General features: G+C 45.7%; 1 protein-coding gene across 1 annotated transcript; it reads right to left on the reverse strand.

The window, feature by feature from the left end:
- Positions 1-11,644: 11,644 nt before the first annotated feature.
- TMEM260 (transmembrane protein 260) lies at positions 11,645-46,482 on the reverse strand. Its single transcript, XM_074909352.1, has 16 exons — positions 46,371-46,482; positions 40,823-40,854; positions 39,925-40,076; positions 26,526-26,703; positions 24,059-24,172; positions 21,576-21,755; positions 19,155-19,195; positions 18,699-18,782; positions 18,215-18,332; positions 17,866-18,029; positions 16,574-16,745; positions 15,438-15,586; positions 14,370-14,546; positions 13,759-13,812; positions 13,244-13,334; positions 11,645-12,170 (listed from the first exon to the last, which is right to left on the reverse strand). Exons 1-16 carry the CDS (start codon positions 46,480-46,482, stop codon positions 11,898-11,900), a joined length of 2,091 nt encoding a protein of 696 aa, XP_074765453.1. The 3' UTR covers positions 11,645-11,897.
- Between the last annotated feature and the right edge of the window lie 25,607 nt (positions 46,483-72,089).

Here is a 72,089-nt window from a genome sequence, read left to right on the forward strand (position 1 = left end):
GCAGGGAAAAGGGATGTGGTGGTTGGCCCTTGCGGGGGATACAACTTCACTGTCCATCTGCTGGGGGGAAGGGTGGGGATTTCTCCCCTGTTCCAAGTCAAATGACAAGGGACAGGCAGACCTGCAGGCAATCACTGAACCTGAAGTCTAGACCAGAAAAAGGTAACACTGGGTGTAAGAACAGGGTCAGGTCTGTACTGAATCAGGTCTTGGGTCCAGCTAATGTGTTGTCCCACCTCCAAGACCAGCCACACTTTAGAAAAAACGTGAGAGAAGAAGCACAGAGCAATCTTTCCCAGCCATACCCCTAATTTTCCACCAATTAGTGCTTTAGGGATGCCTTGAACCAGGCTTTTGCATGTAAGACCATCACCTCTATGTTTTCTATGTTTTGGCTCCATGTAATTTCTGATCTCTGTGGGGATGTCACCACCGAAGAGGCCAGGGAGACTCTCATTATGAGCCTGCTGAGCTCCAGAGGAGACCAGAGGAGCATTTATGCGCCCACTCCTGAGTTTCTCCTCTGTTTCTTGGCCACCAGGATGAGTTAAGGACACGCCACTCGCTTCTCCCAGGTATTCTGAGCTGGGTTGTGCAGCTGCCTGCTCAGCAAACACCTTCACCATACTCCTGGGCAGCACACTAAGCCCTCCCCAGAGGGACCAGGAGGCAGTCGTGTGGGACAGAAGAGACTCACAGAAATTGTCTTTGCCTCATGACTGACCACAGATCGCCCACTTTTCTCAGGCATTAGCTAAGACTTTCCCTCCCTGGACTCTGTGCATCGCTCCCTCCTGCTCAGTCTCTGCCCTGGCTGCTTTGTTGCAGAGCTCAGGGCAGGCACCCTCCTCTTTCTTCTAGTCCTGGGTATCATCTTGCACAGGAGAAGGTAGTTTCTTGGTGCCACTAAAACAAAATAACAGAGAGGAAGGGGTTTTTTGCCTTGTAGAACAGCTGAGCCCATGCAAAGTTAGTTCAAGGTTTTGCCATGGCACAGAGCAGTGAGGCCAAAGAAATCGGCAATTGCACTTGTTTTCTCCTCTTAAAACAGCTCAGTTGGGCCATTGCAACTTATTCCTGCTGTCTCTATTCATATCTTTTCTTCTGGGCAGCTGCCAACTGATGCTGCACGTTTGCATTGAATGGAATATACCAGCAAGCCTGAGCTCTAAAATGTTGTTTCTGTCATATTTCAATATTTAGCTTATACACATCTGTTTTATGCACCTGGTTATAGCCTGGTTTTTCACAACCTTGTATGCCAGAGAGCTAAACAGTGTTATTTGCTTGTGGTCAGAAAATGCAAATTGCAGCCGCAGAAGGGTTTGCCACCTTGTGTGGGATTTCCTACACTGCAGATGCCCACGCCTGAGCTGGCAACCTGGGCTCTCTGCAGCACCGACTGAGAGAAGAGGACTCCTGACCACACGAACCCCCAGTCTCCTTGGGATTGCTGAGCTGGGATGGGATGAATCCCCCATGCTGGGAGGCAGCCTGGTCCCCTTCCAGGAGAGGCTTCCCTGGGCTGTTGGGAAGAAAGAAGGCTGAGCTGCAAAGAGGATCCTGTGAGGGGGGGATCTGGAGAGGTGCTTTCATGCCCTGCTGTTCTCCATCTGGAGACCCAGCCAGGAGGCAGGTCAGGATATGTCCCATTTTCCATGAGACATCATTAAAGCTGAGCAAACAGAGGCAACTGCCTCTCCAGGGAAACCTAGAAAGATGTTGCAGGGATGTTCTGGCCCTCCAGAGTCACCTTCCAACCCAAGCTGGGCATGAATGGAAACCATGGAAGGGTTTCCATCCTATACCTCAGGGTCAGGGCAGGAGTGGGGGCAGAGCAGTGACGTGGGGGTTTCCCAGCAGACAGGAGCAATAAGGCAGTTTGGGGGAGCGTGGGCCAGCAACGACAGCTTGGGGACAAGCTGCGTTAGCAAAATCCTCATCCTCTCCACCATCTCCCAGCGTGATGTTCATGACCCTGGAGAAGACCATGAGGCAAAGAAAGTAATTTTTATTCTTCCTGCATTTTTGTATTTCTCTGCTCTAGTAATACAGGACTGGTAAATATATCTACCTGCCCCCACATGGACCTGAAATCTTGTTTGCTGTGGTAGGGAAAGGTACATAAGACATTTTAAATACCCACTAGCTAAATTAAAAATAGTCCTGAGACACCAAAACCATTGCTGTATTCACATTGATTCCAGGACATTTCAGCCACAAGAAATACATTAGAAATGTACCCAAAAAAAAGAAAAAAAAAAAAAAAAAAAAAAAGCAAGCAAACATAATTGTTACGATTTTATATTTTCAGACTTTAGGTCTGTAAATGCAGGGTGGGTTTTTTTTTTTTAAACAAAATATACGACTTCTCATTTTGAACATGGGCAGTTTCTGTTTTAAAATAGACCTATAAGGAAGGAGGCTGTGAAACCAAAAGGCTCAAATACGCCTCCAAATGAGGCAAACCACTTCACCGATGGCTGAATGGAGCATCACAAGGAAATGTTTCAACGACAGAAAAAACGACCTAGTCTAATCAAAACTGACTGCCCTCCAAACCCACTAATTTCCAGAATTCCCAGTGGGAATTCCTCCTTGCCTTTGGCATGTGAGTGGTAGAAATGCCCACTACCATCAACCTGACCTGGATAACACGGTGGGAGAGAGACAGCCCCAGGCACCGGGACATTCACCTTGGCTAATGCTGGAGGAAGACCTGCAGATGGAAGGTCTGGGATGAAGGACGTGGACAGGCTAATGAGAGTGCTTTGCCAGAGCAAGGGCCACGGTGCCTTGAGCTTGTGGAGGGCAAACAGCCTCTTCTTACCGAGGGAAATGGACACAAAAACTCCTTGTAATGGGTTCAGCCAATCTCCACAGTTTTTAGTCTCTTTAAGGGTAAAGGAACTACCTGCCAGCGGGCCTACAGGGAAGGCAGTGCTGCAAATGTCCAACATTCTGGATGAAACTCCACCAAACGGAAAAGCAAGAGCAGGTTTCCCTCCTACTCAGACCCTGTACCTCCAACTCTGGGGGTCTTGGGTCGGTCACAACAGAATAGCAGCACCCGTTGCTTTCCTGCCTCATTGGAGCTGTGGGTTTCCACTTCTCACCAGTCTCAAGCTTGGTAGAAGGTGTGGGAGGCATTCGGGGTCTGGGGAACAACCTTGCCAACCCAACAACGATTGCAGAATGGCTTGGGATTGCAAGAGTTCTTGGCTGCTTTCTCCAAGTAGATACCTACAAGTAGATCTCAGACCCTCCCAGCCTGGACTGGGGGACTTGGTGATCTCTGTCCCTAAAAACAGAGTTAACAAAGGTCTGGGACAACTTGTTCCTGCAGGTCTTGTAGGCACTACCATGGGTTATGTGATTAAACAGCAGCACTGAGTTTGCAAAGCTGTCAATCCCATACCTTTCATCAGCACTTAATTCACAAAAAAAAAAAAAAAAAAAAAAAAGCACACCATACCAGCCCTTAAAAGCTTTGGAGCTGCATTTCTCATGGCTGCAATAATACTTACTTACAATATGGACTCTAGCTGCTTTTTATGTAACTGCTGCTCTTAATCAGCTCAGTATTAGCAGCTCTAACCTGCTCTTGCTTGATTTATTTTATTTTATTTCTAAAACAAACATAGATTTACAATCTCTCTGATTTCCCAGCTTTTATGCCACTCCACTGAGGCGCTTTAAACATCTCATTTATCTCCCATACGTTGGGAAATTACAACCCCCTCCTCTCCAAAACAAACAAGCAAAAAAACCTCCAGCTAAAATCTACACAGTTGGAAAGTGTTGATTTAAACAATAACCCTGAAACAAGATAGGGAGAGACTAGAACATGAAAACAGACATTTTTATTTTTTTTTTATTGCATAGATTGAGCTCTGAGGTTGCTTGCATCAAATGTTGACTTGTTCCAAGGCAGCATCTATTTACATGTTGTGAAACTGGAAGGAAGCAGCGTGAAATATATTTTTCAGTCGTTTGAGAAAGACTGCAGTGTTGCATTTGTTCTAACACACGTTTCCTTCTCCTTCCCTTCCTGCCCACTTCAGCTGTACTTGAGAAAAGGAGACTGGAAGCAGTGGGAATAATTTGAAGTATCGGGCTTTCTGAACAACGTTTGGGTGGGAAGCACATGTTAACATTTTTTTCTGACCTGTATCATTTATGAAAAAAATTCTTCCCTGATCAGACAGATGATTTAAGGGTTATGCTTGTTCCTCATTGATGTGTTTGCTGAATACAAAGGACTGTATTTAAGAAGAATATCTACCCATTTTGGACTAGCAAATGCGATGCTGTGTCCCAACGTCCTAGTCCATTTTGCTAATGGCATAACTCACTGAATGCAAATAATAGCAGATTTTTTTAAACCGTTGTTTTAGACCTGTCTTACATCTTTTCCCCCATCTATCTCCTGCTTAACACAATCATAGATTCTTTATGCTATAGTATGTGAAACTAACTGGAAACTTTCTCTTCCCAATTACTATTTTGTTACATATAAACAAGAAACTCACCGTTTTCCATAAATAAAAGGGACAATATTCCCCTCATTATAATTACTTTCAATCTTTTTTTTTTTTTTTCTTTCCACTCTGTAATGACATTTTGATTTACCGACAGAAACTCAGGTAAAAATACTGCTGGCAGAACACAATACTACGAGATGCATTGCCTCCCTGTTAGCAGTCAAGGTTTCAATTTTTAATTCAAGATATCATCCAAACACGGAACCAGTTCACTGTACTTTAACAAGCAAACCCAGCAATTTAACAAAACATAAAGCGGGCAAAACATGAAAGTCTCCTATGTATTGATGGGGGGGAGGAATAGTTATAAATCTAAACCCTCCATTCCAGACCACATCCCCAAATGTAAATAAGCACACAAGCATGTTGCTACATATTTTTACCGAAATAATTACAAACAGCCTTATCAGCGCCGACGAATTCAACAACGCACACATCATTTATCCGTTGTGCCCTCTGCTGGATAGAGCACACAAGGCAAGCAATATTATTTCCAATTAATTTTTGGCATCATCACTTGGCATCTGCTTTAGGAATGCAAAGCGTGAAATTTGTAGTAGCAGGTTTAATATTTGATCCAGCCAAAAATATTTTTGCTACAAGGACTTACCTTTGGTAGTGTTTTCCTCCCTGCTCCCCCCTCCTCCGCTCCGTGTTGTTTCGTTGCCACCGAGCCTTGTTTACGGTCCAAATGAAAAAATCTGCCACCAAACGCCATACGTGGCAGGAATAATTTCATGCTGTGCAAAATTTGTTTCATTTCACATCCTGTAAGAATAATTACTTAGCATAATGCCACTTAAGCTGCATTTCTAGCTGCAAACATTAAGGAAATGGTAAAAAGCTAGATCCCGGTTGGGAGAAAAAAAGGGTATTTAGGGGTCCCCGGGGTTTCTTAAAACTAGTCGCTTTTAACACCAGGGACAAGAAGAAGAATTAAAATGTTGTAAATGATGTCACTGAATTTAAAAACACAATAAACCCCAATATTTTCAATGATAGTTGAGGTCACTCGTGCTGGGGATCTCGATACGACACTGCCTTCCAAAAAACAGGACAAAACACCTCACCCATATTGCCCACATTTCGTATGTCTTTTGTAATTAAGTTTATTTGCAGGTGACGGTTACCCAAAGGGTCCTAAATAAAACAGCAACTGAAGAAGCTGGATCCTCCTCATGTCATGTCATTGGCTCCAATTTTTCAATGACAGAAAACAGGACTCAGTAGATTTGGAGGAGTTGAGATGGATAAGCAGGGTGTATTGGCCAAATATCAGCATAAGTTGTGCAAAAAATAGCACTTCTGGGCAGTGTGATACACTGTGCCAAGGGAGGCTCCGACCTCCCTCCTAGGCCCTTGCAAGAGAGAAAAATCCTCTTTCATACCTAGTCAGAATTATTCATGGTTCACTCTTACCTTCTAGCAAAACCAAAGTGCAGTCTTCAATCAAATGCAAGACTGGCATGGTCTAATTGAATTAGTTCAATTAAGTTTAAGGATCAAAATTATGATTGTGGATTTTTAAACAAATCCAGTTTCCTCAATGCCAAACCACAGCTTGCAATCAAGTAGCAAATTCCTACTTTTTATTTCCCAAATGTTGGCAGGAAATAATCACTTACAGAGAACTTCTCTCGAGAAGTACCTTACTCCTCTTGTTTTTTAACCAGCAATGATAACGCTCGGTACACCAAGTATCCAGGCTGACCTTCATATTCCTCGAGGCCATTGTGTCTCTTCCTCACTCACCAGCAAAACCCACTTTTCCTGTTTGACCAACAAGGATTTACTGATAAAATTCACTGATAACCAGTATGTTTGCACTGGGTTCGTTCAACCCAACAAAAGGCAAAATCTCAGATTTGTTAGAAGCAGGCCGTGAAGGATCGCTGGATGGATGGAGGCTGTCAATCACAGAGCACCATCTCCAACCAGCCATTCATCAGCACAAATTCCCCCAGTTCCACACATCTGAATAAAGTTTTTCCAATTTATACTCATTCTTTGGTTTCACTCTGTTTTGAAAAAGCCTTTATTGAAATGTAAAGTTTGAATATAACAGGAGCGTCAAGAGGCAGCAAAGGAGAAATAATAAATTTTAGGAATAAAAATGGGAACAATTTGGGCGTGCAAGTTCTTCTGGCCTGAAACAGGCAGCAGATTGTCCCTGGGGAAGCTTTATGAGCACCGAAGTTTTTCAGACACCAGTTTTTAAAGTGGTTTTACTGCTAAATCAAAGGCCATGACAAAAAAGACCCCCAAACCATCCAAAACCATGCTCCTCTTACGTGTTTTTTTCCCCGAAGTTCAGCAGCTGTATCTGAACAGCAGCGATGTGTTACACCTCCAAAATACCCAAGAGCACTCAAACACCCCCATGGAAGGGACAACACGCGGAGGACACGGTGTCACCAGTGTCCTCCATCCTCACTGAGTGGCTCTTCGTGGCCATGGGGCCAGCAGCATCTCGCAGCCACCTGGCAGGGGCGATTCCACGAGCGCTCACTCCGGCTTCGTCAGGCAGACCCAAACCAAACAGCCTTTTGGAGGGCACTGACAACAACATCTTCATTCCCTACAGTGACTGGTGCAGGAGCTTTATTCACCTGTTTGCTCACGTAGCACCGTGCCAAGCTCCCAGTCCTGGAAGTCCCCTGAACGATGGTGAGGGCTCTGGCATGGGTGGGCTTCATGGGGTACACACATGCCTTAATGTGGGCACCTTGTCTCATGAATTCCCCAAATGCAGAGGCTGGGGAACACAACAATAGGATTTTGTGCTCTAAAATCCTCAGCTCGATGTCTTCCAGGCTGAGGCAGCCCATGACATTGTCACTTACCATGTATAAGATGCTTTCACGACCTGGCAAAAGTTTTGTTCTTTATTTAAAATATGCAGTGGGGGACATGGGGAGAGAGGGTTCTAAGTACGTTCAAATTAACGTAGCATTTACAAAATCAACATTAAAAAAATAATTCATGTGAGAACATCCAAGCGCCTCCACACTGAAATATTTCCCATCTACAAATCCCATCACCAAGCTCAGGGATGACTCGAAGGCAGCTGGAATTGTCCCTGGACATACAGAACCTCAGCAAACTGTCAAGAATGATGATGCCACCTTACAGATCATCTCCCAGGCTGGTTTTGAGAAGCCTGGCCCGTGAGCAGGCTTTGGTAACACAGGTGTACACATGTAAAAGATGTGCATTTCAACTATGTTTCAGGATGGATCACCCTGTGTCCCGTCCGGCTCCGTGACTCTCTTTTAAAGGGCAAATATAAGTTGCCAACATCCTCATGAAGGACAAGCAAAACAATTTAGCAGTTGCCTTTTTCTTTTTTTTTTTTTTTTTCCTCTCTAATTTTTTTTAAACACCGCACTGAATCCCAACGGGATTTGGGGGTTTTGTTTTAATGGCGTGGCAAAAATTTGCTGATCCTCCCCGTGGTGAAGTTACTTTCAAGTCAGTGAAAGTTCTTGGCCTGCGATGAAAAGTCTTTGCCAATTAGCGCTCAACAACTTCAATTCATCCCTCCCGGTTCAAGATGAGTAGGAACCTAATAAGGCTGCGATAAAAGGGCAAAAGGCACCGAGTACCCAAAGGGGATTAATGGGCTCTTCCATTTATTTGTCTTCCTAACAGCTGAACTGTTACAAGTATTGACGGTCTTCAAACGGCCCGGGCGCTGGGGTCTCCAATGGCCATCTCCAGCTCCCTGGCCCCGAGGGGCGAGGGCTTCCCCCTGGGCGATGCCAAAACCAACAAAGCCCCGGGGATCAGGTAATGAAACTTCAGCTTTTTCCCCCCCCCTTCTTTGAGATTTATTTACTGGCAGCTGACAAGGGGCAAATTCAGCTGGAATTGTGTAGTCAAGGCCCTGTCAAGCCTTCAGAGGCACCCTTATGTCGAATCACCTTCCTGACTGGCATGTCGCTGAAAAGCCCTCGGCGCTGGTCCTTAACAGCTCCCGACAGCACAAAGGACACTCCAGACAGATGCCTACATGGCATCCTGCAGCATTTTAAAAGAGAATTAGTGGTTTTAATTATGGTCGTCGTATGAAAGGAAACCATGCAAGCTCGGCAGGAGACCTTTGATCAAACCCTTTTGCTAGCACAATGCCGCGGAACTGTGACTATTCCTAGCAAGGGGCCTTTTCTCGCTGAATGACTCACCAGTGATCTTTGAATGCAGACAAGTTCCTCGCCCTCCCTCTTCATTAGCGAGCATTTCTATACAGGCCCTATATAGTGCGCGGAGTCTCGGAGCTATACAATGGGGGGGAAAAAAGAATCCCTACAGATTCTGGCCTCTACTTAGGAAGTGCTGAAGGACTCTGAGTGACTTTATTCATTAAAACAGGTTGCTATTAATTAACTGTCATAATAAAATAAAGAACTATTATTTGCATTTCTTAGTGCGCTCCCTTTAGTAATATGTATAAAAGATGCTTGTAACAAAAATGAATTTATAAGGGAGAAAAAACCCTCAGAAGTCTTTTTTTCCTCCCCCCCCCCCACCCCCTTCTTTTTTTTTTTTTTTTTTAAGGTCTAGGCAGCAGGAGCCTGACTAATTATTAGGACCAGTTTTGCAAGAGAACAAATAGAGGTAAAACACAAATATGAAAGTAATTAGGAAAATGCAAAATCCTGTTTACTTGGCAACCAATTCATGCAACTGAGATGAACGAAGAGCAAATCAGCTTTGCTTGTTTGATAAACTTAAGGGTGCCACCTAAGAGGAGCTGATAAAAATTAAACTTCTGCCCGCATCCCTCAGCACCGCCTTTTAGCGAACAGGCTCAGAAGCATCCACGCAACTGCTTCGTCTACAAGCACCAGCAAATCTCATCTGAGCAGATTCAGGGTACAGAATTTTCTAACTTCTATCGCTGTTAAATATTTTCCCCTTTGCGATCGGCCATCGCGAAGAGGGATATCTTCGAGCTGAACTATCAACACGGACACCTGTATCACACGTGCACGCGATTCGTACGGACACGGCACACGTGAACAGCAGGGTTGCAACCAGTTCTGCTTTGCTCCCTAAAAAAGCATCACTTTTCCACTGCTCTTCACACCTGGGAAGGCTTTTGCTGGTGGGAAAGTTCTCCTTGTAGTTGCATCGCTGCTTTTATTACAATACACGACGTTACTCGATGCGGGCTGCAGGCTGGGATACCTTTGTCCAGCCCCTCTTTTCTCTCAAGTAGATAGTGGAATCCACAAAAGCTTCCAATTATTTCAAGACTATGCAGCTAAGGAGGGGCATCTAATCAAGATAAAGAAAACCCTTGGCTCAGTATATTTGCTTGAATGGATTTTCAATAATGCAGGTAACAAAAGCATTCAAAAATTGGATTCCTAATGCTTTTCTGCTAGGCTGAAGGACTGATTTTGAGAAGGGAGAAGAAAGCCAGCCCTGAGAAAGCTGCACGGAGGAATGTATGATATTCCCCTGCTCTGTACAAACACTTCTGCAGGGATTGAGAAAAAGGAAGAGATTTAAGTGAGGCACGGTTGACCTGAAATGTAGTCAATTACAACACAAAGAGTTAAAATGACACCCCTGAACCGCTCCTCTTCCTTCTCATCACTCTGCTTTGTGGCTTTTCAACCCAGAAGCTGCAGTTTTCTTTCTTTTTATTGCTCATTTCTCATCTGCTGTTTGTACAGGAATCGTTTATAGAAGTAACAGGGGGAATTGCTATGGAAATCATACTATGAAAATAAATCAGAATGAGAGGGAGAAAACTAAAGGATGTTATTTTGCAACCAGAGCTAAGAGATTCTTAGATGTCAGCTTGATTTTTATATAGGGAACATTCAAGGCAAGTCAATATGGGGAGATCGGCACTTGGAGAGAACCACAAAAATAGTTTTTTAAAAGGACCTATTAGGGTTAGTAGCCTCACGAGCCTAAATCTGCACCTACATGCACCTCAAACTACAGATCAACAGAGCATCCACCTGCATCACCCCTTGCTCCTGCACACATCCTGATCTGCTCTGCCAAGCCCTGGGAAGCTTCCAGAGGTGCCACCCCATAACACGGTCTTCACAGAAGTACTTCTTTCTTCTCTGAAAAATTTACTAGTCCAAATGAAATCCTGGCCTGACAGCAATTTGTCTCCAATAAAACACTGGGCTGAGATCTCACAGAACCAAGTTTGAAAATTTAGATGAACACAACTTTCCAGTAACAACAGCAGAGTTTGGGGTCTGTCTTAAGCATCTGAAGTACATGTTAAATGACAACATTCTGAAAAACATGCTATTTTGTGTCTGCCTTTTTTTATGAAAACAAGTAGCCGAGCTCATTAATCAAGTTGCTTGGCTTTTGGGGTAGACTGAAAATGGATTCATACTCTACTCTTTTGGTTAAAGCCCCTGCCATCTCTAAAACTGCAGTTCTGGCATCCCCAGTACCTGCGAGGACACGGCAGACTGGATGAGCGTTACGGACTTGCACAGGAAGATGCCACAGCACAGATGCCATGAGGCCGGGGGAGAGCAGTGTCCCAGGGGAGCTGCTCTCATGTCCCCACGCAGGGTCTCAGCACCACGGTCCCTCTGCCCCAGGCAGGAGATGCCACGCTGCTGCCTATAGTCATGGCACTCTGGAAAGGAAAATACACAAGTTGCTTGTTCGTCATTGGAAAACTCGAGCAATGTAAATTCTATCCCAACATAAAATCCCAGCATAATGGAAATAACCATCCCTGCAAAGCAAGGGAGGCAGAAGGAGCTGGATTGGTCTCTACCCACCATCCCACACTGGGAGAACATCATGTCTGCAGCACCCCTGGGCATAGAGCACATCCCAAACAGCGAACGATCAGGCTCCTGCAAAGGGCATCATCCCACACGCTTGTCCTGATGGAAACCTACCCAACCGTGCTGCCCCCTCACCACAAAACCACAGACACAGCACAGCTAAAGCAAAATGGCTGGAGAAAACCTCTTGGCTCAGTAAGAGAAGAAACATTTAAAGGCTAAATACATTTTTTGCATCTATAAAGGAATCTGCACTCATTAAAATAAGAGATATTCACGGTAAAACAGATTCACAGGTTTCTTTTAAAAGAAAACTCTCCTGTTCAAAACCCAGGATTTTATTTAGTAATGAGCTTTTTTCTCCCGCACACAAAACAACACAAACAGTTCATTTGGCAACAGCAATCGAAGACCAAACAACAGTACGTTCCTGCAGAGGCAATCACACTTGATTTCCTCTCCGCTGCCATTTCTATTGCCTTTTAAAACAATTCTCATTTTGTCAAGGACTAATTCAGATTTTAAGTCCTGACTTCAAACTTTCAGCGTGCAGGTTAAGGACCGGGCACTACCCAGCTCGCTGCCTCAGGTCTTCTTTCATTTTCCTCAGCCCTTGCAGCTCTTTCTTCAGGTGCTTCACAGCCTGCAGAATATCCTGCCGCTGGGGATCGTCTTCTGCTTTCTCAGTGTACAGAAGGAAATGCTTCACAGTTTCAGAGAGCAACACTTCTGGATCCACATCCACCCGATGGAGACGCAACATCCTCTCGCAGGCAATGGCATAGTTCTTGTGCCAGTTCACTGGGTGATTTGGATGAGAGTTGACAATTTCTTTGTATGACTGTTAAAGGGACCAAAAAAAAAAAAAGTGATCAAATTAATTGAATGAAGGGAACCAACAACTCTTAACAGTGCCTCAAAACTACCCGTAAAGGAACAGATGCTATTTATTTAGATGTCCAAGTCCAGAATTGGAGCATTTCTGTAACTCACACCATGTTTGCCATGCAAAGTACAACAGCATGAACTGGAAATCCAAGGGGGGCTGAAATGTTTCCCTTCCTATAGCAGCCTTTTGTTTAGAAACATTACAGATTATTGTGAAAACCCCACCACACATTATGCGTTTCCCCGAGAGAGGTGTTACACCAGGCTGGGGAAAAAGAGATTTAACTGCCACACCTTAGAAGATATTTACTCAATATTTTAGGAGATCAGGATGTCTTCCACAGGACTTAATCAGTCTGTTGACTCGAGTGGGAATACTGATAAGCTCAGCTGCAGGCACGTGCCCCAGAACTTTGCAGAACAGCAAAAGTCACAGCAAAACAGGCAAGAGTTGAAAGGAAACTATTTGTTGACTCTTTGCTGGGGTATAAAACACTCCTCTCTGCTGACACACACTGATTGCTATATGCATTTGTTCCCCTCTTGGGCAGTCCAGTATTTCCAGAGATACCCACACCAGCCAGGGTGTTATTCTTTGGTATGAAATGCAGCAGAATTAATTTGCGGCGAGAAGACTGTTGGATTTTACACTTGCTGGCTCAGATGCATGACTGTGTAATGACAGAGAGGACAACTGCATAGAGGGGACTTCAGGACAAGCAATCTCTTGGCATGGGTTTGGAGCTCAGCACAGACAACATAATTAGAGCAAAAGCAGGGTGTTGACTGGTTAGGTTTTGGCATCCTCTGTGAGCGAAGGGGCAAGTAGGAATGGATAAAATCCCTGAACAAATCTCTCTGAATCTGCTATGTTCCCAGTCTGGATGAACAAAGAATACAGGCTACAGGACTGCCGACCTATACAGGAAAACCGTATTTCTGTGGAATCAAGAAATTTAAAAAAAAAAAAAAGAAAGAAAGGATGGAGACTAGAGGGATCATTCATAACCCAAATATATGACTTACGGTGTATGCAAAAGTGTAAAGTTGTGATTTCATTTCTGCAGTCACGCTGGCAGTTTCTGCAAGGTCAAATATAAAGAAAGCTGTTTTCATCCTAGAAAAAACAAGAGAAAATTCCATATAATAGCTGCTTAATATAACCAGACCACATCACATGGTTACACACACATCTTCAACATGTCCATGTATGGGACAGTACACCAGCAGCTCCATTTAAGTCATCAGTGACATAAATTTGAGTTCATGATTTATTTTCTCACCCTATGTCCCAACTACCCTCTTCTCCTTCAAGACACTTTGAGCAGAACCTTTTGGTGAACAAAATGATGGCTCCCCTGAAGGATTTGCCCGAGGCCATGCACGCTTCATCTCATTCTGCCAACCTTTTCCTTCCAAAGCTTGGCACATTTAGATCCAATAAGGCCATGCACCATCGAGCTGCCCACTTTGGTGTGTATTTCCACACCAGTGAGCTGGCATCGCCCACCGGTTGTTGGAAGGGAGCAAAGGAGCATCACCTGGCTTGCCACATCTCCTCATTGGCAACAGCTTCCCAGGAAGAGGGCTTGAAACTAAACAGGAATGAGAATAAAATTCAGCCATCAGATCCATGCCACTGTGTTTCAGCCAGTGCGCGATCAACCCTTCCAACCCAGGCAGCTACAGACCTCCCAGGCAGACGAAAACCCGTCCTGAAGCCTATGGCTCTGACAGCAGGGAATTCAGCTGATCCTCAGTCATTCATAGAACTTTATTTCTCTCCTTCCACAGAAGGAGCCTCTGGTATATCAGGTGTTTCACAGCATCCTACCTATCCTCAAAGTGAGAGACACTTTCTACCCCCCACCACAGTTCGGTCTATGACATTTAAAGCTTTGGATGTCCCAAGTCCTCGAAGTTTTTTGGCTCCCGATCAAGTTTTAAGATTAGAATTGGACTTGATATTTGACTAGAAATGTCCTCTCTATTTTTAACACTAATACAAATACCACATGTGGATTTATTATATGTTCCAGAAGACAAAACATTACGATTATCATGTTTAATTTCTCTAACACTGCAGTGGATGTGGTTATGATGGTGGCAGAAGAATGATGAGCAGGAAGGAGCAGTCACCTCTGCCTCATACCTGCCATAGTCTTCAGTCCAGTTATAGAGATTTCTTGTAAGATGAATCCACTCTCCTGGGTCAAAAACAACATCAGAAGGAACCAACTTTTCACAGGTACCCCACGGCCAGAGCGAATAGCTCCTTCTCCAGGTCGAGTCACCTTCATGAAGACCTATGCAGACAAACACTTCCTTACTGCCAACAAAAAACAGAGAGAGCAATCCTGAAGCCATGCCAGAGACCGTGGGCCATGCTGCGTGCTTGAGCAAACCACACACACCACACCAGTGCAGCAGACAGGTCTTAAGCAGCACAACATTTTCTGCGGCACGGATCCCCATCCAGAACATTTCACATCAGAAAGGGCACGTCTTTGGGTCAGTATGAGAAACAGCTCGCCCGCTGCAAGCGAACACCCCATCTGGGATCGCACATCTTCTGCAGCCAGCACAGGAGAGACATCCTTTCCCCTACGTTGGACCTCACAAACATGCCAAAAGCCTTAGGAGAAGCCCATTTCTTCCCGGCAGCTCCTGGCAAGGCTCTTCTGCCTACCCACACTCGCAAGGCTCACCCGGCTGGTCTAAATGCAGATGCTATTCCTATTCATGTGAGTATCTAATCCTTTCTCCACTCTTACTAAGCTATTTTTATATGATGATTATTCCTGGAATACATTCATTCTATGCTAATCAGTTGGCCACAATGTTCACGAAGGAGAAGCAGCAGCAATTTGCTCTCCAACCATCACAATTTTGAGTAGACAGGAACATTCCTTTTTTTCTGATGAACTGTATCAACAACAACAACAAAAAAATCAGCAAATACTCTCTGCCGATCACCTTCTTATTTTTCCTTCCTAAAAAGCAAACCAACCTCCAAACAACAAGCAACATTATATCCGGATGGAGTTACTTCTGCATAGATATTTGCTTTAATTGCAAAAATAATCTTGCCACCGGGGAGCAAGTCAGTGGAGAAAATTGGTCTTTTGGATGCAGTACCAAGCTGTTTCATAAACAATTTCAAGAAAAAAAAAAGGTTGAAGATTTTAGGAAAGCTGTTACATATGAAAGAAATGCTTACTGTTTGTTTACTTTGAGGAAATGATGGAGATTAAAAGCAAGTGTCCCATCGGGTAATACTCCTTCCACAGGATTCCACCGGTTCCCAGGAAAATAAACACCAGGTAAATGCTTTGCCAGCTTGGGTAAATACCATTCGTAAGTCATCATCTATCATCAGAAATATTATCATAATTAAAACAAGAAGCAAAGTTTTCATCCATTTTACATCCAGAAGAAACAGTTTCTGCAGGAGTAATGACTCTGTTTGTTCAGTAAAGTCACCTCCCATTTCAGCAATGACCCGGGACCCCACCACCAGACCAGATCACCAGTGGTTTCTGATCAGAGGCACGTGGTCCTCACTGTTGAGCAGGAAAAACTCCAAGGAAACACAAAACAGCTACTGGTGAGAGACACAACAGGGCTTTGATTTGGTGAAATATGAGGGGGTGGGTTTTGGGCTTTCCAACAGGTCACAAATTCTTGTTGCAAAGGCAAGTGCAAGGACTGATGTGGCAGTGGAAGTGTAGGTGTCCCCTTCTGTAGGGGCTTTTTTCCTTCTATTTCTCAGGAAAAAAAAATGGAAAGAGTTCAAACACCACCCAGGAACACACAGCACCTCCGTTTTAATGTCAAAAATAGAGGCAGAAGTCTGCAAAACCAACTTTGGGGGAACCAAGATAACAGAAGGGATGCAAGGAGTAAGCCTCAGCATGGCAAAGCCATTAAGAGAAACCCCAAAGCTGCACTGTCCATGGGGCAACTGCTGACCTGCTGCCCTCCAGACTGCTCCCAGAAGTCTTCTGCTGCCCCAACATCAGTGTTTCAGGGCAACTGCAGAAAAGAGCAGGGACAAAGCTTCCTCAGCAAGGCAAACATCAGCCCTGGGCCACATCTGGATATGTGCTGTGATGAAGGACTTCCGCTTCCCCTTCTCTGTATCTGCTATTGCTTCCCTGTTGACTTTTTGGGCTTGAATGGGACTTACAAACCATGCTGCATCCCAGAGCTACCCACAAATCCATTTTATTTACTTCTGCATCATAAGTTTTATTGGAACAAAAAGTCCCCATTGAGGAGAGAAAGGAACAACCAAATTTTGCCTCCTGTTCTTAAATCAGCCTGCTGCCTCTTAATATTAATTTCTGAACCTACCTCCTGGTCCACTAAGGTGATATCTGGCCTCATCCCTTCACAATAGTGAACGTAACGAAGAGCATTCCCGGGTAAGTCTCCTCTTAGCAAGATCACTGCACCCGTTGGCATAGAGGACAGCAAATTCCTTGCAAACTCATCAACAACATAGTTGTTGCTCTGATCACAAATGCTTAAGAGAACAGATAAAAATCAGTATCTTAAAATCAGATATTAGCATGGCTTTGCATATCTTCAGAACAAATTTATCCAATAGACATCCACAGGGGAAGTCCACCCTGGCCACATCTTGCTGGAAAGCACCATCTCCATTTGCAGGGAAACAGAGATGCAGAAACAAAGCCTTTAGATTGCAGTCCTCCAGAAAGGAGGACAAGAGACATGAGCCACTACAGTTTTGCCAAAATACACACTTACTGCATGCCTTCACCTTAATTCTGACTTTTTCTTGGGCTAAACCTCAAGACTTACTTGGTGCTGGAAGAGCCAGTATGATGGTTCTATAAAGCATTTGAAACCCTCCTCATCCTTTTAATGCTTTTAATTAAGCATTAAAAGCTTTTGTAGCATCAGGCAGAAATAGATTTACATGACCCGAGATTAGACCCTTTTCGTTACGCAGTTGTGTGTGCACTCACTCCAGGTATGAACTCAAGAAGAGGACACTCCATGACTAGCTCATGACATAAGCTATGACTGGTTCACCTGTGGATCAGACTTTGGGAAAAACTGTGTGCAAAGGCAGGATTCCTGAGTATAAAGTTCACACTTTGTTGGTCAACTTCTACCTGAGCATCCCTACCACTACAATGATTCCTACCCAAGCCACGAAAGAGCCTTCAGCACGGTTATGGGATAAGGAAGCCCTACACTACAGATTTAACTCCTAAAAAAGGAAAAATCTAAGAAAAACCTCAGGGCACAAGGTTTCATGAAGCAAAGCAAGAGAAGGAGGCGACTATTCAGGTCAAATGAATTCTGTAGACTTAGGAAATAAAACACAGATTTAAGAGTTCCTTTCCTAAGAAGTTTATGTATCTACACAGTGTTCCTCTTTCAACCTACATAATACCCCCATTTAGAGCCTGACACTGGTGCTTGGTGATTCTAAGGGAAATCAAACAAGGGAATCCCGCAGGCTGTGACCACACAAGCTTAGGTGGGATGTGAAAAGTGCCTTTCCCACTCCAAGTCAAGGACAGAAACCCCAGCAGCAGGGTGGGGGATTTACTGCACGCCACCCCGCAGCCCCGCGAGGCTGCACCACGACACGTGCCCAGGGGATTTGTTACCTGTAATTTGCCCATATTTGAGAAGCCACAAGAGCAAGAGCAGAGAGCCACTCCAGCCACGGCAGCGCCCGGCTGCCCCCCAGCACGGCGTTTCCAACCGAGGAGAGCCCCAGCCCCGCCAGCACAGCCACCACGGCACTGCTCTGCAGCCAGAATCGCTCCACCTAGGAAACAAAAATCCCACAGACCCTATTTCCATTTCCCCAGCTATAAGGAAACAGAATAAGTCACTGTATTTTTGCACTGTACACAGCTTCAAAACAACCACCTCCTCCTCCTCCTGATTAAGTGGTTTTAAGGCTTCTTCAAAAAATTACCATGCCAGGGCAATTTTTGGAGTTCAACTTACCACGCCCAGAAACAGAGGTTTTGTAATATCCAAATTTGCTCTCCAAGCAAAGAAAAGGGAATAAAGACAGAGCATTCCAGTGAAGAGCCAGATTACAGGTGATTTCTGCTGCTTTGTCCTATAAAAAAAAAAAAGTAGCACTCTAGTGGCATGACAAAAAAGAAGACATAAGTTATATGTGCTTGAGAACCACCATCTCTCTGCATACCTAAATGCATTTAACACAAGGAGCTGATGAGCCTTTACCTTTGCAATTTATGAAACTTCTGTTTTCAAAGCACAAAACCATCAGGATCTCAAGATTTTTAAGCTTGCCATCTCCAAAGCCACAGGGTTACCAGGAATAGGGACATTTTGCTCTTAATTAATAGAGGACCCCAGCCAGTTGCTGAATTTTTCTCCCCAGCAAGCAGAAGTCAAAGACAGCTGCCCATGCAGCCAGTAAGAAAGTGCACGATGGAGCTAATATTCTCCTCCAACTTACGGCAGTGCTGTGCTCACACAGGCCATGAGCGCCAGGGCGAGGACGGGAAGGGAGAGCTCTGACTTCATCTGCGCCAGCTGAAAACTGCAAAGAAATTAGTGCATGGATGCGTCATCCCCAGATTGCCCCTTGCACTCAATTAAACTGTCAAGAGAAGCAGGGAATAAGCACAACATAATGCATTCCCGCTCTGCTGTGATTAAGTCAACCAGAAATGGGAACAAGCTTGGTTTACACGTCAGGATTTTAAATGGAAAATCACTGGGAAGGGGGATCCAGTATTTTTCATTCAATGAGGAAGACAGACAGACACGTGTGCTGTCCCTGCACTGGACACACACCACCCCAGCTCTGGACCAAGCCAAGGAAAGGCAGGACAGGAGCTACTTTGGCCCAAATGACAGCAGCAGCAACAGGTTTCTCTCCACTAAAAGGCACAGTCAAGATTTTACTCACACCAGCATTTCTCTCATACTGGATCCTGTCTCAGACTTGGCCTAGATTTAAAAGAAAGAAAATCCGTGAGAAACCCACACGCTGATTGCTGTACCACTGGCATAAGGAAAAGTCTTTCTGTTTTCTGTTTGCAGAGCCCTGAGCACACAGGGCTCCTCAAAACCCCTTCAGGTGGTACCCCAAGGTTGGCACCGGGAACAGGAATTGCTTAAATAACAAAAAGACAGAAAAATTCTACTAAAACCTTCACTGCAAAATTTTCTCCCATGTTTTTGTTTTACATTATGCCACTGTGCAGGGTTTACCACCTGGATAAGCATTTTTTTAAGGTGCTACCAACCCATTACCATGTGACTCGAGCACATCATATGTTTAGCTGTGATCTCTGCTACATCACAGAATCACAGGATCATTTAGTTGGAAAACACCTTTAAGATTGAGTCCAAGAGTTAACCTAACACTGCCAAGGTCACCACTAAACCACGTCCCTCAGTGCCACATCTAGACATCCTTTAAATCCCTCCAGGGATGGTGACTCCACCACTTTCCTGGGCAGCCTGTTTCAGTGCTTGACAACACCTTCAGTGAAGAAATTTTTCCCAACATCCAATCTAATCCCTGGCACAACTTGAGGCCTTTTCCTCTCGTCCTATATCTGCACAATGCGATTATTTTCTAGGACATCTCCCCACAGCCTAAGACAACCTGCTTGCTTACCAGACTTGCCCCTGTCCCCTCTGCCCTGACGAAGGCAGAGCTATGTGAGATTGATATGAGATGAAGAATTTGTACTGCAGAGATTTGCAATCCACGACTGGGAAAGAATACAGGCTCGGTGGAGGTGAGGAGTTACCTTCTTAGGTGCTTGTTGGAAAAGTGGGGGCTACCAGATAAAATAGAAGGTAAATGGATCCAGGAGGTTTGGAAGGAATATTTAATCGCAATGAAAATGGAATAGTTTTAATAAAAAAATGTGTTAGAGGATGCAGAGCCAACCCACAGCTCCTGAAGCAGCATTGCTACCTCTCTGCTTCTTGCAAAGCCCCACCTTGCTGGCAGCTGATGGTTTCTGGCCTCAAACACATCCCTCGCAGGAGATGACATCTTTGATCCTTGGTTTGCAGGTGAAACCCTCTCCTGAGTCTTTTCTCTGTTTTTATTTGACCCTGCCTGCCCTTAAAACGGAGCCATGGGATGCAAGGGCTGTCTGTCCATCCAGGCAGGGCTCTGGCATTAGCCCAACTGACGGCAGGACCAAATGCTTGGATTTTGCTGCATATATTGTTCCTGCTTCAGACAAGTTCATCGCAAATGTGATTTGTGGTGTAGGATTACAAGCAGTCCATCCCTAAGCCTCCTGAACATCAACTTGAATTCATCACATTTGATGGAGAAAGGAGTTAAGGGATTTGCATGCCTTGGTATTGCTCTGCCCAATGGAGTCTCATTCTGAGGAGATGGCTGGGAACAGGACAACAGGGGAAATCTCAGAGGGTGGATCTTATCTCTGTAGGAGTTTTGGAAAGATTAAGAGGCAGCAGCAGGAATTATCAAGTCTTTTGCCTCACAGCCTACAGCCACCCGGCTCTCTGAGAAGGCTGTAATGGAACGGCAATGGTGCTCACTGCGTCCCATTGGCTGGACGCAGGGGCTTAATTTCTGAGGATGTGAGGCTTCAGGACCCCAAGGAGCAAAACAATATGCAAACCACACCTTCTTCTCTTTTTTTTCCCCCAGTAGTGTGATTTCCTAGCCCTGTGCACTGAAATCGCAGAAGCAGGAAGGACAGAAGGGGTGCTGGGTGCTTGCTTTCCTTGGGTGGCCAGAGCCAAACCTCTAAGTCAGGGTTCGAGGAGGTAGATGCAAACCCTATGCTCAGCAAGCAACTGTGTAATACCTCCCTCCCTCCGCAAGAGCACAGACCTGTCAACAACTCCAGGCAGAGGTTTCTGCGATCCCTCAAACCTCCCATTCATTTAAATTCAATATTAGTAAGAAGTTAAGAGGAATCTTTTTAAAGGTACAGCAATGAAAATGGCTTGCAACCTCTTCAAATAGCTGAATTTAAAATAAAAAAATAAGTCAACTATCTCTCTTAAAACAAGGAAAACACAAAACTGATGTCACCATCTCCCTCTAGCACAGGTTGCTCTTTGGGCTCTTACAAATACAAGACACCTGTGCAGCTCCCAGTAAATAATATGGCTCACCCTGTAAAGGCAAAGAAATATTTCTTTGCTTTCCAGCAATGTAATCTATTCCCAGAAATCCTGACAGATCAGAAGGTCAAAATCAGAAATACATTTTCAAAAAAAAAAAAAAGTTATTTCTTCCCCTGCAAGCCATTAATCAGCACAAACAGAAAAGTTCTGCTGTTTCACAAGTTAAAAGAAAGTAATTTTGAAAATGACCCTTATTTACCAGATTGAATGTCCCATATTCTTCCCTGAGAAAGTGGGTCAAAAATCCTTGCAAAGTCGTCTGGTCTCCCCATGTCCAACGGGCTTGATTGAGGTAGGATGACACCGGCAGATAGAGATAAGGCAGCAAACCAGCCAAGAAGCATAAACCCAACTTCAGCAAATGGCCTAGGGACAATTCCTGCACCAAAATATGTCATATTGCATAACAATGTTTATTTTAGTTTAATCACGCTGGAACTTCAAGAACAGATAAAGAAAAAACATCAAATATATTTACACAGAGCTGATCTCTCAATTTATAGTAAGTCCCTACAAAATGCTATGTTAAACCTTACGATTTTGTGGATTACTAGGAAACTGCATCAAACTGATCTCCTTTGCATGGCAGGGTGAAATTTAAGTGAAGCAAATAATATTAGCTAGGACTCATGAGTATCATACTCATTGCATCTTTCACATTTAAATCATGGCATGACATGCATAGATGGCTGAAGCACTGCAAGGCTGAGATAACCCACTTTGCAGCGATTAAGAGTTGGCTGGTATTCCATCTGGCAAAAAAAAAAAAAAAAAAAGCGGCTCTAGTACAACTACACACATCATCACCATCATCAGGAGTCAGTTTTGCCATTTACTTTATCGTGATTACACTGGCTAAATTGGATAGGCCAACTTTTGGGGTGGGATTTTCAAGACTGCCTAAGGGGTCAGGAAGACAAGACTTTCAAAGGGACTTCTGTGCCTAACTCCTTTAAGTGCTTTGGAAAATCCCACCCTAGAATACTGCACGCTTGCTTTATCATTAGCCACTGCCTTGTCAATCAAAGCACTTCTTCAGCAGTTGGGGTTATGGGGAAGAGGCACCACTCAGAGTGAGGATCTACAGAACAGAAAAAGTAACTTGATAATGGTGGTGGCCAGAATTCCTTCAGAAGAATGCTGGCTCTTTTGTACTTAAAAAGGCACTGATTTCCATCAAATATGCTTCTTATTAGGTGGTTCTCTGCAACAGGCACCGCTGGGTTGTCTAAAGTATTTCCCAGGAATATTCTATTGGCACAGGATTGTCCTTGCTGGAAATCACAGAGGTCTCTCTGGACCTCCCTAGTTAAAAAAAAAATCCAACACATCTGTTTAAAGAACACAAATATATTATACAAGTGAGTCTTCAGTGTGTTAAAAGGAAATACGTAGTCAGAAATAGGTTTGCTGGAGACGCTGAACAGATTTTGGATCAAGCTTGTCTGAGTTACATCTTATCTCTTGCAGCTCACATGCTTCGCTCCAGGCTTAGTTATACCCTGTGCCATAACTCAGAACCACACCTGATTTATGAGGCTGAGGGTGGAAAAACACAGGCAGGAGAAACCTGCCCACTGTCAGCTTCAGGGGGGCAAAAAAGAGAGGGGGTGGATAGGTGGAGGCTTTTCAAGGCCACTCGCAAAGCGATCGGAGCACCTGCATCATTGTGAGGTGCAGCTGTTTCAGGGCAAAGGAGAACTTCTACAACTTATCTACATCCAGCCTGATGCAGAGTCTCACAGATCACCTACAGGAGACAAGAGCATTTCAGAGCCCCTGAACATCACCCGGGAGCCATCCAGACAGATGCACACCATCTTCATAAGCCAGGCATGCTAAAAGGTGTTTTCACCTTCCTCCACAACTAGCAATCTTAATAGAAGAGGGACATCTTAAGAATGGGATCTCTGGCAGGAGATGAAAGGCACATATTTGACCAGATCAGGGCCTTGCTGTTTCCCTGAAGGTCAGCCTTCCTTTGGTCTTTTCCAGCTGAGAGCTGATCTCTTGTCCTTGCTGCGTCGGACCTGGAGGCAGATGCTGAAGAGGACTTTTCCCTAGAGACAAGCATCTGCACCCTTGTTTCTGTGCTGCTGATTCTTGCTGCACCTTCAACTATCAAACAGCAGTTGCAAGATGCTCTGCAACGAGCAGATGCAGCTTTTGTTTGCTACCACCAGGGAATCAACACACAGAAACTCACCTCCAGATGAGCTGACAGCATGAGAAAGCCAGTTGCCACCAGCCAGGAGAAGCAGAGCACAGAGACTGCTTATGCCCGTGACTTCTCACCGACAGATATTTATCCACTTTCCTGTTTGGTAGGTCTTGAACACATTGAGCAGTTTTTAGCTCTCAGTATTGGTCTTGTGGCTGCTCATAGGGTATTTGCAAGCAGCTGGGGCAGAGCACTCCTGTGCCAGGAGACAGGGGGAGGTCACAAGATTGCTGGTGTGAGTAAAGCCCCTAAACTGTGATCAGTGTCACAAGTGTCACAGAGTGATCAGCTCTGGGGTCAGACTGATGGACTGTGACTTCAATGGGTTATGAGTGGCTAGTTTAGACAAACCACTGGACTGTCCCTGTTTGTACATCAACATGAAAATGTTGCAAGTGCTTGAAAAGAAGAATTACTCACTGCCTTACAAAAATAGAGGCACAGGTCAGCAAAATACGTACCTTCTTTGTGAAAAGCCGACAGAGAACCCAAGGCACAATACAGGCGATATAAAGCACTATAGTGTGCTGATTGCACAGACTGAGGCCACAGCAAAAGGCACCAAGTTTAGAGATCTAAAAGGGGAAAAAAACCCAAACACATTCGCAATTACTCTTTACAAAGTTTGCAAATCATCCAGAGACCAAAATATCTTCAGTGTAGCCCACAGCACACTTACAGGAGAAAGGCAAAATACATAGGTGAGCACCCATCAAATGTAACATGGATAACACAGGCCATTTTTGATTATTTACAGGGAGATTTCATTTGTTTAATGGAAAACATTATTTAAGAAGCGTCCAGCACAACAGCTGTGTCTCCATGTACACAAAGAAAACCTGTAGCATCATCATGTCCTAACAATGCAGCGGGGTCCAGTTCTTGAACCCCTGCTGCACAGGGGAGACTGCCCGGCAGTTAACTCCAAATGATGCAAAGTTTTCAGAAGCCATACCTTAAAATAATGCCATTATGTACAGAGATCTCATTTTAGATAACAGCAATGATTTTTTTTCCTCTTCTTCAGGCACAGAGGGCTAAAGTCAGGGCTACGCAAACTTCCTAAGCAAAGGGAATTAAATGTCATACCCCTCATTAGTCTAAAAGCTCATTTTCAAGCATCTTTTTGAAAGAGTTTTCTGATAAAGCAGGTAATGTATGCAGCATGGTGCAGGGTATTTCTTGTACTCACTGAGGTTTATTCACAGGTTCATTATTGGCACCATGGCCAGCCCTGGCTGATGATAAGGAAAGCCTCTCTCTGCCCCACACTGCCATATGCTCTGCTCTGCCCCAACACCATCAGACCAGTGCTCAGTTCTCTTCGTGCAGTGGGGGAGGACAAGGCTACAAGAGCAACTCCACACAGAAACCCTGTGTCAGTGCCACGTGCACCACTGCCCACTGCTCCTCCTCTGAATTTGCCTCCTCCTTCACCATCACTGCCCACGTGGTCCATGTCACAACCTGAAGACATGCCTCAGGGCAGCTCCTCAGTGGGCAAAAAGCCAACAGAATCCCACAGACATTGTTGGACATTAGCTGACAACCCATCCTCACCTCCCCAGCACTTCCATCTCTCATCAGAGCTTCGCCCCTCCTTATTCCAGTCACCAGTGAGGATGGTGTGTGAGATGCAAACACTTGCCTTGGTGTGGTGATGGCATCACCCAGCAATTTTTAATTGGCTGCCCAGCGTTCACTGTTGAACAGTGCCTTGCCATGGAAACACCCGCCATAACTTCTGAAAAACATTTGTGGGCTTCAGAGCTGCCCTGTGGGACTCAGACCAGCCTCAGTAATTTTTCAAGTATATTGATGAACTCCAAGGACACCCTGAAGATGTTTGCACAACTGTCTGACTTATGAAAAGGACTGTGAGCTTACTATTGGCAGCCTGGCTTCTTCAAGGCATGGGATGCCAGACACCCAAAAAACACTGAAAGAAGCTCCTTAGCTGCTTGTGAAAATCTCAGCTGAAAATCCCATTGGAAACTGGGCGTGTGAAATGTGGAAGCAGGTTGGGAAATGCCCAACCCTATCTTTGTGGAGTTCAGGCTGTAGGGATCTTGGGACAGTACTCATCAGTAAAGGAAAAAAAAAATTCAATGGTGAAAAAAGGTCTCTATAACCACTGATAAAACATGTTATTTGAGAACTCACGAAGCTGAGTAAACTACCACTGCAGACTCCTGAAATTCTAGCCTAGCCCGACAAAAATCCTTTTATTCACACAATTTACAGGAGTCACAGCAGGCAAGTCTGTGAGAGGAGAAGAGATCAGATGTTCAGGCAAACAGAAGTAGAAGGCTGCTGAGTAAAAACATCATTTGGCTGCTTAGTCTGTTTATAAAGTAGAGAATATAGCATGAAATTTAAAGTCTCTGCATTTAGCAATGCCATTATTTCAGGGGTTCATTTAATTTCAAAAGAACTGAATGAAAATTTGGTTGTTTCTGGTTTTCAGTAGAAACCTGGGTTTCTGACTAGATGAAGTTTTCTGTAAAATATATTTATTTACCCCAAAGAAAAATATCAGTTCTGAAAACAAAAACTTGAACACCCACAGCCTAGTTTAAGTCTTTGATGCAGGAAACCAAACTTTGCACTAAAACATTTAGATAAAAATGATTTTGCTTTTCCTGTTTCCACCCTGTGTGTATTAAACAAACAACCCCAAACCCATCCAACAGGTTCCAACTCAACCCTTAAGCCAAGTGGACAGGTTTTTCAATGTTTGGCACTTTTGAACATCCAGGTAGGTCAGGGATGGACACCACCTAGTACACGTGCTGGAGATCCCAAAAGTTGGCCTTTTTTTTTTAAAACAAAACTAAATCAGCACTAAATGAATAGGAAATTAAACAGACTTGTGATAAATAATTGAAAAAAATTAAAGAACTCTTCACTTTCCTTGAGATGTTTTACCTTTGATCTCTCTTTTGCAGTGGATGCCTCCTCAAAATGCGCGGTGAGAGCCATCAGCAGCCCCACAAACAGATTGTTTAAGCTAAAAACCTCCGCCGCGATGGACCACTGCCATGTTAGACGAGAAAATGAAAACACCCCCGCAGCAAGGATTCCTCCAGCATATGAGCCAGAAAGCCTGCAAACACAGATAACATGAAATCTTCTTTTCCAACAAAAAAGCCTACTTTATTGTCCTTTTTTTTTTTTTTTTATAAACACACTGTAGCAGCAGAAATGATGACTGCCACCCAGCACCCTGCCAAAACATTATATGGTTAATATCTTCCTAATAATTTCTTTGCTAAGAATTGCAATTAGGAAGAGCAGGCGTTAGCCAGCCCGTCTATTTGCAAGCCACCCAACACCAAAGAGCCCGCTTCTTCTTGCAAGCCCTGTGAAAACTTCCAGTATGGAATTTGGTTCAGAAATCCTGCTGAGTGATGGGCCAGCAGGTCACGGTACGCCGAGCCAGGGAGTCATGCCTCTACTGGGATGCTCTCCAGTGCAGCCTTAAATTCATCAAGGCGCTCAATAAAGAGCGGATTAGAGCTATTCATGATGGACAGCATTAGCAGAGCTTTCCTGGGAGGGTGTTTAGTGTCTTGGGGGTGGGTGAGGATTGTGGTCCCAGCAGGGAGAGGTGCCCACCTCAGGGCACCTCAGGGTCAGGAGTAGGGAAAATGGGTGTTAGCTCCAGGCAGCGGGAGGGAGCGGATGATGGACCCGCCATTGGGATGGCTGCGAGCCCAAAAGCTGGGCAGCTCTGCTACGCCCGGATGGGATTACGGCACAAGCTCCCCACAGAGCCACTTGCCCAACTCAGCTGAAAGCTGCAGCCGGCACGGGGAGCCCACAAGGTGGGATTTATCCCAGGAAACCTATTCCTCCCATTCTGCAATAGTGGCTCTTCCCACCCAGTCACGTCAGGGGCAGCTCTGGCTCTGCCTGTCTGGAAGGTCTCCCCTTTGGGGAGTCGCCCTGAAAAGATGCCACGTAGGCCACCACAACCAGCTCAATTAAGCCTTATCCAAAGACAGAAATAGCTGCGGCTATGATCAAAGCTCCTCTCCAGAAATTCACCATCCCACTGTGAGACTAAGTCAGGCTCTACCACAAATTGGGTATTTTTCTAGTTCCACCCCAGGTACGCACACTTCCATTTAGTCCCAGTGTTTCCAGAATGTTTAAAGCAAAACGATGATAACCTAGCCAACTTCTTCATTAATCTACTTGTGTAATTTGCTCCTAAATACTGGCCATATGCTCTAGCACAGCCAAAATCCCCAGGTGGCTTGTTCTGCCCATCAGGGATTGGAGAGTGGATGTCCACGTAGAACTTGCTTATGGGGTTCCTCACGTAACTCTGAGATAAATGGAGACCAAGGAATCAAAACCTACAGCCTCTATGAACAGAGACAAGGGAGCTGCCGGCAGAATACTCTCTAGCAAGGGCTCCTCTCCTTGGTTATGCTTTCTTTCCACTTTCCTGAGATGACCTCAGTACAGACAATCTATTTCTGTAAATGTCAAAGAAGGACTTGTGCAGTCAGAATTTTAATCCATTAAAAATAGGAAGCAGGGTTCCTGAAGAGGAAAAGACTGGGATGAGGGCTTGGGAAGACCAGGTCTCTATTTCTCCTCCTGCCAACGACATTGGACATCCTGGGTGGCCTGGGACAAGCCACTCCACTTCTGTTGCCCCAGGTACCTGCAAAATAGGACTAATGATTTTTATCTCCTTTGTAAAGCATTTTGAGATCTGCAGCTGCTAGAGGTAGCTGGAGAGCAAGAAGGCAGTTCAGTTAACACTGGGGACAAAGAAACCAACTCTCAGGTGTCTGAGGCTGGAGCAAGACAAGCTCAGAGTGACACAGAGCTTCAGCATCAAAACTGTAGGAAAGGGTCTTGAAAAAACCAATGGAAGTCTGAAAATTCCCAACTGACAGCAGGTGGGACTGTTTGACCAAATCTGTATCTGCAAAGTACCCTATAAGCTTTTGAAGAAAGGGGACATGGAACCTCTTCTGTAGGAAATCAGGCAAACGACTAGTACCTACTGTTGTGCTCACTAATGCATGGCACCATGGCAGACTTTTCCAACGTCTGAACTTCACTGTGGCTCAACACAGGACCAGGTTACTGGCATAGAAGTCTTCAAGGCAAGAACTGTCACTCACTGCATTAATATAATGTTTCAAAATCACACAACTGCACATAGAAAAGGTGTTCACAGGCATGGATGCTGCCCCGTCGGTTTTGTTACCAAGCCAGCCCAGCAGCCCTGAGCCCATCTCCTCCAAGGGAGATGTGGGACACACACAATCTGTCTGGCAAGGTTCTCAGCCTCAAGGGCTCTGGCTATGCTCTCCTCCTCCCTGTAACTAGAAAGATGTGGCACCTGAACAGAAAAAGAAGAGATGTGATAAAGAATCAAGTTAGGAGTGGTTTCTGCTCCTAAAGAAAAATACCAGGAAAAGGCAGCAGGGCCATTATGTAGTTAAAAACTGAGAGATCCCCCGATACACAAATCCCACTACACAACATCCCTAAGTTTTGACCAAATGCTTTAAATAGCCCAAACTTTTAGTTACAACAAAATAACTTTGTAAATCCCTTTGAAATTCTTGCAGGGAAATAAAGTAAAAAAAGGTAAAACAACCTTCCTGAAAACCTTTAGATGAAAAGCAGCATTTTAGGCAAATGTCCCAATCATTTACCAGTTCTCTTTGTCTTTCCCAGAAAAGACTCAAGTGTATCATTAGAGTTCAAGTGAGATGAAAGAAATCCCATTCTCTTGATAAAAAGTCTCAAACCTGCAATTCAAGTTTTATGAAATAAGGCTTAAGCAAAAGCTACTCAACACAAAGCTTGAAGACTTATCCCAGCTATGCGGGGCAGAGGACATTTCTGCTCACCGAGCACTGAAGGGTCAGGATCCAGCACTAAGCACGGTCCACAGATCTGTTTGTCAACAGAGCAAACGTTGCCTTTAGTTTCCTGTGAAACTCGTGAGAAAGCCAGGCCGCTAAATTTACTTTGTGAAAGCACGTTGTATGCATAGAGCAATAAATTCCTACAAGCATACCAGACTCTAAAAAACCAAACAGAAATGCGTCGCATTCTTGAAGAACATCAAGACAGCAGCTTTGGGAAACGCAAGCTGGAGACCAAGAGTGTTTTTGCAGATTCTCTTACCAGTAATGGAAATGATGGATTTATAAGTTTGCTGATTCAGAAAGAAACACTCTTGGAAGCGGAAGCAATCAGAGAAGGTATTTCCACATGAGGATGAAGACCATCTGGCAGAAGAAAAAAACATAACCCAGCAGGTCCACCGAATGCAACAGGTCACAGTGCAAATCAGCACCAGTACGACAAGCAGCAATGAATCCCATGCAACTATGTCAGCATGATGCCGGGGCCAAATTATATCAACCCTGCCTTGCAGCTGGGCTAGCATGGTTATACTGCTCATTTTGATCGACGTCAGGATCTCCATGCACCCCTGCACTCTGCCCTCTGGCAGCCTCTTGGACTTCTCCAGCATGGAGTGACACTGTGTCGTGTCTCTCTTGCCTTAGCACCAAGAGGGCCCCCCCAAACCCACACACTGTCCAAGGAGGTGACAAAGAAACTCAGGCACGGACAACACAGGTCAGGCACTTACAACACTTTAGACCAAAGAACAATTTCAAGGTGGGAAAGACAGGGGTAGGTGTTTAATCAGGTAAGACATAAAGAGATGAAAGAATGGAAAAGGCACAAAGATGACAGTAAAACAGACAGGAAGAACTGAAAGAGCAAAGGGATGGAGCAGAGCTCTGGACCTGAGGTCACGAAGCCTGAAGCCAAGAGAGGATGAAAAGATTTGCAAAGGAGGACAGTGCAATCTACAACTGAAGATGTTGCTGATGACTCGTTGCATAATGAAGTAGGACATTAGGAAGCCAAAAGATAATGGCTCTTTTAATTACAGGCATAGACAGCATTTATGTGGTTAAGACAGAGTAAACTGGAAGACAGTTAACACGAGAGGTAAAGGAAGGAGACTTCCCATAACTGCAGCAACAGCTCAGCAATCCAGTTGCCAGTGTCAAGATGGAGAGGGAACAAGGCCAAGAAGCCATTTGTTCCGTGGAAGGTAAGAAGGGGTTTTCTCATTGTGTGTAGACACATGCCTCACCAAAATCAAACACCTGGTCTGACAGACATTGCAAATAATTCCTGCAGTGAAGCCTTGCTGGACAAAAAGCAAGCACACAGCCTTCTGTCTCTGCCACCCAGCCTGGAGTCCACTTCCATCTGCACTGGCTGGAGGCGTGTCGGTACACCGTGGTCAGGAGAAGGAAACAGTTGGGTTTTTTTCTGAAAACACCTTTTAGGTGCTGAACACTGTCCCTCCTTTTGACAGCACACCATGGCTCCAGAGCAAAGAGCAGCAGAGATTTATCCTCACTTGACTTCTACTCATGCTTCTGTCTTTGAATACATTTTTGAAATATAGTTGAGATGCTACAAAAACCATGACAAAGACCCATGACAGCTGGATTCTCAACTGGCCTCATGTAAAAGTAACATCTAGGTGGGCTTTATTCCATTGCTTCTGGGGAGCAAGGAGGGCAGCTCCCAGCTCCCCCCAAAGCCGGAACGTTTCCCCCAGCCTCTGAAACAGGTATGAGAAAAAACAGATGACTGGAACAACTGGATCAAGAGGTTATCAACAATGAAGCCATGGCAATGGTAATAGCCATCCAGTCAGTGTTCATCTATCAACACAGCATAAGCATAAAGTTACCTTGCAGTGACTCCCTCAAGAAGAGAGGCTTTACAAAGATCAAAAGGTGGGCAAAACCCTGCTATAAGGCTCTGTCTAGTGGAGGAGGGATTCTAGGCTTGGGCTAGGTAGGAACTATCTCTTGGAGAAGGCAGCTGTGTCACCTAGAAGAAAGCATTCAGAGTAGTTACACCCTACTGTTGGAACAGCCTCAGCACACAGAAATCAGCTCATGAAAGAAGAAAAGATTTGCAGCCAACGCAACAGTGGGAAAGTCTTCATAACTTCTCCCAGGGGTATTACAGCTATCACCGCCAGGCCCACTTCGAGAAGGATTGAAGCACCGAGCTTGAACAAAAGCTGCCTTCCAGGCTTGTTTATCTTACATGGAGGAAAAGCCAAGGGAACAGCTTGCATTTTTGGTTTTGCAGAATAACTAGTTTGGGACACGACCTGCTCAAACCAAATGGAGCCGTTTATCAAGACAAAACAAGTGGGAAGAAGGTCCTTTCCTATCAGTCAACCAACTACAACCTTCTGAACACGGGCAGAAATTCCCATCATCTGAAAATGTACTCAAAAGGGACAGAAACACTCAGCAAAGAAGAGGTCACACAGTCCTTTGCGAGAAATATTTTCCCATGGTATCCCTAAACGCAAAAGGAAAAGACTGAAAAAAAAAAAAATTATTATTTTGTTTTCTTTTTCAGGCACCCAAGTGAAAGAATGTATGGCTGGGCCTCAGCTCCAAGGACATGGGCAGTAGAAACTTGCTTTAATCAGGAATTTTTTAGCTGCAGGTTTTTATGAAGAGTTTGCAGGAACAATCGGGAAAACTGAAATTAGGCATTTTAATCTGCTTTTGCAATCATAGTTTTTAGCTTCTCATTTGTGGGCAATCACTAAAACATGTTAGTTTGTGATTTAAAATTTAGCCTCTCCTCTAAGCTTGGTAATACTTTCAGTTAGTCAAGACCACAGGTTACATCTATATGCATCTAACAAAGAACTCAATCAGCATTTTCACTTTTTATTTAGAAAATAACGGCAGAAACTTATATTTAATAATTTTCAAGAACTTATTAAATGATTGGTATAAAGCCAATATGGATAGGAATTGGAATTTAAAATGTTTTTGTTAAATGCAATCTTCAGTGCACTGGATTCATAAAGAAGAAAAGTAAGATAATTGGAACATTTTATATTTGAAGCTGATGTATTAAACATTGGAAACACCTATCTGTACATAGTGCAATAAGCTGATTATTTCTGCCTTCTGTTCCCTCCAAAACTTTACAGGTAGCAGATCTGAGCTGTGGATCTTTTACTTTTTAGTCAGGCGAATAAGAAAAAACTCTCCCGCTTTTTAAAATCTCCACTAATAAACTACTTAATGGATTTTTTTTAATTTCAGTCTCTGCAGATGATGACCCTGATGTCAGTGGCTCCCTGTACACCTGCACAGGCTCCAGGTACATCACCAGCAACTTCTGCCTCTGCAATGCTGTGACTTCACTTTGCAGTAGCAAAGATATATCCCTTCATGTATTTTTATTTCACGGTATAACAGTCTAGTGCATTAAAGATTTAACATTTTAAATTTAACTTAAGAGGTTTTGATTGTTTGATTTATAAAAAAAGCATTTTTTTTTGATGTAGGCTAAAAAGAATGGGACTTGGACAACACAACAACCAAGCTTTCCACAGATAAATTTTAAGTGTGTATGTGCACTGATGCTGAAAAACTATTTAAAAATAAAACACAAATAAAAATCCAAACATGAGTTTAGGACCTAAGTAATAATAATTATCCCCCAAACCCCCAATCCCTCTGGGTTTGTCTGCCTCTTAGTCACAAACACTCAATGGACAAAAGGCGGTTTCTCTTGCTCTCAACGCTGAAGAGCCAGCGCAGGTACTACAGGGAATAGCAAACCAGATTTTATTCTTCCTCAAGGACCTGGAGCTGAATAGCCACTTAAGCCTTGCCCGCAGCCTCTGCTCCCGGCGCTGGAGGAGGAGGTAGGAGAGCACAGCTTAGCTCGCCTGTCCTGGGTAAGTCTTCATGGCCACACGGAGAGAACAGAACCCAAGCAAATGGGCAGGACCACATTAAAAAAAAACCAACAAAATGGGCTCTTTGGTTATAACTGACTGCTGTCCTTTGCATCAAATGGCTTTCAGCATCATGTGACTTCAGCATCCCACGGACCCATGATGTCTCGGGGTGGGGGTGAGCAAGCAGCATCCTCACCACCCACCACATGCACTGAACTGCTCAACGCACCCTCACAGCCAGCTAGGGACTGTCACCACTTGACCCCTTTTTTAAACTCCTTTTTTTTAAATACAAGTTGAAAAGGGGATGCCCCAGCCTGGACATTGAACGAGTGAGGATTTTGGCTAAGGGGAGCTGGTCCTTGCACCCTGTTGCATACATCTTCCTGGGCTGGACATGTCCAGTAAGGATACCACATCTATGGAAAAATATTAAGTCTCTGCCTGACCCCTTGGTAAATATGGGCCAGCGAATGTCACCAGCACATGCACAAGGTGTCTTGCATGCCACCCCTTGTGTCCTGGGGCCATGCCACTTTTGGCTCCTCTTTCTGGGAGGATCAAGCTGTCCCTGCGGCGAGGTGCCCCGGGATGGCGGCGGGGACCTCGGTGGGTCTGGACACTGGGGATGGGAAAAGCCCCCCACAAGGGCTCGGCAGGGGAGTGAGGAATGGGACTTCCCCACCTCAAAGCTTGAACGCTTCTGGATGCCCACCACCATGGAGCAGAACCTGCCTGCAGTAGCCTTTTCCCAAGAAAGTTTGGTAATTAAATTCAACACCTCCATGCCAAGCTATTCCAGAGTAGTTCAATGAGTGGAACAACTCATGACAGATCGATAGAATGCATAGACAGCAGCAATGCTTTAATAAATATCAACCCACACTCACACCTTTCTCAGCAGTGAGTTGTAAGAACTGTGCTTCCAGCCATAAAAATAAAAAAGAACTCCTCTCACAGTGTCTTTGCAAGCAGAAAGGGTATATTAGTTAGACTTATTATTTGATTCACAATCCTTATAAAATAGGTACGCCTTTATCCTGAGCGCCCGTAATAACCGGTGCCTGCTTCCAGCAACCAAAAAACCCCAACCCTTGGTAGGAACCGACTTTAGCTATTTAAATGTTTTATAAGTTGGGTTTTTTTTTTGTAATTGCAGAAACTTTTCCTAATCTGACATTTGTTAAAACCCCTTATTAGAAATTATGCAGCTGCAGAAAAAAAAAAGGGGGGAAAAAAAAAAGAGAATAAAATATAAAATAAAATAAAATAAAAATGAGCTGGCTTCACAATTACCAAGTCAGCCCATGCAGCCCTTCGCTATTGTACGGAGTGGCATAAACCCCCCGGCGGCCTATCAGCTCCCTGGCAGGCAGGGGGCTGCGCTATTCAAAGCGAGAGATACAAGCTGCAGGGCAAAAACCTGGCAGCTCCCATCTGACCCCCCAATCCCCGGCTGGTGACAGCTCCAAGCTCCATGGCAAATTAGCCCTTCTCACATTACAATTGCAGGAGACAGATTCCATTAGCGGTATCTGAAATTGAGTGGAGAGCTGCTCCGTTATCAGACTTGACTCATAAGCGCCGCTATTAATCAGAGCTATGATAGCATTTATATATTTCAAGCTATCTGCCGCCGCTGTGATATTCTGCTACAAAGGGTTGATGGGACTTAGGGAAGGGAACAATGGAGCTTTCTGGGAAAAGCAGAGTAAATCAAGAAAGTCTGTGACTTCCGCACATTCTGAAGGGATTGCGGTTTACATAAATTTTCTCCCAATTGGAGATTGAGCTCTTCCTCATCTTACACATGGGATTTAGTTGTCACTCAATGGTAACAGCTGTGAAAAGGTGAAGCGGCCCACCGCTCAGAATATTGCCTCCGCTTTTAAAGCAATTAACCCATGAACAGGAGGATACCTGGTGATATCAAAGGGATTAAGCCAGGCAGTGCATTATTAACATTTCCTTGAACTAATTCTAACTCTGACTAGCTGTCAGAAAAGACTCTTCAGTCTTTTAGAAAAAAAAAAAAAAGAAGAGAGTTTTTTGCCCTGCTTTTTCCCCCCCCCCCCCCCTCTTCAAAACGAAGCAGAGCTATTGCAGCCTAATGTGCCTACTTTAGAGCAAAATGCAAATGAACAGATTTGGTAATGTCTTCAAACAGACTGAACTCAGTGCTGGTTTATTATGGGGACAAGGGGAAAAAAAAAAAATATATATATATGATCAATTACCCAGAGGTCACAGTAGATACTCTTCTAAAAGCAAATTCATGCTTGAGTACCTTCCTTTCTTCTCTCTCTCCAAAACTTCGTAACTACTTGTTACTAAGCATAGCTGCTTTTGAAACAGCCAAGATCTTGGCGCTGTGCTACAGTGATAATCTACGATAACCTGTAATCTGGAAAAATCCAAATATGGCCTGTAAGGAGATTCTGCCTTCCCTGAAGCCCAGTATTTTGACTTCCCATGATAGTTGAGGAGGCACCAGCATCCCAGGTGGAAGCGCTCTCTCATCCTTCCATCTTCCCCAAACCATGCCCCGAAAAACAGTTTTGAGATGACTCCCGCTCCAACAGACCCACATACCTGAGGGGCACAGAGTATTTCCCCACTCATTGCAGGCAGCAGACAACTTTTCCCAGCACCAGTTAGTTTTAAAATCTGGTGAGGACCACGAAGGTGACACATCCTCCCAGTGCTCTAACACGCCTGGTCCTTCTCAGGGACCTTCCCACAAGAGCTCCAGGACACATATCACTGGAGCAGGAAACCTCCAAGCCATCAGGATGGTCAAGAGTCAATTCCAAAACATTTTTATGACTTCAAAATGATCAAATAATTTTGATGATTTCATAATAAAACATGCCTAACACTCCTTTTTGTTGGCAGTTGGAGGTTGTGTTGCTTGGAAGGTCTGAGGGACAAGGAATATATATATATAAAAATACATATATATTAGTCCAGAACTTAACATGATAGCCAGAACAGCAAACCAAAGAGACATGAACTGGTTAATTTAATACCACATTTTCCCCCCTTTCAAAAACTTGTGTGCAACTCCGCCATAATAAAGTTGGCAAAAACTTACTAGAAGTACTTGGGCAATGACACCTTTTACTCTGCTACTGCCACTGCAATAAATTAGCTTTTTACATTTAGCTACAGCAAACCAGCCAACTATGAAAGGTATACACCGAAAAAAAAAATGCACTTAAAGCAGGGGAAAGCATCCTATTTCTCTTTGCAACGGAGAATGCAAAGAATGCATCATCTGTGCAGAAGATGACACTTTGGCAATCATATTATAAGAAGATAATTGGTTTACTTTGTAAACTTGCTATGCTTTGCCTCCCACAGTAAAACAAATAAATAGTTGTTTAAAGAAACAATCCTATAGTCTCACTTGCTGCGTCCTGAAAACATAAAGCAGCTCCCCCCTCTCTCAAAGCAAAGATGAATTATTTGCCTCAGTTACAAGCAGTCCAAGAAAACTCTTTGTAAATGCCATTTTACGATAATTACAAGCCATTTATTAAGATTGTGCAGAGGGGGAAAAAAAACCCCACATATCTGAGAACTAATTCAAAGGAGTAAACCACTCGTTCAGTGATAGTCTGGATTACTGACAAAAGGGCTATTTGCATCAATGCCGTTCAACGTAACTCTGTTTTAAGAAGCACAATCCAGGCTTAAAAAAAAAAAAAAAAAAAAGTAATGAAATGAATGATATAATATAATGCAATCTATAAACAAACAAAATGTCAGGGTTGCTTCCTATCGACCCCGGCAGTATCTGCGCGGAGCATCCCGCCAGCCATCACCTGGCAGAGGAGAAATCTGTTTAAGGAATAAATTCCATCCTAATCCCGCACGCGCCGGAACATCCCAAACACTAGCCAGCCACAGAGGGAACCGCGACTCTTTCCTTAAGCAGTAAAAGAAATTGTCCTGACCTGCCAAGGAATAAACTTGGGAAATGCCTCTTAAACAAAAAGAGTCAATGGGAAAAAAAGGGAGAAATTTACTGTACGGTGATGCTGGGAGGCACAGAAAAACCCCGCGAGGGTAAACAGCAGCTCTGCCTGGCTGGTGGGGAGAAAAGAAAGGTTTTAGAGGTTAAGTTCAGGTCAGACGACAAATGAAATTGTAACAACCCAACTGACATTGTGTAATGTCTTCTTCCACTCGATCAATAGGGCAGCATCAGCCCCATTACCATAGAGATGGCTTCCTCCCCGCTGAAGGGTGGCTATTGTTTGAGGAGAGAGATTTGCCACTTGAACCGTGTTGCTCCCGAAGGATGTGTACTTCATCAATTATTTGTATTCCTAACATCTACATATTTTCATATTAACATCCACATTTCATGCGGCAAGAGGAGCAGGTGCTTATTTTTCCTCTGGTACCTCGCGGGGGTCACCCCATCAGCTAAACTGTAATTAAAACACAAAAATGCGAGCGGATTTGATAGACCCATTTAGATCCTTTGTGAGTACAGACAAGCCCGGTTAAAACCAAAACACGTCCCCTTCAGATAGTTATGGCTTTCACGCAGACGGTGACAGTAAACACTTTCTTTTTTTTTTTTAAAGTAGATGGCAATAGAAAGAAAAAAACTTTTTTTCCCTAAATGAATGCCGTAAAAATTAAATCAATTTTAAGGTGCTTAAAAGGAAAGATATAAATTGTAATTTGGAAATAAAACTGACCCACAATCTGTTACAATTAATTTCAAAAAAAATTAGATTGCTGCTAGGCTGAACAATTGATCCTGTCAATGCCTTGTACCTATGAAATAATTTTCTGTAAATCCTAATAGTTTCTATCATCTCTCAATTCCAGGTTTTTTGTTCTTTCGCGCAAGTTTTGAATTTGACAGAAGCAACATCTTCCAAATCCAATTAAACAACAACAACAACAAAAATTAAACCTCTAGAAGTGTAAAAATAATTCCTAAATTTAGCTTGTAATTTCTCTCTTGCATTCTTATTTCTCTGAAGCGACAATCACATCATTTCATATGCAGAAAATGGGCACATAAGGCACCGTCACGTTGGGAAAAAACCTAACAAGCGGGGCAGATCCTCACAGTAATTATCGTAACAGGAATAACCATAATTAAAAAAAAAAAATCAGAACCCAATATTCAAAACCTTTAGCAACTCCTTGCAGGAGTTTTTAATATAATCGAAATGAGTTGTGCTCTGACGCTGCGCCTGGCACTGTGCACGGGAGGGCAGCGCCACTTCCAGCTCCCCAAATACACTGTAAAATACAGGATATTAAATTAAATAATGCTGACTTAATTACATGTATTACCCAACAGTAAAAGCGATCACTTTAAATACTTATAGAAACATTTAGGAATTACTTTAGCCATTCCAGTAGGTGTGCTTTGGAGCTGATGCACTGCTACGTGAAAGGTGATGAGCAAAAAGCAGCTCCTCTTTAGCAGAGGAAGATGCACCCGGATGGACAGACAGACCCCATGGACCCAAGTTTAAGTGAGCTCAGGCTCTCAGGCTGTGCAGGATCTTCTCTCCACCCCCCCCCCCGCCCATTTATTCCTGCTTTTATTTCTAGGTTGCTCTCGTTCTCTGGGAAGGTTTCCCAAAGGGGCAAGGCAACTCTGGAAACGGGTGGGAGAAAAGAGCTTTTGTCAGAATAATCTCGGTAAGGAAGCGCCCTGTCTCATCCCAAAGTGCCCCAATATCATTTCAGATTTCACTGTTTGCAGCCTCAAAACGTGCCCTATTTTCCCTGCAAAAGAACATCAGAAATTGTTTGTACGGGTTGCGATAATCCTCTCAAATATGGGTCAGGCTGAGGTTAAGAGCAGCCAGAACTTGCACATCAAAGACGAGCGGGGTTAACAAAACCCCCAACCACGTGCGCATCCCGATTGTTCCCTTTTCTCCCAAGGTTAGAGGTCTGGAGAAAACGGACGGGCTCTGGCCAGTTCCGCCCCCCCCTGCAGACGGCAGCACCTCTGTCTGCGGAAGGCACCGATGAAGGCACCGATGCTCGCCCCGGTCCTTGGGTACCATCGGCAGGCAACTGCCCATCCGCCTCCGCCGGGAGCTGCAATTAAACCAAGTTCACGGTTTCCCGATAGGTGAAGCTCATCCTGTTAATTTAAACAGACCATCTGCATCTTTCGAGAACGACAAACTTCATTAGTTCTGGTTAGTTAAACCGAGCGGTGATTTGTGATAATGAGCCTGAACAACCTGTCACGTCTGTGTAAGGGAAAGGGTGCACTTTTTATTATTACTATTATTATTATTTAACAGAAAGAAAAAAAAAAAAACAACAAAGAGGGACCTTTTGTGCAGGAAAGAAGGTCAAATTCAGATTAAACTGCTGTTAGGTTAATCAGAACTAATTACAGCTGGAAAGGGAGGCGGGGGGAAACACTAGTCCGAAGGCCAGAGGGGAACAGAGGGAGCCTTTGGAAACATCCCGAGCCGACGGGGAAGCACCCTGCCAGCATCACGCCAATGAGAAAAATGACTTTACCTGAAAACTGTGTAAAAAAGCAAAGAGGCGGCAGCTGCTCCCAACAAGCCACAGAGGAGATTGACTCGGTAGGCGGGGGAGCCAACGGGCAGCAGCCCCGTTGCCAGTTTGGCCAGCAGCGTGAACAGGGGGTAGCCAGGAGGGTGGGCGACCTACAGACAGATCAATACGGGGTTGAAAAAGGATGAAATTCTACGAAATCAAAAGGAGAACGGCACGCCGGGGTCCGGCAGCAGGAGCCGGGGGATGTCCAAGTGGTGCCTCTCCCCGACCCATCCTTTCATACCAATTTTAACTCTGCAAATATTTTTCCGTAGTGGATTTGGCTCCACGCCTCGCTCATAATAATGAGGCGGCGAGAAAAGGAGGTGCCACGTTTCATTAGCGTGCCTTAAAGGGCTCCTTGTTTGGGTTCACAGTATATTAGGGTCATTCAAACGGCTGTTGTTTTTTTGGTTTTTTTTTTTTTTTAAAAAAAAAAAAAGCAGCTTCTCTACTATTTTATTGGTTAGCAAGTTGAAAGACCACACTGCTATCGGATTACCACCGCGCTGACAGTCCTAAGGTCTTGCCTAAAGGGATCATGCACCATAATAAACTTTATTAAATAATAAAACTTATTAAAATTGTTAACCCGATTTATTTTATTCTCCCCAGCTTATACAAAATTTGGGTTGATAATAAGCCAGCTACTGTATATACAGTAAAGCCTTTGCTTTATAATTTAGTTTAATTGGATTTAAAACTTGAAGTAAATTGTCGCGTGCTGTACTTATAAGTTAGTAAAAACTGTGGTTTGAAAATAAATTAATCTACTTTACTCCATGCTTAATTAAACTTCCTTAATTCCTAAAACTGTTAATGAGAGCATTGATTAAACAATAAAACTAATACTTACTCCAAGCTCATATGCGGCTGTGATCAGCTCCCCTGTGAAAAAATAATGTAAAACCAATAATTACTATTAGGAAATGACACTCCTCCAAAGTTTTCAAAATCCAAATGCTTGCATTGGGGTTTTGCATTAATTTGACTGGATAAAACTGTAAATCTGTAGAGATTTAACAGCATGAAATTTTCTAAGAATATTTTCTCTCTCTGATGTCATTGCACAAAATATCTTTTGTATGTTTTCGTGAGACTTTTATGAACAGATAAGTGAAAGTATAGGTAGGCTCGGGTAAAGAATGGTCCAAGATATTCAAAATGCCGATATTGTGCGTGTGTATTTTTAATTTCAAACCAACTGACTCAATAACTTTCAAGCACTACAGTTTGCAACGTTTAAGCTGCATTGTCTCTTAAACAGCCTGGCTGTTTCTCATTAAAAAAACCCCACAGCTTTGTAGTTTTTAAAGAGGGAATATATAAACATTGATCGTGCAAATCTGCATCCACGTATTTGGGAATGCTGCTCTCCCTTGATGCTAGAGCAATTCTTGCAGCATCTGCTTCACAAGTAACTCTTTTACCTGTCAGCGGATTCTGCATCCAGCAGCCATTCCCATTAGAAACACCACTTAGATTTTGCATTTCATTTTTGTATTTTACGTCAGGACAAACAACCGCCACAAAAAAATCCACGTTAGCATAATAGTTAAAAATACTTGGCATTTTTAGAGCATTTGACACTGAAGCATTTGGCAATGCTCCGGAACGGCATATATTAAACATATTCATTAGGCACAACGCATTCAGGGACGAACCAAGGGGTGACAAAATTAAAAACTACAGCTGTTTTGCCTTCTTTCCCTCAAATTTTGTGATCTGATTTTTGCAGAGCTTGGTCTTACTGGTCCTGCTAGTTTTGCAAGTGCCAAGGTGGTGGCAGCTTAGTCCTGTCGTTAGATGGTAAAGACACAAAATGAACAGTGCTGTTGGCTTTAAATGCTAAATTAACAATATTTTACATTTCCGCACATTATTATGTCCTTACCATCCAACGCAAAGTAGGAGGACTGTACAAATGGCACCTCTGAATCTTGACATTACAGTAAACAATATATTTTAAAAGGAAGATTCGAGTCAACTCACTATTGCTGTTGGCAACTGTCATAAAATTACGGCTATCACCCTGCACCATGCCCAGGGGACAGCCCTGCAGCTTTCTGCACAAAAGCCTCTCAGATGTGGATTTTACTACGCTTGCAAACGCCAGCTATTTTTATTGCTACTCTATTTTAGGAAAGTTTCAACCTATTGCAAGACGGCCCCGAAAAAGCGGATGCAATGGGAAAACCTTCCATCCCAAGCTGAGCCCTTTAGCTTTCAGCAGCTCTGATGCTTCCAGGGCATGGTGAGGCTGGGAAGCAATCGATCCCCCTGCGCACAGCAAAAGATGATGCTAATAAAGAAAACCCTAAATTCAGTGTCACAGGGGTACCCCAGCATGGTGGCATGTGCTGCTCTGCTCAGCGGCTAATGGTGGATGCCCATCGCATCGCAGGGATGACGCTCCTGAGCCAAGCATGGCTTCACCTTCATCAGAGTCCTTCTGGGATACACCGATATGTGCATCTAAAATGGCTAAAGGTTAACCTTAAGTTCACGCACGTTGCTGTGATATGGGTTCATATCACGGGCAAGAATAACCCCAAAGCAATAGATACACAAACCGACCAGAAAGCTGTAGAAAAGAGTAAAAATAAAAATACTGGTGGATGTCATTGCCAAGCTTTGAAAGCCAACAGCACAAATTTGCCTCGTAAGAATTAAGGGGGGGAAAAAAAGTAAGAAAACATGCAAAAAAAAAGCTCCCAGGCTGCAGGCCTGTTGAATTCCACTGGGAAAACCAAAAGGCACGCATAACACCTAACACTTCAGAGAAGGTTAATTCCCCATCCCTGACCCACGTACCTGAGCATCACTTGCAGCCTCTGTGGGCTATATAGGTAAAGATACGGGCTATGTAAGTGCAGAGCACTATTATTAAATAGCAAAACACACTGAGGAAGACTACAGCATCCACAAACTTGATTTATACATATTTCTCGTGACAGAAAAAGACCTGCAGCATCTTCAGATGCCGGCTCAAATTGAAGAGTTTATTCCTGCATACCTTGGTGTAAGTATGTTTCTGACTATCTGCTTGATTCCCCAATAAAGGTGTTCAGGCAACGGGCCCAACACTGCCTGAAAATTGATTTATCCACAGCAAGGTTGGTAGCTGATGTCTGAAACATCAGAGAAAAGGTTTGGGATTTTTTTTTTCTTAACTTGAGTTTATTTGATCCCTTTTTAAGCTATTTTAACATCTGTGGATGTTTCTGAATTAGAATTCATTCTCTCATTTCTCTATTATAACGCTAAGTAACATGAGAAAGCTGCCAATGAAAATACCTATTGCCTTTTACATTTTTGGATTACTCAAAACTTCAAGAACAATTAAAAATATACAGATAGCTTAACAAAAATAAAATAAATTAATAGGCTCCCTGCCTGAAAGCAGATACAGCAAATCCTTAAGCAGCTCTTTACTCACACAAGTAGCCTCAGTGTTTTTCATGGCACAAGTTTGAGCTCTGTGCTCAGGCACGGGCAAGTTAATCGCCTTGAGCGGGGCCGTGCAGAGACCTTCCAGGGGATTCGTGCCAGGCAGCAATGCTGAAGCACCCCACGGGCTGCTCAGGCCATGAGAAACCAGGGGAATAACCCAAAAAGCCTTAACACAACATGCTGTGGTGGCTGCTGGCTGGGACAGGCATGAGAGGACAGCCGGGATGAGCTCCAGTAAACCCATGCAACTCGGGCAGCAGATTTAGAAGAAAATGCAAAAAAAAAAAAAAAAAATAATGGGACATGGGGAGCGAGGTCATGGGCTAGCTGAGGGACACCATGCCAAGAGACTTCCTCTAATATTATTCCCTCTAACGTAGGTTGCTGGAAGCCTGTTAAAGCATCCAGACCCTGAGTCTGGCCACTCCTGGGGCATCTCTCTGCTGCATCCCTGTTTGCAGCACACACCTAGTTAGTGTCCTTGGCACCTCTGACAAAAGTTATTGGCAGAGGAGTGACACACACTACACATATATACGTGCATTTCTACACACACAGCTGCTGTGCTAGGAAGAACCAGCATGCCTTCAGAAATTAGGGAAAGAGCAATCCCCCTCCTGCCTCCAAAATGGGATAAAATAACCACAATAACCCACAAGAAGTGGGGACAACCCATGCCTGTGCTGCTTGGCCACTCGCTGGATCTACTGGGATAATTCACACCAAGAAAGGTACAAATCCCAGCATCACCTCTTCACTAGAACCCCGCTTCCCACTTTGTAAAGGGTGCTAATGGTTATCTGCATCCTGGGGGCAAAACCCAAGCTCAAGTACAATTAAAAACCGGGTTCTCAAGGCTTTGCACAGCACCAACAGCTCAGAGCACAGGAACCCTGCGTGTTCACAGACACACATTTCTCACCAGGGAGTATTTTAAAAGACAAAATGGTAATAACTAAATATATCGATCATCCCATATTAACTGATAGAGCCAGAAGGAGCAAATCCAACCCTTTCACAAGCTTGGGAGCAGAAGCAAAAGCCATCAGGGTGCACACTGGCCAGCCTAGCAAGGATGCACTTGCACACCTGTCCAGAGTGTGGGATGTGAGCTCTATGGAGAAGGGATTTAAAACCAAATTCTTTTAATACAGCTCTGACAACAGGGTCCCTCTGATCCAACCACAGAAACAGGGAAAATGGGACAACACAAGGTTGCACCTCTGAGAGCCAGCTAACCAGGATGAGCTTGGTGTAATGAAAACACAGCTCTGTCCTGTTATCTTTAAATAACCCTCACTTGAATCACTGCTCAACTTTACATTTGTGTGTGAGGAGCTACGCTGGACACGTGCTTAAACCCAGCTAGACAAAACCATCCCACTTTTATCGAATAGCACTGCTTTGCACATAACTCCGAACAAAAACTAACAGCAAATTTTAAAGAGTTTTAGTTAAGTCGTGTATCTCTCTCTCTCTCCACACATACTGAAGCTGTAAAATATATGCATCCGTTAAAAGCCCATTTATTTATAAGGAATTTTATGCACAGCTTGGATCCGAAACCAGCGATGGCCAAGAGGCACATAGTTAAACAGACACACTCAATGCTCTTCTGGGATACAAAAGAAAATATGTTGGGTACCTACTCCATCAAAAAGAAATCAAAGCATCCCCTAGAAAATACAAGCCCTCCTATCCCCAAATCACAGCTGCACACATGCTACAGAAGGAAGGCATTTTTTTAAACAAAACCAGATTAAACCTGCAAAACCGCAGAAGGACCAAACAGGAGAAATTTGTCCCGTCTGGTGGGATCACCAGCACAAAACACAAAACATCAGATAGTTTGTCACTGTCGGCAAGTTGCACTTCCAGACAGGTAGATGCAGAGATTTCACTGTCGCACAGGCTGCGGCCGCACAGGCCAGAGGAAGCGACAGTCCAATCACAGAATCATTTAGGTTGGAAAAGACCTTTAAGATGATCCCACATCTGGCAGGATGGCACATCTGCCTTCTGACGCCACCAGCCGTCCCCAGGGCCTCCGACTAAATCCTTCGCCAAAAGGGTCAGATAGATAGAGGAAAACTATTTGCTGGAAAGCAAAAAGGGGCTGGGGGGTGGGGGTGGGTGGCGGGGAAGGATCAGGTCAACGCAGGGTGACCAGAGGGCTCCATCCCAAGGGGTGACCCTGCTGTGCTGACCCCAGGGGGATGAGCCCTCCAAGGCATGACTGTGAGACACCAGGCTTGGTGGGGTGAGCACCCCATGGGGGGATGGTGATGCCCCGACCCCAAGGGGCGTGAACTCCACTATGGGATGTCCGTGATGCACCAGCCTGGAGGGGAAATGCCCCTATGGAGATGTTCAAATGCACCAGCCCCAGTGGGATGAGAACCCCAGAGTGACTGCGATGCACTGGTGCCTGTGGGTGGGGGGTGCACACTTACGGGGTGAGCAACCCTATAGGTGACAGCAATGTACCAGCCCCAATGGAGCCTGCAACCCTATGGCGTGACAGGGACGCACCAGCCCCTAGGGGGGAGAAACCCTATGGGGTAACAGCAACCCTACGGGGTGACAGAGACGCACCAGCCCCTATGGGGATGAAACCCTATGGGATGGCAGCAACACACCAGCCCCTATGGAGTCAGAAATCCTATGGGGTGACAAGGACGCACCAGTCCCTGTGGGGAAGAAACCCTATGGGGTGACAGTGATGCACCGGTCCCTATAGGATGAGCATCCCCATCTGGTGACGGCGATGTACCAGCCCCTAAGGGCTCAGCCCCGCCCCGCGATGGCTCCCCGCGATGCACCAGCCCCTACGGGCTGAGGGTCCCTGTGGTGCCACCTCCCCGGCGGGCTGACCCCACGCCCCGGCCCCGCGGTGTGTCCCGCCGGCCCTCCCCCGCTGGCGGGCGGGCCGGCGGCGCTGGGTACGTTACCCGCATCCCCGCCGGGCAGGGCGGGCGGCAGCGTGGCCGTGTAGAGAGCCGCCACGGCAGCGCCCAGCGCCCCGGCCCCGGCGCCAGCCCCGGCCCCGGCCCCCGCGCCCATATGGGCCGCCGCGCCCGCGCCTTCCGGGATCGGCCGGGCCGTGCCACCCCAGCGCCCCGCGGGGGGAGCGGCCCCGCCCCGCCCGCCTCCCCGCTCCCCCCGTCCCGGAGCCGCTTCCCGGGAGCGCTCCGTCAGCAACAGCACCGGACAGGGGAGCCGTGGGGCCGCCGGCCCGGTGGGGCGATTCCGCGCCGCCGCCCGCCCTCGTCCACACGCCTCATTCCCGCCCCCCCCCGGCCAGAGGAGTTGGTACAGCCGGGGGGGCGGGGCGGAGGAGCGCGGCCTGCGGGAGCAGGCGGGACCACCGCGGGGGAGGGGGGGTCCGGGCCGCGGTGCGGCCGGGCGGGGGGCGGCGGGGCCGGCCCCGGGGGCGTCCCCTCAGCGGGCCCCCACCACCCGCGGGGGGATCCGTGGGGGAGACGGACCCCGGCTCTGTCCCGGCCGAGGAGGGGTCCCGGCGGAGTTTGCCGCGAAGGGAGGTGAAGCTGCCCCCGGGCCGCGGGCCGGGCCTAGGCCGGGCCCGGGGCCTCCCGAAACACCGACTTTAAAATGTATTTTAAACACCCCGCTCCCAGCCTGGCTCAGCGCCTCCTGCCCGCCCTCGGCCACCACAGACGAGCGGCTCCTCTTCTGGAGCTGGAGCTGGTGCCCGCGTGGGGTGCGAGGCCCACGGTACACGTGTGGCAGCGCGCAGAAATCAGGCTCGATGCCCTGAACAGGGTTACGTGAGAGGCTGGTGAAGAAAAAGATTGAAGGTGTCAGCGTATAGAATATTAAATGCAGCGATTCCCGCTGCGGGAGTAGTTAAGGAAGGCAAATAGCATCCTGAGACCTATCGATAGAAGACTAAAATACATCCATGGAAATCATTAGGGGATTGCACAAAAGAGCGGCGAGGCCATACCTGGAGAATTGAGACAGATTAAAGAGAGGCTTTTGAATACAAATGAAAAAGGTATAGAAGAGGGTAACTAGGATAATAAACAGCCTTATGGATTAGATCTAAGTGGAGACGTTAGAAAATCAGGTTTGCATTTATTAAAAAAAAAAAAAAAAGACCAGGATTAAGGGTTGAGACGACTGAAAAACCGCCCGTCATGTTCCAAGGACTGAAGAAGCTGGTGCCGAAGGATCCTTTTGAAACAGCCGGCACAAAAACCCCGAAAGAGCACAAGCCAAAACTGAGAAGGGAATTTAGAGAAGGTCTGTTGACACACTTCAGCCGGTATGTGCAGAAACGGCAAAAAGAAGCTGAAGTTGCGACCCGCTCAGAAGTTAATTGGGTTGCTTGAAGGAACTGGTATTTGAGGGTATAAACGCCGGCTGAATAACGGCTGGGCCCACGTGGCTGCCTTCCATCCAAAGGCAACTGCTTGGCTCTGTGGTGACCAAGTGAGCTTCAATATACTCAACTTGTTGGCAGGTTTCTGCCGTTATTGGCTGAGGTTCATTGGGGAGAGGAAAAAGATATGTTGCAATCCTCCACCAGCCATTGTCACTATGGTAATGAGAGGGGTCATTGTTCCCGCACCCGTTGGGGCTGCTAAAATGTAATTTTAGCAGCAAAGTGCGCAGTCTGTGTGTGAAAGCAGGCTGGTGGCAAGGCTCTTTATCCGAAGTGTGGCTTTTTTCTTTGCGGTATTTTTCTTTCTTTGTATTTAACTTGGAAAAGGCATCCAAAGACAAATGTTAACCATGACTGATTACAATTATATTGATGGGGGAGGTAGCAATTTAAAGGCGAATATCGAAATGTGAAAGAATGGCTGGTAATAATATGGTAAGGACAAACTATTCTTTAATTGTCCTGCAAGTTGTTTTATATCTTTGTCATGCAGAAACTGGAACTTTTAGGGTGCCAGTGACAAAGTACTTTGCTGTAATATGGTAGGGCAGGCTCACAACAGCCTTTATCTTATTGAATAACTACCCCCGTTTCAAAGGCCAGGATTACAGACACACTTTATGTCGGCACAAACGCTTTGGAGAGTGCATTTACATTTTTCTTCTGTAAGCAGAAATCTATTAATTCAGGAGATTTGACTCCCCCTTCTTCTCCAGGCATGACCCAGGGGTCTGACCAAGACAAGAAGGACATGCGGACCCTCTTTTTTATGTTTTGTCAGAGCCAGGCAGATATTTTTTGACTGTTTTCATTCATGCTCTGGAAGTTGTGAGTTTGGACAACTGTCCAAATCCAAGTTAGATTTACCTCGCTGCAGAGCAACACACAGTGACCCTCTGGGCTTTCTCAAAGCCTTGAGGATGAGCTCAACAGGAATTTTTTTTTTTTTTAAAAAAAGAGTATTGCTTAGAAAAAAAACCACACTAGGGCAAGTGGAAAGCGTTTGAAAGATGGCCTTGTGCCACACATATTGGTTTATTTAAAAAAAAAAAAAATCCCTGGAACTTGTAGCACGAGAGCATACTCTAGTGGCAACTGAGCAAAGAAAGTGCTCATGGTTTGTGCAGTGTCTTTGATGGTGAGATGCCTCCCACCTTTCAACGGGAAGCTTATTCTCTCCTATCTCCTCCAGCTCCATGCTCTGTGCTCAGCCTGACAGGAAATACCCAAGGCAGGCAGAGAAAAGAAACAGGAACTTCTAAAGTAATTTTAAAAACACAGCTTGGGAACATATCTCCCCAAAATGACTGTGTACTTAGAGAGTTGTCTTTCTACCAGGCTCTATTGCAGATTTTCTCCTGGGAGACACAGTTTAGAGGAGGCAGGAGATAGGAAAAGGGAGAATAATACTTAAAGCAAATTTTGTTCACCCATGGCAGTGTCATTACAAACTTGAATGAGCACAGTTATTGCAAATAAATAAAAACAATAGACCAGAACCAGTTTTACATAAGAAAATACTGAAATACCGTTCAATTAGTCCTAAGCTTTAGTTAAACCTTTTCTTTTGCCCATCAGGTGATAAGGTTAATACAGAAAGCACTCAACTGCTGTACTTGTGTAACAACAGTCAGCATCCATTTAATGAACTTATGTGTATACACATTTAGCAAAGCTTCAATATTGTCACCACTGGGCTGGTGCAGAATTTTAATGGTAAAGTAGCCAGCCCGGTCTTCATCGTAAACAATATCCCCGTGTAAGGAAAGCAGGTCCTCATGGGGACCATTAACAATACAAATAAGCAAGGCTTCTATATTTAAACAAGAAGTTTGGCAGTGTTTCTACTGATGAGATATGCCTGCTTGCAAAGAACTAAAGGGAATATTATGCTACTTTTATTCTTAAGTGGCTTGAATGTGCTGCATTTTATGACTTCTTGGCTTTTTTTTTTTTTTTTTGGGGGGGGGGGGGGGAAGCCAGGCTTGTATCTCACATTTACAGCGACATGACTGCAGTAGCTAGACATGGTGCAGAGGGAAATTCCAAGTGGAATAAAGTGGAATAAAAGCGCACTTGGTCCAGTGAGCATCCCTCTGGCCCTGATCATGGGGCTCTCACTGCCCCATCCTGCAAGTGCGCGTGTTTGCTATGGCCTCTGGCTGCACCCAGCCGGGCTGTGGGCTTGGCTCGGGATGGGATGGGCCACCAAGGACAGGTTTGGATGTGCTGGTCACCCAAAGTAGGATGCTCCACAGAGGTGGCTCCTTGTACCCACCCTGTCCACCTCAGGGACTGACCTTCATGCGATGGCACTGTATAGCTGCTGTGAGACCCTCAGTGCCTTGTGAACCCATCAAAATTCAGAAAAAAGATAAAGGTCTCCCAGATGTTATTATGGTCACAGCCATTTCATGCAAAGCTGGGCAGAAGTGACAAACCCAATTTGGTGTGTGGGGTGGAAGGAAGGAGGAACATGGCTAACTGGGGCTGCTGGCCAGGCTATCCACTGTCATCTGGGGTGGGGAAGGGGACCCAGGGCTGGTTGTGGTCGGAGGGCTGGGAGATTGTGGGGGCTCAGATCCATGGGAAAACAGACTTGGTTCCACCACTCACAGGACAGTTCGTTCATTATTTCAAAAATCAGTTTCATTTTCTTCCCCAAATAAAAAGACCGAACTAATTTCCCTGTGCAGATCTTGTTTCTCATGGTTTTGCGACTTTGTAAGACAGGCTTTATTGTCTTGTAGAACACCAGTGCCTGCCTCCACTGGTCTTAGTGGCCTTCCAGCTGATTTTCTCATGCACTGAACAGTCACAGATCCCATTTGTCTCAGCTGTTTTTCTCAGAACTCTGACAATCAGCTCTATGTTTTCACACCTGATTTCCTTAAACTAATATTATTTATTTATCTGCATGCCTTGCTGGCAGACTCAGGTCTGGTGTCTGATCTGCAACAGTGACTCCACAAGCATGTTAGAGGCCATCTTCTCATGAGTGTGGCTGATGCACCACATGAGGGCCCTATTCCCTTCATCCCCGACCACTGAATTACTCTGTGATTAGTATTTGCAAGAAGGGAACACCTTTTAGCACCTCAAAACACAATTAAATGCTTTTCATCCTTCTTTTATTTACAGGTGTAGGACGTCAAACGGTCATCTTGGGCCTTGGTGGCCAGACTCACAGCCTGGCCCAAGAAATGCCCAAACACAGCATGTAGCTGAAGACCTGCAACAGCAGGCGGTGCTTCAGGGATCTTCAGTGGTTCAAACTCTCCTTTCTTCACCTGTGTTCACAGTTTCAGTAAAAATCATCAATTAACTCATTTAGGTAAGAATTATTCATGTTACACTCAGCCCTCTCTGTTTCATTCCTATTTATTAAGCTGTGATTGGGTTGTATCAGCTGAGGCCATGCTCAGGGAATTTGAGCAAAGTCAAATGAGCGTCAAGGAGGATAAGAATTGCCCCCTCCATAATCACTCTCCTTACCTGGGTTTACTGGTGTCTTCCTACCTGGCTTTACCATATCTTCGTTGTGTTCTTGCGTTGAACAAAAATCCCTGGTGCTGCTACTGGTGGTTAAGCTACCAGACGTTGGCTTTTAATCCAGTTGGAAACTGGTGGAGCTTCAGGATCAGTTCAAAAATCTGTGTTCTCCCAAAAAGTCATTGTATTAGTCTCATGGTGAGGTTACAGTAGGAACCTTTTCTCCTTCAAGCTATTCTGCAGAGATGAGATTACTGTTCAGGACTGTGATGTGTTGATATATGGCCAAAATTAACCTGTGAAGATGCTGAACAACAGCAGGTGGTGTAGAACAGCAGGACAGAAGGTGATATAAGATGCACTTCAGCCAAGGACTCCCTTCTTTTCATCAATAGACTGCTCCACAAAGAAGAGGCTTGTGTCCCATCGCCAGGAATGTGCCTCCTAGGAGGAAGGCAGTGAGAAGCCTTATATGTGTGTGTATATATGGTATATATATATATATATATATATATATAAGCAGAGCTAGGACTGTGTTTATAACCAGTCTCTGGAGGCACATAGCCCCGCCAGCTCCTGCAGTTGCAAGTTAGAGCTGCTGCAACTTTGAACCCTGGGGAAACAATGCTGCTCAACTCAGGAGAAGAGACTTGCAAGGGACTCACAAAGGACTCCCATTTTCCCCATATACAAGCAGCCCTGCTGATGCGAGGTCTGTTAGAGGTGTATCAGCATACAGAAAATGCCATTTCTGGAATAGTTTGTGTTACCTAGAGAGCTCTAATGTAATAAATCTGAATTTTGGAGGAGAGGGGGCTGGAGGGTTAGCCCATGGGCAGGATTTTGAGTTTAAGATGAGTGGGCCGATTTGCTTTTCCTAGGCCAACTAGGGGCAGATCTCTGGCTCAGCCTTCTTAGTCCTTGCTCCAGTGTGTGGCAGTCCTAGAGATGGTATTTTTATTACACAGGACCAAACCACAATATTTTTTCTCTTACGTTTTCAGTAATGGCTGAACCATTTCAGCATGTCTGCTATAAAATTCAGGCTGAGACAATGAGATTCTCCATACCTTCAAAAACCAAGCCTTTGCCAAACCTCACCCAAGTTTCCTTCAGGATGCTGGTGGCTGAGAGGAGCATGTCTGAGCTCAGCAGATGCATATCTGTGGGTGGCAGCAGCATCCCCAGAGCTCAGATGGACCTCTACCCTCTGCACGTGGTCTTCCAAGCAAAGTTCCTGAACACGGTCCATCCACTTGTTTCGAGGTCTGTACAGGTCGTGCAGCTCTTCTCCTTAGAGGTCAGGAAGCACGAAAACAGAATCAACGTATTTTGGCTCCGTCTCCGTTTCCTTTAGAAGGCCAAACTAGGAAACAGATTAAATGGATTACATTAAATCCAGATTAAATCCTGGCATATACCCAGACCTGATTTGCCCATTCACATCGCCAGTTGCTTGGTGCCCATGTGGCCATGAGCAGCTCATGTTCAAGCTTGGTGCCTCATGGAAGATGTTGTAGGGAGGACCCCAAATTCAGTTTTTCTGATGGACTGCAGCTGTGGGATGTCACCACAAGGAGCCAGGGCGCAGCAAAAGAACACATGAGGGAAGCACACTCTGCCCAAGATGTCTACATCACAAGCAAGGGTCCAACTGAGCATACGTTAAAACACAGCCCAAACCCGGGTCTTTCCTGGCACGTCCCAAAGCTTGCTTTGTGCTTGCATTTGAGCATCAACGGGTAACCTTAGATGGCCTTAAGGTGATCTGGGGGTATAGGCCCAGATTATACAAGCTAGATCACAGGTGATGTCAGAGCTTTTCCTGCTGAGGCTGAAGCAGAGAGACGCACCAGTTTCTGTATGTCAAACTCTTGAGAGTTAGATAAAACACCAGCACAAAACTTCAGTATGCCTTTCTATAGGGCATGAGTGTTACAGCTGCCTTTACCCAAATGCCTATGGCTGGATTTTGTTTTTGTTTTCGACAGGTCATGCCTCACTTGATGCCTAGGGTGGACAGTGATTTGGAAATAAATCAGGGAATGTTTTTGTAATCAAAAAGAGCTGATGAAGATGCTGGAGGCCCTAAGATGGCTGAGACAAGGCACTGCAGACTGTACAAATGAAAGGGAGGCCAAAGGCAGAGTCCCAGTAAATTGTCATGTGAATAAGGCTTTCCAGGGTGGGAAGTGGGAGAGTTGGACTGGTCCCATTAAGACAGAAAACTTCCAATCTGGCACTGCTTAATCTTGAGTTTGAGGTAGAATGATCTTGCCCTGAGCATCTTTTTAACACCAAATAGGTGTTGACAATCACATGAAAACATCATTTAATATAAAGCAAGAGGCCAAGGTCTTTGCAATGTAATGATGTTACCTAGAATTGTTATTGAAGGGTGGATAAAATGAAATAATATGTACGTAGGACAGTTCTTGACACCTTCAAAACCTTCATGTTACATTAATTGAAGGCAAGCAGCTTCTACAGCCACCTCCTCCTCCTCCCCTTTCTTACATCTAAGAGCCCAGGACCGGTGACTACAGCGTTATGTGGTCAGTAGTCTCTACAAAGTCTGCTTTTATGTTAATGCACCTGATGTTGCCACTGCTTATAATTTAGAAGCCTCAGACTTCTCCTCCTCTGCTTTCTGTGGCCTGGTATTTTCAGGCTCCTCACAAGTCAGAATGAGAAAAATGCATCTCATTTTTCAAAGGCCAGAACTGCTGGTGCAGAAAATAGCTAAGTGCTAGGGGCTGAGCTGTGCTTCTGCCTTCATTGGGATAAATTCAGCATCCCTCACTGCCTTCAGCTGATTTGCTCCCCGTTTGGTGTAACCGAAAGCAGAATTTGCCTCTTGCTGTTTTTCGATGGCATTAAGGCCTTTAAAGAAAATCCTACAAAAAGATTTAGGTGCAAACAAAATCTCCTGCTTTCCACAAATCTGTCTGAACTTACACTGAGAAAGGAAACACAGAGGAACTGAAGCCTCTTGCAGGGAACGGGGGACTCTCTAGCAGGGTCAGCTGTGCATATATTTACACATGATATTAGCAAGAAAAAAGACAAAATGGGTGCATTGTGACCCAAGGTGGTCCAAATGTTCTGTGCTATCATTACTGCTGGGGTCAAAGGCGTTGCTGGTTGGTGACTTGATAAGCATGATGAGCTAATGAGCGACAGCTTAATCAGCACAGATAATTATTCTGCAATATATGAGATAATTACACCCTTTTTTTCTGATTTTTAGGAACCTTGTGGATTTTTTCACTCATAAATATGAGATAATGCCGTACAACTTGACCTTCCCAAGCAAATCTTTTGCAGAAAGCGGTGTAATATCCACTGGTTGTTCATGAATATAACTATCGGCTTATCTAGGTTGGTTTTTTTGTCCCCTGCAGCGGGCTGACTGGAAAGAACACCGAGAAAACTGCAAGAAAAACCTGTAAAATTAATTTAATTTTTGTCTACATGGATTAAAACCCATCAGGTTCAGGGAGTTGCTCCTGTTATTTTCTGGGAGATGCCAAGGGCAGGATGGAGGCATCCGTGGGGTCTCATCTTTCATCTTCCCAGAAAGAAGCCAGCTCTGCAGCAGTTCTGGGGAAGGAAGCTCTCTGCTAAACGCTGTAAGCCTTGCATAACCCATCCCATCACCTGGCACTTCCTTCCCCTGCCCTGGCCAAAATCACACCTCTGAGGGGCTGCCAGTAGGGTCCCCTGAAACAGCCGTTCTGCCTAGAGGCTGGAGTCAAAGAGGCACCGTTCAGACAGCCCCTTGGTGTTAAAAAGGCTGTAGCAGAGCAAGAGGAAGGCAGGACAGTCTGCAGACTCCAGGGTGGCCACCTTGAATCGCCGCTTTAGTCCTGCACTCCAGACAAGATGTGTCAGAAGTCCAGATTGGAGGGTGGGGGATATCCTGTCTCCCACCTCCTTTGGCTCGCTTGAATTTCTCCTGTCATGGGCCGGCTGGAATTAAAATAAAGAGTCAGGACCATGCTGCCAAATTCCCTCGGTTGTGGTCAAATAGGAACGGCGGTTCATCTCCGCCCCTTGCTCATTTGTTTGTGCCTGTAATAGCTGGATTTCCCAGCTGGTCTCCCAGCCCAAGACCTGCTTAACTCCAGTGAGCAAACACGAGTAGGGGAATTCGGTCCAAGCAGGCAGGTGCAGTGGCTGGATAGCTTGTGGATTTCCCTTCTGCCTCGAAACAACAGTTACTGCACATATGTTGCAAAGATAAGCATTGTTTGCCATCGGTAGAGGAAAAGCCAGAGGCTTGCAGCAATTTGGGAATCTTGCTGTCAAAGAGATGTGAATGCGGAAGGTGTGCATGAAAATAAGGGAGGATTCTCTCGCAGCAGCTGAGGAATAAAAGACATCGTGTCTTCAGCTTCTCGCAAACAGGGAGTGCATCTGCCCTGGAGATAGCAGGTGCAGAGCTACATCTGTGTCCAGCACCGACGCGAGGATTTCTGGAGTGTTAGGCTCAGGTTAGGCTTCCCAAGGAGACTTGTTAAAACATAGGAGACGTCTAAAAATGGCTGTAAGCATCAGTAGGGGTGCAAAAACCCCCTTCACAGTTCCATTTAGCAATCTACAGCTTAGCAGAGAGGAGGGTAGGCGGTAACTTGACCGTGGTCTTTAAGTACCCCATGAGGAGAAGATTTCTGACACTGGAACGCTGATTAATTGAGCGGACAAAGATGAAGTGAGCCTGAAGTGCTAAAAGCTGCAATTAGATAAACTACACCTAGAAGTAAGGTGAGTGGTCCTGAGTGAAGGGAATTAAACGCTGGAGGCGTTTGCCTGGGATGGCAGATCCTAGTTCACTCCTCTGTGTGGTGATGGCCACACACAATTTCTACTCTTGATGTTTCTTTTCTAGCTCTCTTTTTGTCTTTTCCAGGGGATGCAGGGGACATTAGGGCTTGAGGTGACTTAAATGTCCCTCAAACTGTGTGTGGAGACAGAGACAATAACAAAGAGCCCAACAGAAGGTCTAGGCCAGTGGGGTTCAGAGTCTACCCATCAGGATACCCCAATTCCCAGACCATCCAGGAAGACTTGGCTTTCCACTAAAGCATTTGCTTCAGGGATGGATGGAGACTCCAGATTTCTTCCCCTGTCCCATGTAATGTTTCCTAGGGACTAAGAGAGAGCGATCCAGCCCTATACGTGACAGGTGATCCATCCATATGATCAGTGCCACCAGCAACACTGGCCTTATTCCACCCCATAAAGCAGCATCCACTCCTGAAGTCCACGGAGCTCCAGGAGGCCAAGGCTGGGAGGAGAATAAGACCTCCTGTTTTTAACAGCCGCTAATCCCTGCCCTCCATAATCACTTTTAAAATGGCCATCAAATCTTCCCTCTGCCTCTAATTGAAAAAGTGATGTCAGCAGTAATCTGCTGCCCCAATTTATCCCCATATATTTGGGCAGTTTGGACTAATGCATTGTTTCATAAACATATGTTTTAACGCAGCCGTGCGCGCACACATACAAAGAGAACGCGCTGCACTAGTTACGGAGACTAATGCCTTAAATATTACTTTTAATACTAATGTCAGATTATTAAAAACATAATCCATTCTCCTGATTGGACCTAATGTAAGCAGGAGGATAAGAGGGCTTCTATCCATGCATTAACACATTTCATGGAGTGTAAAGCCACTTTTTTTCCTCTTAAAACATAAGGTCAGGAACTAACAGAATCTGCACTTCAAGTGGGTTTTTAAAACATATTACACAGAAAGTTTAGTGAAAGTTAATCTGTCAGTAAGTGTCGGCTGGAGCTGTGTGGGTAAACAAGAAATAAATGTAATTCACATGCAATTTTTTCCTGTCAAAAACCTATCTGTGCACTTTAAAACATTTATGTTTAAATAGAACAGAGACCAGAGCTAAGAAGCACTCAGCCCAAAGCAGCTTTATCTAAATGTGTCGTAAGGGACTAAAATAAAGTAAGCTACCCAAATCTCCCAAAGATAAAGGGAGAAAGGGCTCTGACCCCGTGTGAATTCTCCCCTCATCCCAACCACTGGGCTTCATTCCCGTTCCCCCTTCTTACACACCCCTGTGGTGGCATTCCCCAGGCTCCCCCACACATCTGCTCCATGCCCGGCCAGCGCTGGGGCTCGGGGGCAGTTTGGCAGTGGTAGGGCAGTGTTCTTGGCACCCTGGTCCCGACCGGCAGGTCTGTCACCTCTCCATCGTGCTCAGCCTCTGCCAGCCTCCTCCTTGCCAACTGCAGGACCTCCTCAGCCACACATTCCCACTGTGGCAGGCTGGGTTTTTTCCCAGACTAGCCCCCTTTGCCCATTTCATTTGCCCAAGCTCTGGAAAGCAATTTAGAGAGCCCAAACTGGGTGCTGAAGCAAAGACAATATCCAGAAAGGGCTGATTTTTGCACAGGACACACAAATTTGGTGAAACCATGATTTGTAAACAGCCTCATCTCTCCGATGCTGGTGGAGGCTAGGCAGCTGATCCTGTTGCAGCTCATTTAATGGCTTATCCAGGAGGTTTTTGGGGTCTGGCAGGCGATTCAGAAAGCAGGCTTTGGAGCACAAAGCCAGGGTGACGGTTCTCCCCTGTGGAAGGCACATAGCCAGCTGCTCAGCTCTGCCTCCTCCTTGCTCCAACAGCGCATCTTCTGGGTGGCCCCAGCACCACCCTGTTTAAAACAGAAACCATTTGGTTCCCCTAAAATGGAACTAAGAGTCGCTGCAGTGGGTGCTGGCTGTCAGAGGAGGGAGACAAGAGGGCAGTGGGAGAAGCAGGAGGGGGAAGCTTGTGCTGGCAAGCGCCGGGACTTGGCCCCTGTGCTCCCAGCCACATGCCAGAGATTTAAGCTTCGTAAACAGGCTCCGGCCACCAGAAAGAGATTGATGACATATGGATTTCATACATTCAGCACATGAAAGAAAAGCTCTCTACGGCTGCGTGGGATTAGCAGAATTTATGTGCTATTCCTTATAGCAGGGGTCCTGGAGGAGGGTTGCATCACTGAGACGCGTGCATTCGCACCTTTGCACCATCACTTGCAAATCACGCAAGGTCATACTTATCCCGATGGCATGGGAGAGGGCTGATGCCCTCCGAGAGCCAGGCAGGAGGTGTAGGGAGGGCATTTCATGGCTGGGGCCAGCCCCAGGAAAGCAATAGGGATGGGGACCTGAAGGGAATTCAGGTCCAAGTGGGTCCAGATCCTCCCTATAATGGAGACAAGCACTTCCCTTCCTTCTCTGTCTTTCCAGTGACACATCTTGAGACTGGTCTTTCAGGCAGGTGCCCAAAGGTACCTGGTGCACAGCCCAGGTCCCTGACTGCAGCACAGGGATACTGGCAGCATGGGGGCTATGTGGTGCTACATGTGTGGCTGTGTCCCCCCTTCTCCATTGCCAAAATAAAGGTGGTGCCTTGCAAGGAAAAGCAAAGCAGTTGCTCATATGGCCGCAAGCTGTGCTGGTATTGTTTTGCCAATTATCAGGCCTAGCATAAAGGACATAACCAGCATAAAGATGAACCAATAACCAAATTGTCTTTGATACAAAAGGGTCAGTACAGGGGTGAGCACTGGGGGTACAAAGAAGTCAGTCAGATTATACATAATCAACATCAATCCCACTGACCCCAACAACGACACTGCACGACCAGCAATGGGGGGAATAAATGGTGAAATGCAGTCTCTCATAGAAGGGATGGGAGACAACCGAGTCAACAAGCCAAACACATAAGACCAAGGAAGCCACATACTAAATCTCCACACAGCCCACGTTTACAAAAGCCAGACCTGAGTGGAGCCCAGTCCCAGGGAGGCAGGAGGTCCTTCCCCAGCAGGGAACTCTGCACAGGGCATCCCCCTCACACACAGACACTGCCCCTGCCTGCAAGTGGTCCCAGCTTTATCCCCTAAGTGGGACACCTGACCTTGGGTTACTCAATGCAGACACCTGGGGCTCCTTTACCCAATGGCTCTCCCTGCAAGGCCGGCACCACCCTGGAGGGAAGCCTAAAGGCAAACTCACCCCCCCTTTGGGAAGGGCTGTGGGAATCACCCAAATGTCAACCTTGATTTGGGACTTGGGGTTGAAACCCCAACATTTCAGTATTCAGGGGATTCAGGGTGTCTCCCTGGCTTGCTGTTTCTTAGGATCCCACTGTCCCATCGTGCAAAAGCATGGGGAGGTGGCTCTCCATGCACGTGGATGTGGCCAGAAGGTGCATGGTTGGAGCAAAGTGGATGAAGGTCCACACAGTCTGGCACAGCCTGCTTCCTTCAGGGCTTAAACATGCTCCGTAGAGCCTAGAGAAGAAATAGCAGAGTATTAGAGGGAGAGCCAGATAAGAATATGTGTTAAAAGTTTGGCTTTCGTGCAGTTCCAAGGAAATGTGGGACAAAGTGATTTTTCATTTCCCGCACTGTCATACAATTTAGGCAACACTTGCCGGTATGAAAATAAGTTGCTGATGACACTTTCAGCCCAGAAACCTCAGGCTGCTACAAGTCCTTTGGCCAACTAGTCTAGTACCACCAAAATCAAACAGCAGGACCTTTGATTCAAGGGCTTCAGTTTCCAGAAAAAAACCCTTTTACCTTCAGATATCCTCAGGATATGACTGTTAACCCTGTCAAACATCATGCACCAGTTCATGAGCAAAGTCACAAAAGAAGGAAGAAAAAAAAAGTAGAAGAAAAAGCTGGGATGCTGGATAGTGAGCCCCAGCCATCGTGTGGGCATGTCATTTGGTAAAACAGTAAGACAGCACTTTGAAACAAATGAAAATTGGTTTGTGAGTCTGATGAGCAGGAGGAAGCTGCTATCTAAAGCCCTTATGTGGCTTGTGTCCTTAGCAGAAGCTGAGCACGCTTCGGGGGATCAAAATCCCTACAAATGGGAATTCCTTGGCCATTATAAGGCTACGATTTTGTCATGGCAGCCACAGGAGCCATGAATTTGAATTAACTCCATGAAATCTTACAAATGGATGGAGAAATACCTCTAATTCAGCAGACTCTTTCTTTCGTTTCCAAAAGATGGTGTCGTGCCATGAGCTGATGGCAATTCAAATCAGAGGAGATATCACTCAGCAAGGAATTAGCTCTTGTAGCTGCGCCTGTGTCCAAGACATGCAGCCGAGTGGGGATGTGGAAGGAATGGGGGAACGTGACCAAGGTCAGAATGAGATGTGTAAAATCTGAGCAAGAGCTTGCCTTGGGCAGAGCAACATTTCGGCAACAGATCAGTGACGGTGCTGGCTCTTAGCACCAATTAAAGAGAAAACAGAAATCAGAGCCCACGAAGGAGCAGTGGCCGGTCTGACACTGCCAGCTGGGCAGTGTCACTGGTCACACCAGTGTGTGCTTTTCTGTAGTTGAAAATTTGTCACATTTGGCCAAATTCAGAGACTTCATGGGTGCAATTTCCAGTTAAATACTTGAAACCCTCTTGTACCTTGGTGCCACTGAAGCGGTGGCATTCCCACTGTGGCTGCTGCCCCCCACGACGTCAGCAGTGCTCTGGTGAGGTGGTGGTGGGTATGAACTCACAGACGGCAGCTCCAGCTCAGGGTCACACCTCCACCAGCTCCTCTGTGGAGTAAATTAGCACCTCCTCTTGCTGTTAGTGAAAGATGTAGCTCTGCATGTGTATGTGGTTCAGGCAGGTGTTCATGACAGATATTTAACCATTTAAAAGCACCTTTAAGCCAAGTGCTTCCTTTGGTATCATTCCAGGAGCCTTCCCCTGTCCTCTTATCTCCTCCATGACATAGGCTAAAATTTACTGCTCTGAACCTGTAGTTGCACCATAAGCTGGAAACTCCCTTCTTCTTTACATTTAAGTGTCTCTTAAGCAGCGTCACCAGTGTGGCAAGCAACTTGGGTTTCATTTTCACCCTGCCTCTCTTTTGGGATTCCCATCAACAGAGACAACGTCACAACCTCTGTCCCCCTGATCCTTTGGCAAGATTTCCCCTATTCCTACACAGTCCAAATGGAGTGAGGATTTCCCTTAGGAGAGCAGGATAAGGGCAGAAACAGCTTTATGTCTCATATTTATTTCAGCAAGAGCTTCACAGCAAAGGCATGAAGTGGGGCCGTGGTGGGACTTGTCGTTTTTGCCACAGAGCATCCCATCCCTAGGCAGGCAGAGCGGGGTAGGCTGGTGGTGAGATGCCCTGTGGGAACATATTGCCCATTTGAAGGGAAAGTAAGGGGTTAAATAATGATGGCTAAACCCATGCCTGGCTCCTGGGCAGCCAAGGGCACAGGAGTGGGTGTGTGAAGTGAAAACTCAGCACTTGGCCCTCCCAGGAAAACTAGCAAGAGCTTGGCCGTGTTTGACCCCTTTAATCCTCACCATTTTAATTTACAGGCCATAGAGAGGAACTGATTAAAATATGTTTTCATTGCACTGTAGGTAAGTGCATTGAAATATTGCACTCTTATTCAAGGACCAGCTCTTGAATTCCTCATTTAGTTCGTGTTTAGCCTTTCTTTGATTACCCCTGGTTTAGTTTGACTTCCTGGTTGTTGCATTGATTAACGTGTATAATCCTGTAAAAATCTGGCTGAAGTATTTATCAGAGTCGCCTGATGGAAACCATGACTGATAGATGGATGACCTACAGGATGCCAAGGAGGTGGCACAGGACAAACTGCCCTACAAATGGCCAAGAGGGATGGGGAGGAAGGGAGATCCCTCTGCAGAGGGCAGGGTGAGCCCATGCCCTGTGCAAGGAGGTGGGTGGAAGAGAATTCATCGTTGTTTTGACCTCCATATAAAAGGAGAGTCAGGAACTGTGTAAGCCTTGTACTGACCCAGCAGGGTCTGCGTGTCCTTGTGCAGGAGCAGACATGTTAACACCCTGTCCTGTGGATCAGTAACGTGTCAGTCCTGTAAACAGGGAGGCTGGCTACATTGCTGCCATCCCGCTAAGCTTGTGGCTGGTATTTAGGAGGCAAGACTTGCATTGGGCTCTCTGGACAGTACATTTGCCAGCCTGGAGGTCTCTGAGGTGGCACCACTGGGACCTACCCCAGAGGCAGCCCTGTGGCTCCACGGTACCTCCCAGGAGTGTGGCAGTGGCCCCAGCCTCTGCGTTGTCCCCAGGGCCAATTCACCCTTTGCTTGTGGTCCTTCAGAATTGTCCTCACCATGTCGCTCCCATTCCATGACCATGGCCTCCTCCAGCAGACAACTAGATCCCACCAGCTTTCATGACCCAACTCCCTAACATTTTTCCTGCTTGGAAGGTCTTCCCCATCTGCCCCTACCATGGTAGGAGTGAAAAGAAAAGAAGCAAAGACACTATCCATGAGAGGAGGCAACTTTGGAAGGCTGTCAGGTGGGGCAGAAGGTGGACGTTGCACTGAGGAGTGGTCTTTGTGACCATTACACATCTAAATTAAGGCAACTCAGTTACACATGACTAGGGAAGGAGGCTGCTTATTTATCAAGCATGGGAGAAGGATGCTGGACAATACGAGGAGAAGAGGCTAAAAATCACCTGAAAACACAGGCATCTGAAGTTTAAAACATTAACAAATTTGGCACTGTCTCCTGTTTAGAAGATCAGTGAGTATTGAAACAAAATGGGGCCAGAAGCTAATTACATGGAAATATTTCTATTTGCTCATTTCACTGGAAGGCAAAGCAGAGAGTATAACTAATGTATCTCTACAACTGACAGGAATATTAAGTTCTCTGTCATTTTGCTACCACAGCTACCTTTCTCAGCATGCATTCTGTCCTAGTTCCTATTAAGGTGAGAGCAGAATCAAACTCATTAATTGTCTGCATTTTAGATATGATAAGAATTTAGTGGTTGGTGTTAATTAAACTACAAAACAACTCCTCTTGCTGCGGTGTGCATTCCAAGTTGGAGCAATTAATTCGCTCACTTAAACTGATCAAGATTTAATTACCGTCACTCTGTGCAATTACTCCATAATTAAAGTAATTTGGTTCATTCCACTTGCTGACAGTGTCATTGAACAGCCATTCATAGTACCAAAAGAAGTGATAATTAACTTAAAGAACAGCTCAAGGCAGTTTTACACAGACTTTTAGTTATTCCTAAATATACCTATATGGGAGAAAGAAGTCTATCACATAATACAGGTGCTTCCTTAGAAAAGCATTTCAGATATTTTGTGTTCTTTTTTTTTTTTTTTTTTTCAGCCAGCACAATGTACCAAACCCAATTTTGGGTAAGGCTCTGTAACTGTCACCAGACAACATGTCATTTCATACAGGCAAGCACAATAAAACCTGGATCTCTCCCGCAGTACAGATGTTCCTTACCTCTTCCTGAAGATTCCTCACTGGGAAAGAAACAAAATCCTCAATGAAAAGCTCCTTCCACCCAGATAACGCTGCCAGCTCTTAGGTCTTATCAAGTATCTCATGACAGAGCAAGTCCCTGGTCATGGGACAAGGGAAGGCAGAAGAGTTTCAGGATTTTTAATGTTCAGTGATCTTAATTGTCAAGATTGTTGGCAATAGCTTGAAAGCTTGATGGAAGCACACTCCAAAAACTGAGACAAGTGAACACAAGTTAAAAAAACCACTGTGTGACTCTGAAGCTAATCTTGTGTTTGGAGAGTGGTGGAATCTGACTCAAGATTTTTTTTTTTTTTTTTTATCTTGGAGGGTTGGAGACACTACAAATAAAACATGATGGCCTTAGAGCTCACCAAGAGCATCTCTCAGCCCACCTGCTTCCCGCTTCGCCCTGTGCAGCAACTTCACCTCCATGGGGTGTCAGTACTTACAGTACCTACAAGCACAGGCTGTCAGGGTGCTTCACCGGCTGCCCTGGGTCCTGTTGCAAGAACATTGCTGGTGGCCACAAGAGCTAAATCAGTTACTCAACATGTTTTCAATGGGAGCTACAGCAGACTCCTGCTTTACCAAAGGCACTGAATTTAGAAGAAATGCAAGGCTAGAGCACTCAGGAGTGTTTTTGTAAACACCAGTGTCATGTTTAAAAAATTTCTGGTCTTGGTGTTCAGGGCACACCTATTCAGACTCAGTTTTGTGCTTGTTTTATTCTAGAAGGTGATTTTTGTGGTAGAATTATTCCTCAAGAATTGGAAGTGAATATTGCTGCTTGTTTTCAGAAAAGGGTGTTTGTACTCACAAGTACAGAGCTGGTACCAGAAACCTCTGTGCTGAGCAACCTTCTAAGAGGTCAGACTTATTATACCAGTCTAATCTTTTCCCAGAGATCTTGTAAAATGCCCATGCCAAGCTCTCTGCAGGATGGGCAAGAGAAAGAGGCAGACATATCCATCTGTCGTTACTTTTGAAGGATGCTGGGGCTGGAGCGGCAAAGGAGACCTTCAACAGATTGTCCACCCATTTCAAAGTTAAGCCTTCTCAGCCCACGCACAGAAATTCAAAACATGACCGGTCACAACCATTTGGACATGAAGTATGCAATATTTGTGCTGAATTGTTTTCCCCAACCACAAAAGTAGCGCTAATCTGGAGAATCACCTCAAACAAGAGGAAGAAACACACTAGCTATCCAGGGAGCCATTCATGAATATCAAATCTGTTGCTGGTATCAGCCTTTGCCGGGCTTTCTACTGTCTCCATCCAGGCAGACATACAGGATAAATGTCACTTGATTTGAGCTATATGAGCATGAGGGGTCCAGTTTTTGTTAAAAGTATGGATTTCCTCTCCTGGAAAGAGAGAACCACCTCTGGAGAGCATCTCCTGCCATGCTGAGTGGGGCTTAAGGTGGCTGGGATGTGTCATCTTCTCGAAGAGCCCACCTTTCCTCACTAGCATCATGGGGAAGCCAGGTCAGCTTCAACTGACCAAGATGAATCCACCCCGTGCTTCAGCAGGACCATCTGTCCATGCTCAGCCTCAGCCTACAGCAAACAACATCCTGGGTTTTCTCATATACACCTCTCATGGGTGCCCTTCCCTGGGTGCAGAGATGGGTGTTGAGGTGAACAGTGGTGATGCACTATGAGATGTACATTTTACCCTCGTAGCCTGCACGCAACTTCCTGGAGCACCCTTTCCCTTGTGGGGGACCTCATGGGTGTGCATGACCCACTCCAAGAGCACAAGGCAGAGGGAGCAACATCAGGTTTGGAGATCTTACCTGTGAGAAGAGATGAAGGGAGCTGGACTTAGACCCGGAAAAAAAGCGTCAAGGGTCTATGATTGCATCTAAAACCAGGTAATCATCCTTGTTCTGGTGGACAGCGTGGACCCCAAACACACCATGTTCAACTGATCAGGAACAGCCTGGAGAATGAAGTTTTATAATTGTCAGGGCTGGCTGATTCTGGTCAGAGCAGTGGGAAGAAAACCAGGTGGTTTACACAGAATGTGAGTAGCTAATAAAAGGGGTCACAGTCCCTGGCTTCATGTGGCAGCAGGTCCTGTGTGGCCCCACAGCCCTGCAACACACTTTAGAGGTGGTAAGGGCCCTGCAGCTCCTCTCTTGCTTGGTGCTTGTCCATCAGCCATTAGAGCTGCAATTCTCAGCAATGCAAGACCTCCTCAGAAAGCTGAGCGGTGCCACAAATTATTCCTACACCTGCAGCATCCATAAAGCAGAGCCTTTTGGTTGGGCTCCCAAATGCTTGTTAGCCTTCTGTGACTCAGCAGTGGCTAAGTTAATGTCAGCTCTACCCAGGGGAAAATCTTCAATATTTCTTTTTACTTAAAAAGAAAGAAAAAAATCCCAAACATTATTTTTAAGCTCCTAAAAGAGCATTACAAAAGAATGAAGAGGAAGAAAAAAGAGACTGTGTAAAGATTGCTTACCAGAGTCCTTTTACAATAGTCAGCCATACAACAGAACTAGGTGGACCTTAATTCATGCTAACCTTGCACACCTAAATACCATTAATTCATCAAAACTAATAACATTAATTCCTTCAAAAATGAGATTAAATACAGGCACCCCTTGCAGTCATAATCTGTGGCTGATGACACTAAAATGAAACCTCCGGTATACAAAGCTACCAGCAGAGCTTGCAGAATCTCACAAATTGCAGCTGGCAATACATAAATCCTCAAGACAATATACATTATTTTCCAGGGAGTGGGTGTTTGCACACCAATCACCAGGCAAAAAGGAAAGCAAAGCCATATAACTTCTCTCCCAGCACAGGAGTTGTTGTCAGAGAAGCATGATGCCACTCGGACCAATGCTTACCTAAATCTGTCAGGCCAGAGTAGGATTTAGGGCACATGTCCTGGGAATCACATTTGTTTTCAAATTGCAAACCCAGCTAGCAGAAACAGAGCATAACTCAGAGCTGGAGTTGCCCTGATCTTGTCACGATAGGTACGCAACTGTGGGTACACCCCCTACCCTCGCTGGTGGGTATTTGAAGAGCTGGAAAATGTCTTTAGCAGAACCTGCTGATGCCTCTGATGGGTGCTGAGATGGCGTTAGGGGGAATAAGGGCTCAGCTGGACATTGCTTTCTCCCCGGGGCCGCATCCAAAGGCAGCTTTAAGTCAGCTAAATTCTTTCCTTTTGATTTCAGTGGGTTTGGGCCATTGGCCTGGCGGTGGATTGCAAAGTGGCACAATCTAAGAGCAGGCTTAGGTGGTGTTGGGTGAGAAATGTTAAATAAGGTTAGTGCAACTCCTTCTTCTCAAAGCAAATGGAAATCTGAGAGTTCAGCTCCTGTACTCAAGGTCAGAGCTAGCACCAGGATTTGCATCTATCTGCTCAGTTTCCATGTCGTGTCCTCTGTCTCCTCCTCTCCCCAGAGGCTGGAGGAATGAGTGTGCTCCCCAGCCAGCTGCTGTGTCCTGCCTCTCCCTTTCTCCCTCCTTTGCTTACTCCTTGGTGGAGATGCCCCTTTGTGCTTGTCCAGGGAAGTGCTGACCAGGGCTTAATGTGGACTTAAGTGATGGGAGAGCCCCTCATCTGCTCTTGAAACATCCTTTTGCTACTTTCACTCATATTTCAAGTGTGTGTATCTGATCTCAGTGCTGGGATGAGCATTGCCAGGGTCCAGTGTGACCTTGTCACTGAGGTTTGTCACACACCAATCACAGAATCATCTCGGTTGGAAAAGACCTTGAAGCTCCTCCAGTCCAACCATGAACCTCACCCTGACCGTTCCCAACTCCCCCAGATCCCTCAGCGCTGGCTCAGCCCGACTCTTCAACCCCTCCAGGGATCCCGGGGACTCCCCCCTGCCCTGGGCAGCCCATTCCAACGCCCAACAGCCCCTTCTGCACAGAAATCCTTCCTCAGAGCCAGCCTGACCCTGCCCTGGGCAGCTTGAGGCCATTCCCTCGGGGCCTGGCGCTGGCTCCTTGGCTCCAGAGACTCATCCCCCCTCTCTGCCCCCTCCTGGCAGGGAGTTGCAGAGGGCCAGGAGGTCTCCCCTCAGCCTCCTCTTCTCCAGACTGAACCCCCCCAGTTCCCCCAGCCGCTCCCCAGCAGACCTGTGCTCCAGACCCTGCCCCAGCTCCGTTGCCCTTCTCTGGCCACACTCGAGTCATTCAATGGCCTTTTTGGGGTGAGGGGCCCAAAACTGAACCCAGGAATCGAGGGGCGGCCTCACCAGTGCTGAGCCCAGGGCTCAGATCCCTTCCCTGTACCCTTCTTCCCTGTACACTTCTATTGTCTTTGTTGTACCCATCCCATTCCAGCCTCAGGCAGAAGGTTTCTACTCACATCCAGCAGGATGGGCTACTAGACCACAGCCTTTGTGCCAGGGCTGCATTTGCCTGTGACAGCAGTAGCGACCACTGCCCAGAGGGGGACCCTGTCAGTCGGCAATGTGCCATGTCCAGCACACCTCCAGGTGCTGAACCCACAGCTGTGTGCTACCTACAACCATCTGCACTGCTCTAGGACTTTCACAGACTCCACTTGAAAGCAACAGAGTTGTGGGCAGGCCTGGGAGGGCATTCACAAACTTTTCAAATTCACAAATTCCTGGATATTTCACTCAGAGGTCTCCCATCTACAGATCACGGCCAGGTTGAGAGCGAGTTCACCCACTACTGCTGGTGGCCACAGAGACCCAGAGGTCTGCAGGAGTCAGCAGGATGCTGCTTGCACCGCCAGCTTGCCCGGCAGCACTACCCAGGGCTTGTGAAGGACGGCGGCTGGTACTGCCGACCCTTCAAGGCAGCAACAATACATCCAAAACACCGGAGGTATTATTTCTGATTAAGCCCAGATTAAGCCCATTTAATTTTAACCCAGATTAAGCCCCTATTTTGAACCTGGCCCTGATTCCGATGCAGCTGGGCTAACACCCCCACCACCACCACCAAAGGGCTGTGAAACACTGTGGCTGGGTGTTGGGTACCACCCAGCCTCTCCCCCCATCCTCTTAACACAGGCCAGTTAAAACACTGAGTTACTAAAACAAGGCTTGGCTTGTGAAAAGTCATTTAAGACTAGAGCCACACGTGGCTTTTGGGATGGGGTTTAATGCTTCATGGCTTCAAGAAGGACCCCAAAGCCTGCTGCAGTCCACGGGGGCTTTGGGCAGACGTGAGCACTAAGGAACTGCGCCGGTTTAATCTCTAAATAACGATGGAAGTGCAAGTGTGTGTATTACTCCAAATGAATGTATCACCCACACATGCTACACTCTCTGCATATTTAATTACACAGCTCTTTCTCCTGCCCTGCTTTTTAAGAAATACTCCACAATCCATCAGTGCCTTTCAAAGAATAACTGATTTCAATGAAATTTAGGGAAATAACAGTTTTGGACCCATTCAGACTAGCTGGAAAACAGCAGTGGGGAGAACATAATCAATCTCACTTTTTTTTTTATTCCTATTTGTGTTACAAGGGTATCTGAAAGGTCCAGACCCGACTCAGCTGTGCGAGGAGATACACAACCCCCAAGACAAGAAAAAAAATAATCTCTGTTTCTGAGATGTAACGGTGAAGTGCAGCACACAAGGGATGCGCATGAGTGCGCACAGCGAAAGAACAAGATGCTTTTTCTTCGACTGAAAGCTACAGGTCTTCAAGGTTTCTTAAAAACCAGGTGTCACAGCAAAGGCAGGCTTTGCAGCGCTTGTTTTTTTTATTTGATAGATATCTGGAGTAGCTCTTATTCTAATTTGGCCAGCACAGCCTTCATCCTAACCCTGCGTTGGGCTGTGATATTAGGCGACTGTGCGGTGTGTTTTCACTTCCTATTGACTGGTTGTGTACTTCCCTCCTGCTAATCCCTTGTTAATGGACACTTTCTTTGAGCCAGCTGAGATCTGAGTTACGTTGTCTTTGTGCTTCTTGCAGATTTTATTACTTGGATATCTTTGTTTTCATTATTTTGAGATTTGGGGATTTTGTCTCTTTCCTTCAGATTGATTCGCACGGTTAGAGACGGGCTGGCCTCCCACAGCTCCTGTTTGCATTTGATCTGGGAGCGGTGGGAGAGCAGCTTCTCGGCTGCAAATAGCACAGTCCCGTACTTCAGCCACCAAAGCCAAGAGAAGATCTGCTTTTGGCTTTTGCTAGAAAGCACCTCTTGCTTGCAAAACAAAAAATAAAGCAGTTCTGCTACTTCCCTTGCTGAACTGGGATGCACTGGTTTTAACTGGGCCCTGCTTGCAGATGTACATGCAGCAAGCTAGAAACTACCCACAGCTGCAGAGAGAAGGTAGCTTGAGTGGACAGGAGGGGGGACCCCCCCAATTCTGGCCCTGGGATGCCAGGAGACCATGAGAGCTTCCAGAATGTGGAGCCTGAGGCTGATGAGCGTGTCTGGGTGCAAGCTGTCATGATGTGGGGAAGCCAGCAGTGACATCCCTGGACACAGCACCCATGGTGGTGGGGGTACACGTGCACAGCAGGGTCAAGGACACCATTCTCACCTTCAGAGGAGGGAGAAAGCACAGCCCACGGGGCTGTGAGGAAGGATGGAGAGCCCAGCAGCCATGAGAAGCAGGGCCCCTCGTCCGGGAGGGATGTGAGACCTGCTGGGCAAATCCAGGGTTGCACTGGAGCGCGAGGACAGGCTCTGGTGGGAAGGCAGAGGCAGAGATCCAGCAAAGCCACCGGCAGAAGGAAGAGACACAATTAAAGACTCAGTCTTCCCAATCAACTTCTCTCCTTCAGACACATCCCTGGGCAAGGAGCAGAGTGATACGCCTTTTTTAAAAGTATATATAGTTGAGCCCCATCATCCTTAGGATGGTCACTAAGCCAGTCCAGGGAGAAAAGGCAGAGCAGGCAGTGTTGGCATAACTTGTGCCATCCCTGGAGAGCTGAGTCTGCACGCAGGGACCAGAGGGGCTGCCAAAGGCAGGTGGGAACTGAAGCAATGCTGCATCAGGTTTTCAAGACAAAGCAGGAAGGTGTTTTCTGGTGCAGAAATCAGAAACCTGCCAACAGTTTCAGGAGATGAGAGAAAAATAAAAGCCGTAAGAGTTCAGCCAAAAGGATGTGGTTTGTGGGTGAGTTTCTCAGCTGGGGAAGCAGGGCCTGGTGCTGGTCACAGGGGACCTGAGGCCACGATGTCCCCAAAGCCGAGGACCTGCCGTTTGCAGACTGAGAGCTGCTTTTAGCCAAATGCCAGAGCCCAGAAAAGTCCTGTTGTGTTCAATGTCTCCACTTTGTCTCCTTAGTGCCCTCTCCTCAAAAAAATCAAAAACAAATCTGGTATTTTGATACTTCCTGATGAAAGTTACATCTGTCAAAATGACCTTTTGGTTAAACAGCAATAGCTGGCATTAATCCTATTATTTCATCACGATTATTATTTTTTTATCAATCCTACACAGCTGCCATTTCATCTTGCACTAAGTGAATTGAAGTTCTCAGCTGGGGCACGCCATGCTCTCCGATGTGTGAAATGCTGATAGCCACAACATGACTCGCTTCTCCTTTTCCCTCCTGGGATCCCACAGTTGACTCCAAGTCTACTTTGAGATGGTCAGAAAAGTCAGCTCAGCGTCAAGAAAAATAATCTCTTTCCAGACCGTGGATGTATCAGGTGAAATTTGTGGTTATCTTTTGTGGTGCTCATGGCTCCGCAAAACAGGGCGTTTGTTCAGTTCTGCAAAAAGCAGAAATGTGATAGAATTGCTGATGTCTTAAAAGAAATAACAAATTAATATAAGACAGTCCTATTCCAAGACTGATTTTAAGGCAGATAAAGATGAGGGCTAAAGCATTTCAAATCCAATCCAACAAAGTCCTTAAGCACATGCTTTAAGGCAAGCAGAGGAATAATGCCATCGACTCAAAGGGGTTGTTTATCTGGTTATATTTATGAGGGCGCTTAAGTGCTTTGCTGGATCACGGTGTCAGGTGTGAGAAGCAAAACACCCTGTTTGCCGGCCTGCAATGACCTTGGCACGCATGACCACGCTGGTGTGAGCTGCTCACAAGCTTCACGGGGCGATGCACCCAACAGAAGGTATGGCTGTGATGGTTAAAGACAACAAAGCCTGAATAGATGGCCAGGGGAGGTGGTGGGGTCTCATAGGAGGTCTTTATGAGTCAGAGTAATATCTGTCTGGTAGAGAGATTGCTGATCCCACCTGAGGGCCAGGCACAGATTAGGTGGCCTTCTGAGATCCCTGCTAGCCTTAGTTTTGGTTTCTGTGCAAGGGAAGAGTTGGATTCAGAGGAGGTGGCCATCCTGAGATGGTCCTGCTGAGCCTTGTCTCTATGCTGCACTGACCATGGATAGAGATGAGACTGGGTATGGACATGAGCATGGGCACAGACATGGAATGGGCATGGGGAGAGACATGGGCATGGGGATGAACATGGACACG

This window comes from Athene noctua, chromosome 6, assembly GCF_965140245.1.
Source record: "Athene noctua chromosome 6, bAthNoc1.hap1.1, whole genome shotgun sequence".
In the NCBI taxonomy this organism is placed as follows: Eukaryota; Metazoa; Chordata; class Aves; order Strigiformes; family Strigidae; genus Athene; species Athene noctua.

Coding starts and splice junctions, on each gene's coding strand:
- TMEM260 (XM_074909352.1), bottom strand. CDS start 46,482: ATGGGCGCGGGGGCCGGGGCCGGGGCTGGCGCCGGGGCCGGGGCGCTG. Junction 40,077..40,822: donor CAGCCGCATATGAGCTTGGA/GTAAGTATTAGT, acceptor ATCTGTCTGTAG/GTCGCCCACCCTCCTGGCTA. Junction 18,333..18,698: donor TGTGTGAGCACAGCACTGCC/GTAAGTTGGAGG, acceptor TTTTTTTTATAG/GACAAAGCAGCAGAAATCAC.